At 39.7% G+C, this 72,089-nt stretch overlaps 1 protein-coding gene across 1 annotated transcript; it reads right to left on the reverse strand.

Annotated features, from left to right (window-relative positions):
* Nucleotides 1-18,669: 18,669 nt before the first annotated feature.
* On the reverse strand, nt 18,670-49,044 carry LOC131534778 (uncharacterized). Its single transcript, XM_058767813.1, has 8 exons — nt 48,879-49,044; nt 48,279-48,681; nt 45,246-45,329; nt 41,985-42,071; nt 34,811-34,981; nt 25,761-25,922; nt 19,579-19,625; nt 18,670-19,490 (listed from the first exon to the last, which is right to left on the reverse strand). Exons 1-8 carry the CDS (start codon nt 49,042-49,044, stop codon nt 18,952-18,954), a joined length of 1,659 nt encoding a protein of 552 aa, XP_058623796.1. The 3' UTR covers nt 18,670-18,951.
* Nucleotides 49,045-72,089: the final 23,045 nt, after the last annotated feature.

The following is a 72,089-nucleotide window of genomic DNA, read 5'->3' on the forward strand; positions in this document are numbered from 1 at the left end:
AGATTTTCTACACTTGAAACTTTCACTCTCATTCCCATCACTGAACAGTAAAAAACAAAACAGGACAATACTGAGTAAATAACTATTTGTGTGTGAATACAGTTTTAATACACGTTTACACTAAAATAACGAAGCCTATGTGTTGTTTGAAACTCATTATGGATTGTCTACACATACATACTCCTCTGAATTCTTGGGTTGATTTGATGGTTCTGTTGAAAAGCAAATAGACGACCAGCATTAGAAAAATAAAATAAAATGTTACTACATTTATAGATATTTTACATAATTTATACTTTTGAGTGCAACAGCTCATTGTTCTTTTATTTCCTTACAGAAGGTATATTAGCTCACCGCTGTAACAGAAGAATGGCAAAATGGCAAGGCATCGCTCATCTGTCCACTGGCCAAAATGCTGTAAAGACACAGCTGTGCAGGTTTGAACTCCTGTCTGTCCTGGAATATTTAAACCATTATCTGGTTGTGCTGCATCAGTTTGTGTTGAAGGCAGCCAGTATGTGAACGAAGAGCTGCCCTGATCTGACCACAGTCTGTTTCTGTGCAGACCAATCCATACTTCAGGGAAAAATGAAAGGCTCAGTATCTGTTGATACTCTGCTTCATTTTTTCACACTGGCCAGCAGGTCAGTGTACTTCTCTCTGCAGTAGCTCTGAGCTCCAGTCCAGGTCTTTATCTCATTTACCAAAACATGCTTCTGTGAGGCTGTTTCTAAGATAAATCATAATTTTAATCAGTCAGTCTGTTTTTCCTTTGTCTGACCACCCATATCTTAAGATGCATATTACTACAGTTCATTCATATTTATATAATTTCATAATTCCAGCGTGTTTATCTTGAAAGGATAGTTCAGCTAAAAATCATCATTTCTTAACCGTCGTGTCATTCCTTACCCATAAAACTTTGGTGAATCTTCAAAGCACAAATCAATGTTTTTAATGAAAACTGAATGGTTTCACTGAAAGTCCAGGTAACCAAAACTTCAAATTCAAAAATAAATGTGTCATTATATGAATCCATATGAATCTTATGAAGAGATATGATCCCTTTATATGATGAAAAGGTGTTATTTACAACAAAACATGAAGCTTGCGTTTGTGAAGTGCTCTATGCGTGTTTATATGTGAATAAAAACCTGAATTAAATCTGTTCCTTTTATAAAAAGCAATTGTATTCCTTTACAAGACTTGTATTGAATCACTCTATTCATATAGAGTAATTTTACAAACCCTTTATGACCTTTTTGAATCTTAAGTTTTGGTAATCTGGACTTTCAATAGAGGAACAGAGTCCTTTCAGGTTTTGTTAAAATATCCTCGTTTTTGGTTGTTATGGGTTGAAAATGACATGATGGTGAGTAAATGATGACTTTTTGGTTAACTATCCCTTTAGGAGTCTACACAACACATACTAAACTAATTTTGTTTTGGTTGTGGTATATTTAAGCCAAGACATACTCCAGAGATCCTACAATGACAACGACACTGACAGTCATGCTTGTTGCCCTGAAACTTATGAATTATATATGAGCGTTTGACTGAAAGGAAACTAAATACGTACATTTAAAAATGCATTTTTTTGGTGTTATGACTGTTGAATAAAGTAAACATGAAACAAAAAGTACTGGGGCAGTTGTGGCCTAATGCATAGAGTGTCAGACTTGTAACCTGAAGGTCGTGGGTTTGAGTCTCAGGTCCGGCAGGGATTGTAGGTGGGGGGAGTGAATAACTAGTACTCTTTCTTCCCTCACGACTGAGGTGAGACCCTTGATCAAGGCACTGAACCCCCATCTGCGCTGCAGCATCTTGGCTTACTTGTAGTTCCCAGATTTAAACTTTGATCGCACCTTCACTACTGCTGGTCCAAAAGTTTGGAATAGTCTTCCTCCCTTCATCAGGCATGCTCCATCTATTAGTACTTTTAAATCTTATCTTAAGACATATTTCTTCACCCTGCACTCTAAAAAATGCTGGGTTTGTCCATATTTCAACCAGAACTGGGTTGTATTTAACCCAGCATTTTTTAGAGTGTGGCTTACATACTCCTTAGTATGTTATCCTGAGCTTCCTGCTGTATTTTGTTTATCTTGTTTGTCTATTTACTTTTCTTTTGTCTTTTTATTTCATTCATTGTTTTTATTCTTTGTAAAGCACTTTGGTCAACCTTGGATGTGTTAAATGTGCTCTATGAATAAACGTTGTTGTTGTTGATGTTGTTTTTCATTTCACAGCACAGTGCTTCTTTGTTTTAAATTTGGTAGAGGCTACTTACTGTAGGTTTTTTTTTTTCTCATAGATGCTATAGACAGAAATATTAAATAAACTTGTTTATAGTGCAAATAATGATACTGTTTATACTATTGACACAAAGTGCAAATGCTGTTTGTAGGTAAAATATCACAGCATTGGTTGATGAAGCTGAAAGGGGAAATAGTGTTTGGTATTTGCACTCAGTGTAAATAGACGCTATACTTAAACTTAAAAAAAAAAAAATCTCTATTTCCAAGTTTACATTTAGTTTAGATTAGATTTTGAATCCAAGATTTTAAATATGGCTTCAGACTCAGGGATACATTGAGATTCATTAAACCAGGGATGGCCAACATTGGTCCTGGAGAGCCACGGTTCTGAAGTTTTGCTTCAACCTTGATAAAAACAAGTTTAAAAACGATAACTGTTTATCACAGTTTCCAGTTACCCTTAAGGTCATTGTACAAAGTCCGAAATATTCGTCCAAAATTTTTGCACGTTAAAAATAAATACGACCTCATGTTGTGTCAATCACGTTTACACACTGCCTCCGAAACTTTCGTCCGTCATAAAAAAATTCGGATCAGGTTCGATTGCGGATTCGCATCCGTCGCATGCATTTTGATAGGAAAGTTTGAGGAATACGAAAAAAACTGAAAAAACGGCTCTCCAGGACTAAAGATGGCCACACCTGCGTTAAACTGTATCTCTGTGCTCTCTTTCAGTCCATGTAACTTGATTCAGGCACTGTGATAATTATCATTAATTAATGTTCAAGCTAGTTGTTAAGATCCACTCACCTCTGTAGGAAACGAAAGGTAATGCAGCACATCTGTCCATTTCCCAGAGTTGCTAAATGAGACTGCAGTGCAGTATTTACTGTTTCCACCTTCAGTTGATGGACCTGTCATCCAGTTACTGAATGAAGTGTTGCTCTGATCAGACCAAGACTGGGTTCTGTACAGTCCAATCCAAACATCTTGATAATAATTTCTTAATAAATACAGAACCTTCTGGTTTTCAATCTCATTCCTGATACTGACAAGGTCTGTGTGATGCTCTCTGCAGTATTTCTGAGCATCAGTCCATATTTGATGCTTGGGAATGAGTAGCACTGGCGTTTTCTCTTTCTGCAGTGCATTAATATCATATTAATCTTAGAAAGAGGTTGTTTGTTTTCAGTTTTGTTCATTGTCATTTAAAAAAAAAAAAAAAGCTCACCATCATAGCAGACGCTATAATAATATGAACTACAAAGTGTTGTATACCATAACCCATTGTTCATAATTGCACACAGATATTTCCCACCATAATTGCCTGGTCCTGGGTTATTCCAGTTTCTGAACTCTTTCTCTTCCACCTCGAAGAAATCACTGTCCTCTAGAGTCCATCTTCAACTGTTCACATCATCAAAGAGTCCAAATCCAGGCCAAATCAATGGAATTGTCATTCAATTAACTCGAGTGTCTGTTGTTCATTTTCAATGGTGGCTAGATCAGTGTATTTGTGTCTACAGTATATCTGAGCATCTGTCCAAATCTTGGATTCATTCACAAAGACATACTGATGAGGGACACACAGTGTGAACGAGATGAAACCTGTTGAAAACACAAGAGCTGCACTCTCACAATCAATGTCTACTAACAACACTGTTTTCTAACAGATGTGAGCAGTTATGGAATGGTGCAAAAATAGTTTGCAGATCATTACTTCCTTCACTGAGTCAGTCTTCTTCTATAACTTTGTGCATGTAATATCTAGAACTGTTGAGTAAGACACTCCCACAATGTATGTTAATTTAACTTCTCACTCAAATCGATCTTAGGCTTGTACATGTACTGTGGATAAGAAAAGATAAAAATATTGGTAACACTTTATTTTAAGGTCTCTTAACTAGTTGCTAATTAGCATGCATATTAATAGAATATTAGCCATTTATTAGTAGTAATTAAGCACATATTAATGCCTTATTCTACATGACTTTATTCTACATCCCTCATCCTACCCAATACCTAAACTTAACAACTACCTTACTAATTATTAATAAGCAGCAAATTAGGAATTTATTGAGGGAAAAATCGTAGTTAATAGTTAATAAGTGTTCCCTATTCTAAAGTGTTTGTTACCACATGAACGAGGATACAATTTGCAAGTAAAACTGTTTATTGAAAGTAAAAATGGAGTGAGATAGATCCGGGTGATGCAGGCGGTGGCACAGGGACTTTGATGGTCAGACGTGGCGTGGTGGATGAAGTGCAGCGTGCTCTGATGACGGATGACGGGAACCAGACACATAGACGATCCAACACGACGTGAAACCGGAACACAGGAACTGAAGACGGGACACGAAGCACGGAAACAGGCTCAGACAACATAGACTTCATGAAAACGATCTGACAAAGGAGATGAGAAGGTGGTAAGTATTTATAGGAGGTGAGATGAGTGGCAGCTGGTGACGAAGAGTGATTGCAGCTGGATACTGATCAACGGTAACGATCCGGACACACCCACTCACATGTAAACAACAAAGCACGAGACTAGAGAGAGACATTGGATCTATGAACCGTGACAGTACCCCTCCCCCTAGGAACGCCTCATGGCGTTCCCAGGGCCCCTTACCTGTCGATTGTAATCATCGATAAGGGAGTGATCCAGAATGTCTCTAGCGGGTACCCAACTTCTCTCCTCTGGACCGTAACCTTCCCAGTCCACCAAGTACTGGAATCCGCGTCCCCTCCGCCTTGAGTCCAGCACACGATTGACCGAATAAGTGGGTTCTCCATCTACGAGTCGCGCGGGGAGGAACCGTGTAGGCGGATTAATACGAGAATGAAATACGGGTTTAATTTTGGATACATGAAAGACGGGGTGAATCCTCCTGTACACTGGAGGCAGGTTGAGGCGGACTGCCACCGGACTAATGATCTTGGTGACAGTAAATGGGCCAATGAATTTGGGAGCAAGTTTATTAGACACGGAGCGGAGAGGAATGTTCTTGGTAGAAAGCCACACTTTTTGACCAGCGACGTATACGGGAGGCCTAGACCGGTGGCGATCGGCTTTGGCCTTGGTGCGCAACCCCACCTGGAGTAGAGTCTCACGGGCTCTAGTCCACGTGCGATGACACCTCTGGACGAAGGCGTGAGCGGAGGGACCGCGACTCGGATTCCAGACTAGGAAAAATTGGTGGCTGGTACCCCACGCTACACTCAAACGGAGATAGGCCCGTAGATGACACTGGCAACGTGTTGTGGGCGTACTCCACCATAGAGAGTTGTTGACTCCATGAGGAAGGATTCTTGGAAACCAAACATCGTAACGTTCTTTCCAAATCCTGGTTGGCTCTCTCAGTTTGGCCATTGCTCTGGGGTGGAACCCTGAGGACAGACTGACAGTCGCCCCAGAAGCTTACAAAATTCTCGCCAAAATTTGGACACAAATTGGGGTCCTCTGTCAGAGACCACGTCCGTCGGGAGGCCATGTAACCGAAAGACATGGTCAACGACAATCATCGCTGTCTCCTTGGCTGAGGGTAATTTGGGCAAGGAATGAAATGAGCCGCCGAGAACCGGTCCACCACGGTCAAAACTACCGTGTGACCCTGAGAGGGGAGGCGGTAACAAAATCTAGCGATGTGGGACCAGGGTCTCGAAGGGACCGGCAGCGGTTGGAGTAACCCATCTGGGGTCGATTGGAAGTCTTACCAGTGGCACAAACTGAGCAAGCCAAAACAAAATTGTGAATGTCACGAGCCATGAGCGGCCACCAGAATCGTTGCTTGACTAAAAATCCAGTGCGAGTAACTCCTGGATGACAAGCCACATTGGAAGAATGCCCCCACTGAATGACGCTGGACCTCAGACCCTCAGGCACAAATAAACGATTCGGTGGGCAACCGACCGGAGGCGTTACCCCTTCTAAGGCCTTCTTGACCTTCGATTCGACCTCCCATACAAGTGTGGAGATGAATAGAGTCTCCGTAAAATGCACTCGGAGTAGACGGGCGTTCGAACGATCAAAATGCGCGATAAAGAATCGGGTTTGATGTTTTTGGAACCCGGGCGGTACGAGAGAGTAAAATCGAACGACCGAAAAAGTGCCCACCGAGCCTGCCTGGAGTTCAATCTTTTAGCCGTCCGAATGTATTCTAAGTTCTTGTGATCGGTCCAAACGATAAAAGGTACCCCGACCCTTCTAACCAGTGCCGCCACCTCCAATGCTAACTTGACTGCCAACAACTCTCTGTTCCCAATGTCATAATTATGCTCGGCAGGAGATAGACGATGAGACAAAAACGCCGCAAGGATGCATCTTGTCGCCTGAGAGAGCGCTGGGATAACACTGCTCCTACCCCCACCTCTGATGCATCGACCTCCACCACGAACTGACGTGATGAATCAGGGGTTATCAGGATGGGGGCTGAAACGAAGCAACCCTTCAGTTTGGCAAACGCAGCCTCGGCTGCGTCTGACCACCTGAACGTCGTTCTGGGGGAGGTCAAGGCGGTCAGAGGTGCGGCTAGTTGGCTGAAGTTGCGAATAAAACGCCGGTAGAAATTGGCGAACCCCAGAAATCTCAGTAGGGCCTTACGAGACTCTGGACTTGGCCACTCTACCACAGCCTTGATCTTCTCAGGATCCATGCGCATTCCCTCAACCGACACGATGTACCCTAGGAATGGAACAGACTGTGCATGAAAATCGCATTTCTCCGCCTTGACAAAAAGCCCATTCTCTAGCAACCTCTGAAGCACTCGTCGGACGTGCTGCACGTGTTCCTGGAGAGAAGAAGAAAAAATCAGTATATCGTCCAGGTAGACATAAATGAACTGATCTATCATATCTCGCAGCACATCATTGACGAGTGCCTGGAAGACCGCTGGACTATTGGAAAGCCCGAAAGGCATAACCAAGTATTCAAAATGTCCTCTGGGGGTGTTAAACGCGGTCTTCCACTCATCCCCCTCCCTGATGCGGACCAAATGATAAGCATTACGTAAGTCTAATTTTGTGAAGATGGATGCTCCTTGCAACCTCTCGAAGGCTGAAGACATCAACGGCAAAGGATAAGTATTCTTTACCGTGATGTTGTTCAACCCTCGGTAGTCAATACAAGGTCGCAGAGATCCGTCCTTCTTCCCCACAAAAAAAAACCCCGCCCCCGCTGGAGAAGAGGAAGGGCGAATGAACCCTGTTGCTAGAGAATCAGAAATATATTTCTCCATAGCCTCCCTCTCTGGTGTCGAGAGTGAATATAACTTGCCCTTGGGCGGAGCCGTACCTGGTAATAATTCTATGGCACAGTCATAGGGACGATGCGGAGGGAGAGAAGCAGCCCGAGACTTACTGAACACCTCCTTCAGGTCCAGGTACTCTGTGGGCACGTTAGACAGATCCACTGCCTCCTCCTGCAACACAGAGACAGAAACAGACGGACAGGCAGACAATAGACAAGACTTATGACACTGGTTACTCCACGAAGACACAGACTTGAGCTGCCAGTCCACTTTAGGGTTGTGACGGGTGAGCCAAGGGTGACCAAGGACAATGGGTGCAAGGAGTGTCCAGGATATAGAAAGAGATGATTTCAGTGTGGTTGCCTGATGTGATGAGGGTGATGTCTTCTGTGGCAAAAGTGATGGTGGGAAGTTCTTGTCCATTGAGTGCGTGTACAGCAATCTGATGTGTGAGGGGTTTGAGGGAATCTTGAATTGGCGTGCGAATGAGTGGTCCATGAAATTACCTTCTGCCCCGGAGTCCAAGAGTGCTTGACAGTCGTGAGTGAGTGTTGACCATCTCAGTCTTACCGGGAGAAGGGTAGATGTTGGTGAGGTCTTCTCAGCAGAGATCCCACCCGACAGTAGCCCCACACTTACTATCGGGCTTGGCCTTTACCGGACAGTTGTAAGCATAGTGTCCGGCCCCTCCACAGTATAAGCAAAGGCCCTGGGACCTCCGCCTCCCTCTCCTCCCGGAAAGCCGAGCTCGACCAACCTGCATGGGCTCGTGATCGCCGACGGGCTGACCGCGTCCCGCCTCAAATTGTGGACCTCGGCACCTGCCAGAGGGCGTCTCCTCGTAGCGTGACCTCCCACTCGGGCTAGTCGAGCATCAACTCTGAGGGCTAAGGCAATGAGTTCATTAAGAGATTGGGGCAGGTCCAAAGCATAGATCTCTCTCTGGACGCGTCAGCCAGCCCATGCAGGAACATGTCCCACTGCGCCTCCTCGTTCCATTTGCTCTCCGCTGCTAGGGTCCGGAACTCTATTGAAAAGTCTGACACTGACCTCTCTCCTTGCCGTAAATCAGCCAGCATTCTAGCAGCTTCTCTTCCGCCGCCCGGTCGAAAACTCTTTTCATCTCAGCGGAGAGCTCCTGGAACGAGACGCAGCACGGATCTTCATTCTCCCACACCGTTCCCCATAACGCCGCTTTCCCAGTCAGGAGGGTGAGTACAAAAGCGACTTTGGATCGCTCGGTCTGGAAAGTCTTGGGTTGGAGAGAAAAATGCATGGAACACCGGGTTAGAAAGGCTCTGCAAAATTTTGGATCACCTGAATAGGGCTCTGGGGTAGGTAGGCGTGGCTCCGACTGGGATGGGCTCTCCGATGGTGTAGGGGGAGCGGCCGGTGTTGGCGGCGCAGTGGGAACTCGTAGCTGTTGGATCTGCTGGGTGAGCTCGGACACCTGCGCCACTAACGCCTGAACAGCGACCAGTATCGTAAATTCTTTTCTTGAATGTCCAAACGAGCCATGCTGTTGCTCAAACAGTCCTCCATGGTAGGCGCTGATGTACTTGCTGTATCCATTCTTGGTCAGATCGTTCTGTTACCACATGAACGAGGATACAATTTGCAAGTAAAACTGTTTATTGAAAGTAAAAATGGAGTGAGATAGATCCGGGTGATGCAGGCGGTGGCACAGGGACTTTGATGGTCAGACGTGGCGTGGTGGATGAAGTGCAGCGTGCTCTGATGACGGATGACGGGAACCAGACACATAGACGATCCAACACGACGTGAAACCGGAACACAGGAACTGAAGACGGGACACGAAGCACGGAAACAGGCTCAGACAACATAGACTTCATGAAAACGATCTGACAAAGGAGATGAGAAGGTGGTAAGTATTTATAGGAGGTGAGATGAGTGGCAGCTGGTGACGAAGAGTGATTGCAGCTGGATACTGATCAACGGTAACGATCCGGACACACCCACTCACATGTAAACAACAAAGCACGAGACTAGAGAGAGACATTGGATCTATGAACCGTGACAGTGTTACCCAACTCTTCACTACCATCCACAGCACAGCCCTAAACAAGCCCTTCCTAACATCATCTTCAGCAAAGACAAAATAAATAGGAAATGATTGACATACTGTGAAGAGTCACACTCTTTATACTCTTCTATTCGTCTGGCATTTGCCAAACCCTCAGCCAGTGATAGTTGATTTATCAAAGGTGGAATGAGTGCATGGAAACATGTTCATCAAAGAATTGCTGAGCATGAAGGGAGTAAAATCCACAGAGAGAGTGCAGAGGCCTATTTTCTCAGGGCAAAAAAAGGAGATATCGTTAGTCTACTGACAGAAAAACAGATGTCAGCACATTGAGATCAAGTAAGGAAGAAGCGACAGGCCGTGGAACGTGTGATTAATGTCATCAAGGCCTTAGTTATCGTGGTGATAAACACGAGAGTGCTTATTCCTTAGAAGACTTGACTTTAGATCATGGACATTTTTTAGAATTAATACTGCTGCTCAGCAAGTATGATGCCTGTCCGCAAGCATACGTCCAGTGAATGCATTGAAAAGAGTAAAAAGATGCATGAAAGTGGACATAAAGGAAGAGGTTCCCTTTTGACTTTGCTGTTCAAGACAACAGTAAACAAAGTCATTAGTGTTATCAGTCTCTTAATCCAACAAAGAATTGCTGAAGAAGTTAAGGAAGCTGGAATTCATTCAGTACAAATGGATACAACACAAGATTTGACCGCTAAGAATCAACATGCCGTTATACTAAGATATGTGACCGATGTCATCAATGACACAGTGACTGACACATTGACTGTGAGTCTTCTTCTGGAGAAAAAAGGCAAAGAAAAAAGAAAGTCATGCCAGGTGAGATGACAGAAGATGAGCCACTTTCAGATTCTTTGAAAGACTCAAAGTCTCATGGACACTGTCCAATATTGTATCTACCACAGATACACAGCAAGTGCAGCTCTGTGTTCAGATATTGCCTGCATGAATCATAAAAAGTTTGCTGAAATACAAAAAAAAAGCACTCCGTTTTAATGATTGTGCCACAGTGGAGACATTGCAGGCAGAGCTGACAAACTTTGCAACACACTGGGAAAGGCTGAATATGTCAACTTTGGACAGCTTTTATAGTGTAAAGACAGTGAAGGAGCTCTCAGGAGAAGACACCAACCTTTCAGGTGCTGATGAGGGCTTGGAGTTGGTGAGCAGAGTTTGTTCAACTTGCAAAAACTGTGCAATATGTTGCCATATCCTGCTGTCTAAATACAACCTTCTCACCTATCATGTCATTGGACTGGCAACAAATTTTTGTTGGCATTGTCTGTGACACAAGTAGCCTGTGAAAGAAGCTTCTCCACATTGAAGCTTGTGAAGAACAGACTTAGGACCTCAATTAATCAGGAGCACCTTGAGGCTTTCAGGTTAATATCCACTGAGAGGGAGATACTTGTTGGACTTGACACTGAAAACAACAACATTGATAAAGTTGCTGAGAGCAGCGAAGTCTTGCGCAATCTGCTGACCTTCTAAGCTGAAAGTTTTGTTTAACCTCTCTTCTGCAGTTAGAGTACATTTATGAGTGAGAAGTAGAGAGGAAATAGCAGCAGCCTGACTCTCTCTGAGCAGCAGTGGATGGAGAGCGTCTCAGTGAGCTGTGAGGCCACACGCAGCGGCCAGCCTGCCGTCACTCGACAACTGACCAGAGATCAGTGCTCACAGTAGATCTGCTGCAGCCTTCTGCTCGTCTCACTTCTGATTCTCTGATTTAATTCATGCAAGATCATGCTATGATTTTTCTCTTTTATCTGAAATAAAAGCTTTTATCTTTGATTCTCTTCTTGGTCCTGCAGTGACAAATAAATGTTTAAAGTAGAAATATTCAATTAAATATTCTACTTATATCATGTGGCCTCTCAAACAACATGGGGTGGTTATGACATCTGAATGAACTATAATTCAATAGTTATAAAATAATTTGAAATGCTGACAGAATGTTTTAGAATGAGTTGAGAATGTCACATTGTAAGAAATGTCAACTTACTTAACTGAATTTTTGGTTGTTTCATTGTAAATGTATTAATTAAAAATATTATTTATGCTAAATCTGGCATATTTTTGTTCTCTATAGCCATGTCGCGGCTGGTTCTATCTCAGGTATTGATATTTTAATATAATATTTTGGTAACACTTTACAATAAGGTTGTATTAGTTAACGTTAGTTAATGCATTAGTTAACATAAACTAACAGTGAACAACACATCTGTTCAGCATTACTTAATCTTTGCTCATGTTAACTTATTCATATACTAATGTGTTTGTTAATGCAGTAGTTAACATGAACTAACAATGAACAACTCAAAAGTTCAGGATTACTTAATGTTTTGCTAATGTTTACTTACACATTTACTAATGCATCTCTTTGCATTAACAGATTAACTAGTTAACTTTGTGGTTAATGCATTAGATAAAATGAACTAAAAATGAACAACACATCTGTTCAGCATTACTTAATCTTTGCTCGTGTTGACTTATTCATATGCTAATGATTCTCTTCACATTAACAACTTAATTAGTTAACGCTGATTAATATATTAGTTAACATGAACTAAAAATGAACATTGCATCTGTTCAGCATTACTTAATCTTTGCTCATGTTAACTTATTTATATACTAATGCATTAGTTCATGCATTAGTTAACATGAACTAACAATGAACTATGCCTGTAAATAGCTTTATTTAATTATACTACATACAGTATACACATAAGTTTATTTAGCAGCTATTTAACACACATAATGGATAAACAATACCAACTTCCCATTTGGGCACTGATGGGCTATTGGTAAGCTTGGAAACCATCTAAACATCAACTGATAATGTTTCTCATGTTTGTAGGCTGTTTATTAACATGACTTACCACTAACAACACATTTATTAAGGGAATTTGAACGTTAACTAGTTAATCTGTTAATGTAAAGAGATGCATTAGTAAATGTGTAAGAAGGGCCGGATTTACCTCTTATTGTGACATAAGCAAAACACATTTTTGGGCCCCCCTTCCCTATTAATATATATTACCACACCAGCGCCATCACAATAAGCACTTATGTTCAGTCAATAAAGATCAAAAGTACTTCTTTCTTTGAGAATGAAGAACCATTCTATTAATAGGCTTCGGTGTCGTGGCCACATTACCACTTCTGGAGTGCATTGTTTCTCTAATAGGCCTAATTTTAACGGCCTGGAGTCACAACCACCTCAAGATGTTGTTCAGATTATTTATTTCTGTCATGTTTCTGTCCTGAAATCTCGTGTGTGTTGAAGTAATTTCTTACGTTCCTCATCCTAAACCTTCCGTTGCAAATTCCAGAACGTCATTTTAGAGCTAATAACAGAGACTTGGCTATTGATATGCAGGCTAATGCAGTTATTTGAGAGAGAGAGAGAGAGAGAGAGAGAGAGAGAGAGAGAGAGTAAATGCGTGTAAATACCTGCATCATTTTTTTATTTTTAAACAATTTAATGTAGTAGAATTAAGTAAATTACTATTTAGAGATTTTATAAATAAAATGAACTAAATATTACCGAAAGAAAAGTACGATAAAATATTTTGATCACACAATGATTCATGATGGAAAAAATACACTGACTAATTCGGACAACAAGAAAGCATGATTTTCAGCTATTTAAGACACTTTTTACATAAATTATTATATTTTTATGGACTGTAACATCTTGTAATTCATAACAATGAGTAACAAATTATTAAAATAATTAAAAATGTAACCATTTGAAAAAAAGCTGAAAAAAATAATGACTTTGGACAATTGTACCTTCAATTATAGAATCACTGGTGTGTGGTGCTGTTCTGAAATGAGGCAAAAGTTATTATTATTATTTATTTTTTTAAATCAAATGTCAATTCATGTCCCAGTCACATTTTCTTGGTTAAATAAACATTACTTACACTTTCAGAAAAAAAAAAAAAAAATCTATTTTATATTTGTACATTAACGATGTAATTGACTATTATTTATCAAAGCCATGTGAATCTCATCAAGTTAGTGTTTTTAAGCATTTTACATTTATTCCAAAATAATAACTCAAGGCATTAACAATTTAAATATATTTTATTTGTGAACTTATGTTCAGCTATTCTTTTTAATAGTTAACTTTTAACTGTTTTTGAATTTTTCAGATCACAGTCATCAAAGCTCAGTAAATATTGGTCACAGACATGGAGTGAATTTCTTCAAGCTAATTATTCACTAAAAACTCCCACAGATCATGTTTTCATGCCATTTTAAGTCTTATTTTCACGTGTGTGAGTTCTTTACTTACTTTTTTTAATTAGTCTTCCTATTAACACCATTATATTGTTCATTCAGACTGATTCACAAATGAATTAACGAATTCATTTACATTTACATTTACATTTAGTCATTTTGCAGACGCTTTTATCCAAAGCGACTTTCAATTGGGGAATACATAAAGCGATTCATCTTGAAGAGGCAATCAGACAGACAAAGTGCTTGCAACACCAAGTCTCAGGCATTGTTCAAATAAGTACAAACTACCAAAGGAAGGAATAAGTAAAGAGAAAGTATTTTTTTTTTTAAGTTTAGGATGAAGTCAAGTGCTGTCGAAAGAGATGAGTTTTCAGTTGTTGCTTGAAGATTGACAGGGATCCAGCATTCCGTATAGGGGTGGGAAGATCATTCCACCAGCTAGCAATGGTGAACGAGAATGTTCTGGAGAGTGATTTTGAGCCTCTCTGTGATGGTGTCACGAGGCATCGCTCACTAGCAGATCTCAGATTTCTGGAGGGTATATCATCAAAGATTACACCAAGATTTCTGACCGAAGTTGATGGGGTTATTGTTGATGAACCTAACTGGATCGTGAAGTCATGCTGTAGAGTCGGAGTGGCAGGGAGGACAAGAAGCTCAGTCTTTGCCAGGTTGAGCTGCAGGTGATGTTCTTTCATCCATGTCGAGATGTCCGCCAGGCAGCCTGAGATCCGTGCAGCTACCGTTGGATCATCTGGTTGAAAAGAGAGATAGAGCTGTTTGTCATCAGCGTAGCAATGGTATGAGAATCCATGTGCCTGTATGATGGGACCCAGTGATGTAGTGTATGTGGAGAAGAGGAGGGGTCCAAGAACTGATCCCTGAGGAACACCAGTGACCAGTCGATGTGCTTTGGATACCTCCCCTCCCCAGGCCACCCTGAAAGACCTACCAGTGAGATAGGATTCAAACCAGCGAAGTGGAATGCCAGTGATGCCCAGTGATGAGAGGGTGGACAGGAGTATCTGATGATTGACAGTGTCAAAAGCGGCAGATAGATTCAGCAGAATGAGGACTGATGATTTGGAATGGGCTTCTGCAATTCGCAGGGCTTCAGTGACCGAGAGAAGCGCAGTCTCAGTTGAATGGCCCCTCCTGAAACCTGACTGTTTAGCGTCCAGTTTGTCGTTCTGTGAAAGAAAGTGAGACTTGGTTGAAGACAACTCGTTCAAGTGTTTTCGCTATGAACGGAAGGAGAGAGACAGGTCTGTAGTTTTCTATAAGAGAAGTGTTTAATGTAGGTTTTTTTGAGCAGTGGGGTTACCCGAGCCTGCTTGAATGCAGTGGGGAAGATGCCTGTGAGGAGGGATGTGTTGATGATGTGTGTGAGTGCAGGTAAGAGTGTGGGTGAGATTGCTTGGAGAAGGTGTGAGGGGATTGGGTCAAGAGGACATGTTGTAGGATGGTTGGAGAGGAGAAGCTTGGATACTTCAGCTTCAGTGAGGGGACAGAAAGAGAAGATGGGAGTTTTAGCAGTGGATGTGGTAGGTTGAGGGTCCTGTGTGCGTGGAGGTGAAAACTGACCACTGATCGATCTAGTTTTGTCTGTAAAAAAAGTGGCAAAGTCATCAGCTGTAATAGAGGTGGTGGGAGGAGGTGGAGGGGGACAGAGGAGGGAATTAAATGTTCTGAAGAGATTACGCATGTCTGGAGCGCTGTCGATCTTGTTGCGGAAATGTGAGGATTTGGCAGTGTGGACTTTAGCAGAGAAGGATGTGAGCAAAGACTGGTACCTACTGAGGTCCGACAGATCGTTTGATTTGCGCCATTTTCTCTCTGCCGCTCTGAGTGTAGACCGATGTTCACGAAGAACATCAGATAACCAGGGGTTGGAAGGAGCAGCCCGTGCTGGCCTAGAGGAGAGAGGACAAATGTCGTCTAGACAAGAGCTTAAGGTAGAGCATAAAGTCTCAGTAGCTGCATTCACATCCAGAGATGAGAAATGGGTGGGTGATGGAAGAGAGGAGGATACTACAGAGGAGAGATGGGAGGGAGAAAGGGAGCACAGGTTTCGTCTAAAAGTAACTGGTAGGGGGGTTGGTGGCACAGGAGAAGCAAAGTGTAATGTAAATGTAATGAAGAAATGGTCCGAAGTATGTAGCGGTTGTACCAGAATGTTATCTGCTGTACAATTGCGTGTGTAAATTAAATCAAGTTGGTTGCCTGATTTGTGCGTGCTAGTGGTGGTAAGGCGTTTGAGATCAAATGAAGCTAGGAGTGAATGAAAGTCTGTAGCATAAGGCTTGTCTAGGTGAATGTTGAAATCACCAAAGACTAAGAGCGCAGTGCCATCCTCCACGAAAGAGGACAGCAGCCCGTCCAGCTCCTCTAGGAAGGTGGCTAGAATTTGGCTAGGGGGACGGTAAATGACCACAATCTGGAGTTTTATGGGAGCTGATACAGTAATGACATGAGATTCAAATGAGTTGTAGTTGCATAGGGGATAGCGGGTTGAGTATTTCCAATTGTTAGAAATGAGCAGACCAGTGCCTCCACCCCGGCCAACTTGACGCGGGGTATGAGAGAAAGAGAAATTATTAGAGAGAGCAGCTGGGGTTGCTGAGTCTTCTGGACGAATCCAGGTCTCAGTCAAGCCCAAGATGCTGAGCGTGGATTTTAAAGAAAAAGCAGAAATGAAGTCAGCTTTGTTGACGGCTGACTGACAATTCCAAAGACCCACAGAGAAGGAAAGAGAAGGAAGTGGAGGAGGTAGAGATAAGGCGCAGGTTAGCAGGGTTACGTTGCCGTCTGCGTGTGATGTTAGAGCGTGGTTGAGAGAGATCCAGAATGGTTTGGAAACACATGATAGAGGTGGAAGGAAAGAGGATAGAAAAGGAGAGTGTGTAAGGGAAGGGGGGAAAAAGATACTTGTGTGTGGCTCTGTGTCGTTGCTCGGTTAAAGTCACGCAGGAAAAGTCGTTGGTCTTTACCCTCGTCGGTCATCACAAGAGGAGGCTGAACGCTTCAGCGCTCAGACCTCTGATAAATACAGCCTAACACACTACAGTGAAAACAGCTGTGGCCGGCTTCTGATTGGCCCAGCCAATAGCCAAGTGCAAATAGCTCAAGACGAAACTAACACTTCGCTTGCAAGGAGCAATGAAAATGATCCAGGTTCCTTCTTAGCCGAGGTGCAAATTATTATAATTAACAGTAAGTGCAATCAAACATAAAAACCTCAACGAAAATGCAGAATAGAAATAGATGGGAAACGAAGTATTCCTTCCTAACAGCAAGTAAATAATTTAAACAACAGATCTATGACCAAGTATTGCGACACTTACGCGCTGCTGTCCGTCTCTTCTGGTGAATATTCGGCTTCTCGAATTCACACACACACACACACACACTGTCTCTCTCAACCACCATTCATATCTGCTTATTGCAGTTGTTTTTTGTTTTGTTTTGTTTTTGGTATTGGTTTTATTTGCATTTAAGTAAAATAAAATTGTTTATATTTTACTTTTTAGATTGAAATAAATATGTGCCTGCAATCAAGTTTTAGTCACAACTTGTGTGGCATTTCTGCAAATTTATGTGGCATTATTGCAAAAGTGGGCAGTTCGAAGTACCTCAAACAGCAAAAACAAATTCTAACCTTTGAGAAAAACACTGTTTTTAATTTATTTTATAATGTTTCAATATATATTTCCAAAATATATATCAGAAAAGTTGTGGGAGGAGCAGTTGACCGCTTCCAGAAAAATGAATGGCTCTCTATGGGCCTCTGCTGGATATATATGGTCACTATGGTCACTCTTTCAAAAACCGAGATTTCTCTAACCAGCAGATGGCAGAATTCTGCACCTAGATCAATATCCAGAAGCAACTTAAATCAAATTTAGATCATCATTTAAGTGATTTTTTTCATAAAAATATAATATTTCACATGCAAGCTAATGGTGTAGTTGGGGAATTTTGTGGTAAACAGGTACAAAAGTACCAAAATCTCCCAAAACAGCATTGATGTATAGATGAGGGAAAACAATTATATAATAGTTGCATGATTAAAAATGTATATATTTTTTACAGTTTCATATTGACCCCAACGTCCCAAAATGTAAACAAGAAATGCAGATCTTATGAGGGTTAAGTCACTTGTCACCAACTGCAGGCGTTACGATGATTTTTTTAAACAGTGCTTATTCAAGTTAAATACTGTAAATAAGCCAGATTTAGCCCCATTGGCTATTTTTCATCTGTTGTCCCTTGCCAGATATATATAAAAAAATAAGAGATTCAGACTTTAAAAAATGTATCATATTGATTTTCCTGAAAAAAAAACAACAACACATATTTTAAGTCGCTAGTGTGACCCAAAAATGAAGGGGCTAAGAGTTGAGTTAATTTTAATGGAAAAATAGTTCATAAATTTATAAATGTTGCATAGTACCATCAAATCTCCTCAAAATTCTAAATAATAATCAAAAAATATTATTATATTGATTTTCCTGGAGAAAAACAAAAAACAAAAATAACACTTACATTTCAAGTAGCAAGTGTGACCCAAAAATGAAAACTCTCAGAGTTGAATTAATTTTAAATGGGAAGAAATTGCTCATTAAAATTTTAGAAATATTGCATGGTACCATAAAATCTCCTCAAAATTCTAAATAATGAACAGAAATATCATTGAATAAAAATATAGTATATTGATTTTTCCGGAAAAAAAACTTTTCACTTTTGATTGCAACGGTAAGTGTGACCTGAAAAATGAAGAGGCTCGAAGGGTTAAAAATGTTTGCGCTTCAGGAGTCAAAAGAAATTCAAATACAGTCTAAAGTTTGATTATATAAACACTCTTTTAATATTATGTACAGTGCAAATGTGACATATTTCACACAAACAACAGTATTTGTCTGTTAGTGTGTGATTATTGTGTGACTGACAGAAGCACAAAAAGTGTCTCTGAAACATCTTCATCCAAATGATCTGAAACAGCAAACTGATGATATTCAACTTCCTGAAGATTCCTGAGATTCAGATTAAAACTCACAAGAACAGCAACACTTTCACATGATTACAGACTCTCTCTGTGTGTGTGTAAGTGTGTGTGTGTGTGAGAGAGAGATTAATGTTTAATGTGACACAGAGACACTGAAGAGTTGTAATTAAGGTAAAATCCAGCGTGTAGAGGTTGAGTGAATGTGTGTGTGAATGTATGTAAGTGTGTGAGTGTATGTGTGTCAGAGACGCTGTAGAAGGACAGAGAGCCGCTCGACTCGTCCAGAAACACTGCTACTCTCTTACAGGAGTCTGAAGCAGCTGGTATCTCAGTGGACTTATTATTGTGACGAGCAGTGAATCTGTGACCAGAGCAGATCAGACTCCAGGAGTTCACATTATATCCAAACCTACTGTGATAACTCCCTCCTTTCCTCTTGATTTCTTTACAAGACACTGATATTTCAGCTTCATCTCCGCTCCACTCAGTCTCCCAGTAACAGCGTCCAGTCAGACTCTCTGAACACAGAACCTGATACCAATCAAATCTGTCTGGATGATCAGGATATGACTGTCGCTCTTTCACTCGCGTCACCTTCCTGTTCTCCTCGGACAGAACGAGTCGAGTGTGTGCTGTGTTTGGATCCAGTGTGAGATCACAGGTGTCTGAACACAACACACACATTACAACACACATTACAACTAAGCTACAAACAACAAAACTGTGTATGTGTGTTTGTGTTTGTGGACTTACATTTGTGGAGTCCTGATGTGATCCTGAACTTTCCTCCATGATCCACACTAGAAAACACACACATGTTTGTTTTTGTGAAAAGTGGGGACATTCCATTGGCGTAATGGTTTTTATACTGTACAAACTGTATGTGCTATTGCCCTACACCAACCCTACACCTAAACCTACCCCTTACAGGAACAGACACTTGACTATTCATTTAATTTTCACTTTATTAGCGACACACGCTGCGCAAATTTTTAGTTAAGTCATAAGTTTACATACAACTTGCAGAATCTGCAAGATATTATTAATAGCTGGAAAAAAGAAAATAGAAAAAGATATTTTAAATTGCATGTTGCATTACTGGTCTGAATAAGCTTTTTCCCATAATAGGCTTTTACACACAAATTAAGCAGTTTGAAAGTTTACATACGCTTGATTTTCATTACCTGATGATCAACGACTGTATTTATGATTTGTTTTTTATGATAAGTCCCATGTTTGTCCTGTGCAGTCCTGCTCTGCCCACTAGAAAAACATGTTACCTTGAGCATCAGTAAATGTTTTCAGCTTTTGATCATCCAGGTGATAACACACAGTATTAAGAATCAGTTTTATGAATTAAGAATCAAGCATTTTTTTATCTAAATTTTTTGAGTAAATTCAATTATTATTTAGTCATCTGTAGGCTATGTAAAAATCTATTATGTAAAAATGGCTGTACTAAATGAAAAACAAAATGCTTTTAAATAATCCCTACTTTTTAAGATTTCTCCCTGTTCCTTAGCAAAAGTAATATATGGATGCACCATTCATGCCACTTTATTGCTTGCAACTTCATAAAACAAGCTCAGATTGTGGAATTACACACCATTATTTAGAGCAGATTCTTCTGATTAAAAAGAGCCCAAACTGTCTCCAAACTAATCTGTCATTTATATCTGAAGATGTTCCTCTTGAATTTATAACACACATAAAACTGACTAGGCGACATGTAGTTTAGCAAAAAACTTGAATTTCATGTGGTGTTTTCACTCGTAACTTCATGAAACATGCATATATCATGAAAAATGATTGACAACATCTGATTGACAAATAAACCATGTTCTATCTGTTATAGTTAACCCTCTAAGCGCCAAAGTCGCAAAATTGCGACAACGTCATACTTCATTAAATAGACTGTAATTCCTAATATGGTGTAATATCTCATTTGTATTCCCTATCACTAGATGGCAGACATGTAGTACTTCGATTCTAGACCAAAATTGTTAGAGGAAATAGCAGAGCAAGTGAGCTATCGTGTCATTGATGCGGAAGCAGTTCAGTTCATAGCGTCTGAGTAAATTGTGAGATTTATGAGAGAAAATCGCCAAATGGCTATAAAAATTTGTACCGTGAGGATGTGTTGCAAATGTTATTCGCCGATTCTGACTCTGAAGGGGAATATTTGCCTTTTGGAAATGACTATCAGCCGTCTAATGATCGAGCATCTCCCAGTACATCTTTGCATGCGTAATGGTGCCGCCGTAAAAGGCGAGAGTGTTCACGAAGCACCATCAAGTGATCATTTCGAGCCTTTGCCCAACGGGGATAGGGGTGGCAGGGGTGGACGTGGTCGTAGTGTCCATAGGAGAGACATCGCGTTGCTGATGATCGGCCAGATTGCGTCTTTTTCTGATCGTGCGCGCTCAAAGGGCGCTGGCAGACAGTACAGGTGCAGTCAGTGTGGGGTAGGTCTGTGCGCTGTGCCATGCAATGAGAGGTACCATACTCTCAAGAACTATAAACTGTCACCTAGATACCTGATTGGGCAGATAGCTGGTCAACTGACCAAAATGTTCACATGTGTTTTACTACTATATAGTATAGTAATATAATCATAATTTAGTACTTTCTCCTGTTTTATTGTTGGTTTCCTCTTTTCTGATCATTTGGAATGAGGATAAAAAGACAAAAAAACAAACAAACAAACAAACAACAAAAAAAAAAACATGCAAATAAGTTCTACAATTTCCTGAATATTATGAAATTCAAGAGGGATTTGATGACATCCTGATGACATCATAATATGCAAATTAGATGAGTATATTTACGCCCCACATAAACTTTAGGTCATGCCCAACATGTTTCTCATTTACAGTAGATATCTATCTTTAAGCAGTGATGGGAATAACGGCGTTACTAACGGCGTTATTTTTTTGTGTAACGAGTAATCAAACGAATTACTGTTTCCTCCGTTACAACGCCGTTACCGTTACTGACAATAAAATGTGGCGTTACTATATTATATTATTAGAATTTATTTTTTCAGTTCATCTGAATGGATGGCAGTGTAGCTGTATTTGACGTACCATAAACAGTGTGAAGGCGCACGACTCGCCGTCGCTTTCTCTCACATACACGCACGCAAAGAAAGATACAGAGCAAGAGAGTCTTTCATAACATGCAGAAGTGACGCGCTACATGTAAACGATATTCTTTGTTGTATTTTCCTGTCAAAATAACAGAGTTCCTTTGGAATTCTTCAGATTTTAAGAACTGCCGGGTTCTCTGGTAGTGGGCGGAACTAATGCGCAAACTACAAATCTCATTGGCTTGCGCTCACCTATTATCGTCACTGTTTTGATTTCAGCAAATCAACTCGACCGAACGGAGACAACGTGATTAATATTCATGAACCCAGCAGCTCATTAATCCTTAGTGCGTTTTATATTTATGACAAATATGCATTCATACTTGGCTATTCTAATTGCTAAAGTTCAGATCATCATATAATATTATATTATAATGCTTCACTGACTGATGCTAAGTGTCAGTAGATAAATAGTGTAGATTAATGTACAATGTTTTATAATAATAATTTATTCTTATTTAATTTAACATATTTAACATATTTAATATTGGGGGCATCTAAAGTTATTTGACATTTGAACATTTAAAAAAAAAAAAGCGCAATAGTTACTTTCCCTGGTAATTAGTTACTTTTATAATGATGTAACTCAATTACTAACTCAGTTACTATTTGTGAGAAGTAACTAGTAACTATAACTAATTACTTTTTTAAAGTAACGTGCCCAACACTGTCTTTAAGCACTTTCAAGCCACAAGCTTTCGAAATCTTGATGTCAAAATCCAACATTTTTCAAAAAAAAAAAAAACCTGGCGCCTAAAGGGTTAATGTTCTGGTTATTTTGTTTCAATGTACAGTTTGTTAATTTTGTGCAAAGCATATATTTCTTGGAATCGAATCCCATCAATTCCAGAACCAGGAATTGGAATCGGACTCGATTCCATAAATTTTGGAATCTTACAACCCTACATGATCTCTTAATGGTAACTTGCCGGTAATTTACCAGTAAAAACTTATGTGTGAAATGGGGCTAAACTCTTCCTCTGCATATGCTGTGAATTTGAGTTAACGTTCATCTGGGAAAACAGTGTGCATTTTCTCACTAGATTTGTAACATAAATAATTTTTATTCCATGGTCTGTCGGAATACTGGATTCTGATTGGCTGGCAGGTATGCATTAAAACCGTTTAATGTACAGGTAGTTCCAAGTCAGTTTAATCACCGTTCCATATTAATGCGCTGCTTTAATTGATGCACACTATCACTCGCACACACACACACAGAGAGAGAGAGAGAGAGAGAGAGAGAGAGAAAGAGAGAGGTCGGAGATAGCTGATTGCGCTGCACACACTCAAACTTGTTGTCAACGCTTCTCCGTGATTCTTATTAATAAAATAGCCTAGATACTAGATCGCTACATTATATTCCCCAGCAATGAGGTGGTAAAATCGCTGTTTTTGAAGTAATTGTTTGTAGAGAGACGTGCAGACGCAGCAAGCAGGTATACACACAACTGTCATCTCTCTCTCTCTCTCTCTCTCTCAAACGATCGATCGATAATTAATTGAAATATATGCTGTAATTCATTCAAATAAATGTGGCCTTTCTGTCATTTTTACCCATTCGGTCAAATATTGCGCTGCAAAGAGCAATATTAGTTTTAACTTGTCTATAAATCGGCAAATAACCATGGAATATGCGAGATGATCAATGGCTAGCCACCCTCCACTTCATGCATTTAAAATCTTTTAATGTACGGCTGGCCGTTGATTATCCCTTACATAAACAAAATATTAATGACCTCTTATATGTCAAAAGATCAAGGGAATTTCAGTCTATCAGTTCATGACCATTTTAAATGTTCCAAGAGTAAAACTGCCTTCTTTTTCTGCTCCCTCATTATGGAACAAGCTGCAGAGTATTGTAAAGAAACACTTCCCTCTTTAAAAAAATTCTTATGGTCTAATCTAAAGGAAACATGTACTTGTTTTAATTTTGATCTGGATAAATAAATAAAAATAAAATAAAAATAATAAATATTTAACACTGATGATTTTGATAACTTTTCAACTAGCAACTGTGCTACTAGTCCATTTCAAGTAGTATGTAAACACATTGACCACTGACATCAGATAATTGTTTGTTTATTTTGTTTGCATCATATCTGTTTAGTACAAACATATGTAAAATTCATCTACTCTTATTAAAGACCTACAAATGTGAACAAATGTATAGACAAATATGTTTAAATGACATTCACTCAAGTGATGAAGACTCCAGTCAAATCAGTTGCCTAATAAATGATTGTCATTTTTCATGGAGCAAGTGGAATTAAATAATTCTCTAAGACTGAAGCATATAATTTTATTATTATTATTATTATTATTGTTCATCGTGATAAATCATGATAAACAACTAGGGATGGGCGATATCTTATCGTTTGCGATATACCGTTGAAAATTCTCCTCACGATAAAAATGTGTCTCCTCGCGATAATAACGATAAGTCTAGTTGATGACGTAGTTTTGCGCGCGACCGATTAACTGTTCACGTGCGGAGTGAAAACAAGCATGGCGGAAGGCGGACGTGAGGCTGAGGAGGAGCTTGTTGTTAAGCAAGGAGCTACCTCCACAATTTGGAACTGGTTTAGAAAATCAGATGCGGAGTAGAGGCTGACATTTTTTCGGGAATCCCGCGGGATGGGAAACAAAATCGCTACGAATCACGTGATTGGGACGGGACAGGAAAAAATGTCATCAGGAGTGGGCGGGACCGGGAATAGTAATGATACCCAACTTTATACACAAATATACCTTTTATATAAATAAACTATAAACTGTATATTTTAATTCGGAACTAGTTGCCCTGTCTCGCTCTCCTCCTGTTTGCTTTGGTGTGGCTGGTTAAGTGAATGACTCAGTCCGTGACGGACAGATCGTTAACGGCTGGTCTGTGTGGTAATACACACTATCATTCATCGACCTCAAATATGGCTTTTCATCTGAAAGATGTATGTAGTAGCAACTTTACATGGCCGCTCAATATGATGTTAATCTAGAGAAATGTGCGCTACTGAAGGGTTTGTGTGGAGAGTGGAAGCTGAATAGCGCGCTCGCTGCAGGACAGGCGCCGGTGCGCTCACTTGCTCTTAAAATATCCGTATTTTTTGGTCATACAGATAAAAGTAGCCTAATACATCTTTCGAATCTGTAAAGACTCTACGTTTATTTGTGTACACTCAGAATAACAACGAAACGTTGCGCTTTAAAGCAAACAGGGTGCGTTAGGTCTCTGAGCGAGAAACTTCCGTCTTTGAAAAATATATCTATAGAGAGTGAAATGTCTACTTTCAAATGAAAAAACAAAATTCAAATAGAAAACGTGTGTGTTAGCATGGATGATTTACATAAAATTTAATGTGTGCAACGTAGCCTACACTTTGCATAAACTGGCTTTCAGTTCAATATAATAACAAAAAACTACATTTTGGGTTTTTATTCAACTACGGTGGGCACGCTGTGACTGTAACTGACAGATTTCGGCCAAAAATAAATAAATTAAAAAAAATAAATAAATAATAAAAAAAAAAAACGGGAGTGGGAGGGAATGGGAGTAATTCTTCCGGGAGTGGAACGGGACTGAATTTTCCCCCAGTTAGTGTGTATATATATATATATATATATATATATATTATCGTCATTGGTATCGTTATCGCAATAAATACCTGAAATTATCGTGATAAATTTTTTAGGCCATATCGCCCATCCCTATAAACAACATGATAAGACTGAAACTAAAAATCTTTGTCACATACAGTGCTGACAGAATGATTGTTTCTGCTTAACTTACTTGAGTTTGTCCAGATGGTTGAGTGTTTCAGAGAGCAGCTTCACTCCTGAAACTCCTGGGTGATTGTAGCTCAGATTCAGCTCTCTCAGGTGTGAGGGGTTTGAACTCAGAGCTGATGCCAGAGCAGCACAACCTTCTTCTGTCACCATACACTGAGATAATCTACAACAACAGTAGGTTCATGTTAGTATGCTCCATTTTTAGAAACGTACTGTATAAATATAGCTGTGGGTTATTGTGACGTGATTGTGAATATGATTACAGAATTACATTTTCCCCCTTTGCATCAAAGGTTACTGCTTACAATGTGCTTTGAAGTGTTGAGCATTATAGCCAATCACAGACATGACTGTTGAACGCAACGGCCAATCAGAGGCTTTTAAACGGATCACTTTGCCAAAGATGTGTTTAGCGTGATATGCCCTTGTAATATTTCATTAAAACATTAATTCCTTCCCCACTGCAATGACATCTCTTCTCTGATGACATGTGCTCCAGCAGGAGGGCAGAACAAGAAAATCAAGTCCCGCCCAACATTTATAAAAACATAAATGTCCCTATTTGTGGACCACAAAACCAGTCATAAGGGTCAATTTTTTTTAAACTGATATTTATACTAATCAAAAATTAAGTTTTGATATATTTATGGTAGGAAATTTACAAAATATCTTCATGGAACATGATCTTTACTTAATATCCTAATAAACTGTTTTGCATAAAATATTTTTTTTTTTCAATTTTGACCCATACAATGTATTTTTGGCTTTTGCTACAAATATACTCATGCTACTTACGACTGGTTTTGTGGTCCAGGGTCACATTTTTGACAGAATGTGTGTATATATGTAAAAAAAAAGAAAATACAAATGTTGTTTTTCCTGGATAAGAGAGAATATGGTCGTGCTGCAGATCAGGGGCAGACTTAACATTTAAGAGAGGTAAGCAGCCGCTTAGGGCCCCAGGGAATCAGGGGGCCCCATCTGATACTGGCAAAACATATTTGTAGCGTTGAGCAATGTAGCAGACATATCTGTTGATTTCTTGAACGCACTAACCAGAAGTGTTTAAGTTAGAATCCACTGGCCACTCAAAATGCAGAGTTTTTGTCAAGTTCTGAGTTCTACAAGCTTGGGAATCCTCTCATTATAACAAAGTGTAGATACGATGTAATTAAGAGATCCATTGTGCCGTGTAGAGAACTTATTAACAGAACGTCATGACATCGCAATGAACTGAAGTGAGTGACAGCTTTTAGTGATTATATGAGGGAGTGCTCTTTACGCGCATTCTAGGCTGTATAATACTCTGACTGTCTCAGAACAGAGATATTCACCTCAGTTAAGAAAGTATTGTGTTTTTGCAAGTCAGTGAATGAGTGAGCAGGATGATTTTCACATCATTTTGAAGTAAATGTTCAAGCTTACAAGACTGATTACTCAAAAGTCTTATTCAGAACTATTCAGTATGGGTTTTATGGCCTGATTTCAGCTACATTTATTTCCCAAAACTTACTAACCACACATAATCTTCGTTTTTTTTTCTAAAAAATGCAAACATCTTGCTCACATATTATTGTAGCACAGTTACTGCTGTTTTTTACAGTGTAAACAGAATCTATGGTTATTTACATTTAGAGTAAATAGCATCTGTCGCCAAGAAAATATGTTATTTTCACTTTCGCAGCATCTATTGCTATTTACACTAAATGCAAATAACTACTGCCTTTGAAATGAATCCACATCAGAAGAGTTACGTGTCTGTGAGCAACCGATTACTGTTTGGGTTCTGATTGAATCGGCTGAGAAAATGATTTGAAAATATTCATAAAAACCACTTGCTTCATTCCTTAATGAATAAGTCCTTTTGAATGAATCAAATCGAATTTGAATGATTCCAAGACTCATTCATTAAGACCTACTGGTGGTTTTAGTTTCATATTTAAAGCAATTTATTTTCCCACCAACATTTCATATTTCAATGTTTAAAATGGTATATTTAAAACACTAATCTCAATATTATCTCAGCATTATTAATGCATTTATAATTGCTATCTCACTATCTCAACAAATTAGAATATGGTGACATGCCAATCAGCTAATCGACTCAAAATACCTTCAAATGTTTCCTGAGCCTTCAAAATGGTCTCTCAGTTTGGTTCACTAGGCTACACAATCATGGGGAAGACTGCTGATCTGACATTTGTCCAGAAGACAATCATTGACACCCTTCACAAGGAGGGTAAGTCACGAACATTCATTGCCAAAGAAGCTGGCTGTTCACAGAGTGCTGTATCCAAGCATGTTAACAGAAAGTTGAGTGGAAGAAAAAAGTGTTGAAGAAAAAGATGCACAACCAACCGAGAGAACCGCAGCCTTATGAGGATTTTCAAGCAAAATCGATTCAAGAATTTGGGTGAACTTCACAAGGAATGGACTGAGGCTGGGGTCAAGGCATCAAGAGCCACCACACACAGACGTGTCAAGGAATTTGGCTACAGTTGTCGTATTCCTCTTATTAAGCCACTCTTGAACCACAGACAACGTCAGAGGCGTCTTACCTGGGCTAAGGAGAAGAAGAACTGGACTGTTGCCCAGTGGTCCAAAGTCCTCTTTTCAGATGAGAGCAAGTTTTGTATTTCATTTGGAAACCAAGGTCCTAGAGTCTGGAGAAAGGGTGGAGAAGCTCATAGCCCATGTTGCTTGAAGTCCAGTGTTAAGTTTCCACAGTCTGTGATGATTTGGGGTGCAATGTCATCTGCTGGTGTTGGTCCATTGTGTTTTTTTGAAAACCAAAGTCACTGCACCCGTTTACCAAGAAATTTTGGAGCACTTCATGCGTCCTTCTGCTGACCAGTTTTTTGAAGATGCTGATTTCATTTTCCAGCAGGATTTGGCACCTGCCCACACTGCCAAAAGCACCAAAAGTTGGTTAAATGACAATGGTGTTGGTGTGCTTGACTGGCCAGCAAACTCACCAGACCTGAACCCCATAGAGAATCTATGGGGTATTATCAAGAGGAAAATGAGAATCAAGAGACCAAAAAATGCAGATGAGTTGAAGGCCACTGTCAAAGAAACCAGGGCTTCCATACCACCTCAGCAGTGCCACAAACTGATCATCTCCATGCCACGCCGAATTGAGGCAGTAATTAAAGCAAAAGGAGCCCCTACCAAGTATTGAGTACATATACAATAAATGAACATACTTTACAGAAGGCCAACAATTCACTAAAAATTATTATTATTTTTATTTTTTTGTCTTATGACCAATAAAAAAGTGGACACTTTTTTCCGCTTCCGGCTTTGCTACTGTTTGGACGCTCCTGCTTATTGCTCTGCGCTTCGCTCCCTATTTATGTACTTTTCTCAGATTTCTCTAAGTTTTTAATTTCAGCATATCAGCACAGTGCTCAAACAACACAGTTTTTAGAAAAAGAAGACTCTTTGCTTCCCACTGCCAGCAGTTTACATTCCGGAGATGGGACAACACAGCTGTCTACATTCAAACAGACGGGAAAGAAAATGCCCCTTGTGGAATCTACTTGCTGCATGAACTGCCACAGACTTCTACAAACGATTGCGGTTCTTGAAACAAAGTTACTTGCTGGACCTCCAAAACAGGTGGAACACACAGCAGATCATCATCACGGACCCCCTCAGCATACAGCCGGTGAGTCCTGTGAATCTAGTGAATCTCAACAGTTTATACAAAGTGTAGAGGAACAAGCTGATCGACAGACTAATCGATGGCACAGACAGGGAGCAAGACCCAAAGGCACTCGAGACAGCAGATTGTCACGAGTATCTCGTACTGCTGCAGTAGCATCCTCTACCCCAGATACGGCTATGACAAGACTTGTAAACACTGGCATTCTACAACCCCATATACATCTTGAGAACAGATTTGAGGCATTAATGAATGTGGGTGAGGAATCCCCAAATGTGACAAAACATGGATCGAATCAGCCAGCAGCTAACATCGCTACTAACAGGCGCTCAAGGTCGAGCAGACAGCGGCATTCAGCTCAGAGCGCTGCCGAGCCCAGGACTCTATTATCAGAAACATCAGTAGCAGGACTACAACTAAATGCTCCGACAGTAAATGCAATGAGTTTGCTTCCTTCTTTTCTGAGAAGATCAATAATATCAGAAAGGAGATTGGCATATCTAGTTTTGCAGAGGTCACACAGATTCGAACGCAGTTTCAAAAAGCACAAGACTGCAAATCGAATCATCATCCATGTGGGGAAGAACGATATTCGGAAAGAGCAGTCAGAACTCCTTAAGAAGGATTTCAGTGAACTCTTTGAAACACTTCAAAGACTTGAAATTCAGTCGTTCATCAGTGGACCACTCCCAGCAAGAGGAACTAACATGTTTTCACGGCTGCTTGGGCTGAATACATGGCTACAAAGAACCTGCAGTACAAAAGGAGTCAACTTCATCGACAACTTCAATATTTTCTGGGGCCATAGACAACTGTTTAAACTGGATGGCTTCCACCCAAACAAACTTGGTGCAAAAGTCCTAAAGGACAATATCTATTTCTCCCTCCGTCATCCTTCAGTGGTGTGTACCAATCCACTCGGCCTCAATGGCACACACACACCTGGACAGAGTATGAGTGACAACAGGACTTCATGTCAGCCTCAGAGTCATCTTGTGGTTGACACATCCCACAAGGACACTGATAACACCACGCAGCCAAAACAAACTTTCCTCATGGAAACTATCCTGGCTGAGCCCTGCCCACAGAGCTCATCACAAACAGACTGTGACGTATTACAACAGCTCTAAGACTCAGCACCCAAGGACAATTTCTGGAAAACAGCCAGGGAAGCCAGGACAACATTTCACAGCCACCGGAAACACCAGAGCCAGAGCCCTGCTCACCAGACACACTATCCCTCTCTCCAGAATCTCCACTTCTAAGCTTCTCAGAGAAAATGGAGGAACTGGTGTATGCTGGGACCAAACTCTCCCACTCTTTTGCTGCAAGCCCCCAGATATCAACTAAAAAACGGCAGGCCCCACAACCACCAAAGACCGCAGGCCCAGCTCTCCCTCCTCCTCCTGTGAGAGTCCTCCGACCGCTGCCACAACGCCAGGGCCCAAACCCTCCTCCATCGGCTGTAGGTGAACCAAAAACAACTGATAACAGCTCTCAGTGATATGTGTTGGGTCTCCGCTATATTAGCAGCAACATTCACAAATGCTCACAGAACAAGCGAGAACCCAGTGTGCCTGTAGCCTTCTATATTTCTGTTTTATCACGTGATAGAAAGTCTAAGGCCTTCTCAAGCCGTACGGCTGACCCATCTAATCTGCGGCCTTTAATGCGTCAATCTAAGATTGCTGTAGAGACAAAATGTAATTCCATCAAGTTAGCATTTTTAAACATTCGCTCACTAAAAAATAAGTAATTTCTGATCAATGATTTAATAACCACAAACAACCTGGATTTTATGTTTCTAAATGTTTCTAAAAACCAAGTCAAAAATCTTGGGGTGATTCTGGAGACAGACCTTAGTTTTAGTAGTCATGTCAAAGCAGTAACTAAATCAGCATACTATCATCTCAAAAACAGTGCAAGAATTAGATGTTTTGTTTCCAGTCAACACTTGGAGAAACTTGTTCATGCCTTTATCACCAGCAGGGTGGATTATTGTAATGGTCTCCTCACCGGCCTTCCGAAGAAGACCATTAGACAGCTGCAGCTCATCCAGTACGCTGCTGCCAGGATTCTGACTAGAACCAGAGAATTTTAGCATATCACACCAGTCCTCAGGTCCTTACACTGGCTTCCAGTTACATTTAGGATTGATTTTAAAGTACTTTTACTCGTTTATAAATCTCTAAATGGCCTAGGACCTAAATATATTGGAGATATGCTCACTGAATATAAACCTAACAGACCACTCAGATCATTAGGATCGAGTCAGTTAGAAATACCAAGGGTTTACACAAAACAAGGGGAGTCTGCTTTTAGCTATTATGCCGCCCGCAGTTGGAACCAGCTTCCAGAAGAGATCAGATGTGCAAACACATTAGCCACATTTAAATCCAGACTCAAAACTCATCTGTTTAGCTGTGCATTTGAATGAGCACTGTGCTACATCCGAACTAATTGCACTATGTATACTCATTTTCTATTCTTAAATGTTTTAAATTCTTTTTAAATCAATTTTTAAATCACTTTGTTTTTATTGTTGTGATTATTATTATTTTTAATGACTATTTCACTTCCGTTTATGTAAAGCACTTAGAATTACCACTGTGTATGAAATGTGCTATATAAATAAACTTGCCTCGCCTTGCCTTGCCTTATGAAGTATTCTAATTTGTTGAGATTTTTGTTTTTGTTAAATGTGAGCCAAAATCATCACAATTAAAAGAACCAAAGACTTAAACTACTTCAGTCTGTGTGCATTGAATTTATTTAATACACGAGTTTCAAAATTTGAGTTGAATTACTGAAATAAATCAACTTTTCCACAACATTCTAATCTATTGAGATGCACCTGTATGTCTTGTGTGATCTGCAAGAACCTCGCTATGTATCGTCTGATCTGCCAGAGTTCAGTCAAGTCTCAGCTGATCTTCATGAATCCAGTCAAGTCACAGTTGATCTTCGTGAGTCCAACCAAGTCACAGTTGATCATCACGTGTCAAGTCACAGCTAATCTTCATGAGTTAAGTCCAGTCACAGTTAGTCGTCCAGAGTCACGTCACGTCTCAGCTGATCTTCCAGAGTCACGTCACATCACCGCTGATCTTCCAGAGTCATGTCATGTCACCGCTGATCAGCCAGAGTGTTGTCACTTTCTGTCTGCCACACCCAGATATTCAAGGTCAGTCCCTAGGCATCCTACTCTGGTATCCAGTGTGAGGGATGCACCGCTGGTGTCTGCACGCGCAGCTGGTATCCCCAAATCCACTCATTCTAACTCACCTGTTCCTAAACTAACTCCCTTGGCTGAAGCACTTCCCTTGATGGGGATTGTTTTATGTTGCATTTGGACTGTGTACACCACCACAGAACTGCCTGAGTTGGCAGCGTCCAGTGTGTTGTATCCAGAGGTGGTGGCGCCCAGCAACGATTTCTCTCTGTTACCCTATGAGACTGCTTTAGAACCTCCAGAGGTGGCGGCATCTGCTGCAGAACCTCCAGAGGTGTCAGTGGTACTCAATTATGAACTCCCAGTGTGTCCTGTCACAGTCAATGAGACTGTCGCCTGTCCTGTCACAGCCAAAGAGGTTGTCTTTGAATTAGCAGCCTTGTCTGTCATTGCCAAAGAGGCCATTAGAGGCCTAATGAACTGTCTGTATGTACAGTCACAACCAACCAGACTGAGAATGAGCAGTCTGCCAACCCTGTCAGGGTGGTAAAGGAAGAGGAATCAGTTGCAAGGATAACAGAGATTTATTGAGTTTCAAACACAAAACAGGAACTCAGGAACTAGTCACAGTCTGAGAGGGTAACCAGGAGAGATTCCAGCCAGGTCCGTGGAAGAGAATGTCAGCTCAGCAGGAGGCATCTAGGAAAGGGGTTTCTGAGTGATTGGCAGAGAGCAACAGTCCAAGAGCTACGAGACAGATAAGCTCTCCAATGAACAACAGGGCACAGGGAATGGCGAGGGTGGGAGAGTGGTTCCAGGAGGAAGAAGGCAGAAGCCTAGCTGACTTAACTGGGATCTCCTGAGGCTGGTGGACGAGACTGATATTAGCTGAGCAGCCGGATGGATAGAGCTAGAAAGGCAGGGAAGCAGGTAGAGCTGGGCCGCAAGGGATGGGAGGGAGGCAGGCAGTAGGGAGTTTTTATTCAGCCATTATCAGCCTTTATACTGGCAATAAAACCTTTACCAAGCCACATCGCTTCAATCCCAGTATACATTTACCCAACTATTATCAAAAGTATTTCTAAATAAATACAACAAAACATTTTCTTGCGACCTTACGTGAAGTATTATGACAAAATGCATTATGAAGAAGATTTGGACCTGTTCTGCAGGTGCATTAAAGCTAACATTAGCATCATGCTACATAAGACAATTTATGATATTAATAGTACACTTTTACTCAGAACTCACTTCAAACCACCATCGAGTGTTTGTAATAACTTCCTTTTACAATCACATGTGGAATTTGGTCATTTACTGTTGTTAAAATATGCTATTTATAGCCTTTTATATCGCTGCACAAATTAGCATTTCAGATGTACACATTCAACAAAAAAAAAAATCACATACATATCTATTGTAATCGTGTGTTTATTATCTTATATAATCTATAGTGGCTGTTGTCATGTTTATTTCTGCTGCTCTGGCTGAAACTCACGTTGTTTGTGATGTTACCGCCTCTCCGTTCTTAAGTTGTCAGGGATACATTCCAAGTATAATACACATTAGTAAAAGGATCTATTTTAATTTTTATTTGTCAATATACACTTTGGGCGGCTGCAGTACATTATAAAAGTAGCCCAAAAAACCGCAACCCACGGCTCTGTAATTTTTCCCACGACTGTATTTTCAAAATAGCCCACTTGTGCCGCTGCACTGGCAACACTGGTTCGCTGTACCCTTATCACACAATGATAGATAACCTTCCGAGCTGCGATGACGGGAAGAAGTTGGGGTCAAACTTTATCAAACAGTTAATTTGTGTTAAAAAAACATTAACGTGTTAAAATTTTTAGATTAATCGCATGCATTAACGCGTTAATGTTGACACCCCTAGTTTTAACACAATGCTAACATGTTTCTAACAACTGCTAGCATGTTGCTAGATAGCCAACAGGCTTAGAGAACAGTCATTTTGTTATAAAAAAAATAAAATAATTAATACTACATATATATTATTAAAATTGTGCAAAATATAAACAATTTCACTTTTTGCCAAAAACTTTTCTATCCAACTGTAGAGAGCATGTTGATTTGTAGTAGGCCAATGAAATGAAAAACAACAGTTTCCCAAATGTTTTGCTCTTAAACTTGCTTGTCAGGACGTCTGTAATTATTAACATCACAAAATTAATCCGTGTGAAACACAAACCTCAGTATGTTGAGTTGATTTGGCCTCTTCAGTCTAGCAGCGAGCAGTTTCCCTCCTGAATCCTGCAGATGATTGTTACTCAGATCCAGCTCTCTCAGGTGTGAAAGGTTTGAACTCAGAGCTGATGTCAGAGCAGCACAACCTTTCTCTTTCACAAAACAGCCAGATAATCTACGACAACAGTAATAATGTTAGTGTGCTGAATTTTAGAGATGCTTTAGATTTATTTCTGGCATTTGGGAACAGCAGCATGAATGTGGGGTGTGCGATTATTGTAATATAAAAGCAGATATAAAACTAATTAAATAAATCACGATTAATTTCAGAATTTATCTATTTTTTTAATCCATTGACAACATATATATATATATATATATATATATATATATATATTAGGGATGGCACAGTACACAGATGTCACGGTTCGATACGTACCTCGGTTCGGGGGTCACGGTTCAATACGATTTCAGTACAACAGGAAAAAAAAAAAGAAATCTGCTATGCTCAGTTTCTTTTCATTTATTTTTAACAGATAGTAGTGCAAATTACAATTTGTTCCATCTAGATGTGAAAATACTAAATATTATTACATGTTATATATATAAAATCTGTTTTGTTTTCATTGTGAGTGTACACAAATAAAAACAGACCTTTATACAGTGATTATTAATAAGACAATAAGCGTTTAAAGTTGATTATGCTGGTATAAGGAAACAGTTGAAGTGATTGCGCACATACACACACACACACACACACACACACACACACACACACATCAGTTCCAGCATTGCTAACTTGACGGCGCAGGTGGTACTTTATAAAAATAAAATACAGTGAGCCAAACATCAGCGCACCCGCCTCTGTGTCACCGTTGGAATGCGACTGAAGTACAAAGCCTATAATTTACATAATAAATAATAGTTTAGCATTCAGATACGTTACGTCGCAAATATGGAAATATTATGGAATATTTGGATTTGTGCCGAATGAGAGAGGTAGGATACACGAGCACACAGCCCTATTTCGGAAACAGTTGAGTGTGCAAGCCTTTAAAGTATACTCCATGTGAGAGATGCGTTCAGAATCAGCACATGGTCACTGTGTAGGGGGCTTTGTTTTCAAGCGCGCATCTCACGGCATTTGCTGTTCTTCTGCTGGCAGTTATCAAACAGCGTTGCATTGCTGCGGGCGCCCCCTTCTGGATTGGGGGTGAATTGCCTGTATTCATCGTAAGGCCTCATGCACCGAACCGAGATGTCCGTACCGTGACACCCCTAATATATATATACACTGAACAAAGTTATAAACGCAACACTTTTGTTTTTGCTCCCATTTTTCATGAGCTGAACTCAAAGATCTAAGACTTTTTCTATGTACACAAAAGGCCTATTTCTCTCAAATATTGTTCACAAATCTGTCTAAATCTGTGTTAGTGAGCACTTCTCCTTTGCCAAGATACTCCATCCACCTCACAGGTGTGGCATATCAAGATGCTGATTAGACAGCATGATTATTGCAAAAGTGTGCCTTAGGCTGGCCACAATAAAAGGCCACTCTAAAATGTGCAGTTTTATCACACAGCACACTGCCACAGATGTCGCAAGTTTTGAGGGAGCGTGCAATTGGCATGATGACTATAGGAATGTCCACCAGAGCTGTTGCCCGTGAATTGAATGTTCATTTCTCTACCATAAGCCGTCTCCAAAGGCTTTTCAGAGAATTTGGCAATACATCCAACGCAGACCACATGTAACCGGGCCCATCTGAAGTTTGCTAGAGAGCATTTGGATGATCCAGAAGAGGATTGGGAGAATGTCATATGGTCAGATCAAACCAAAATAGAACTTTTTGGTAAAAACTCAACTTGTCGTTTTTGGAGGAGAAAGAATGCTGAGTTGCATCCAAAGAACACCATACCTACTGTGAAGCATGGGGGTGGAAACATCATGCTTTGGGGCTGTTTTTCTGCAAAGGGACCAGGACGACTGATCCGTGTAAATGAAAGAATGAATGGGGCCATGTATCGTGAGATTTTGAGTGAAAACCTCCTTCCATCAGCAAGGGCATTGAAGATGAAACGTGGCTGGGTCTTTCAGCATGACAATGATCCCAAACACACCGCCCGGGCAACGAAGGAGTGGCTTCGTAAGAAGCATTTCAAGGTCCTGGAGTGGCCTAGCCAGTCTCCAGATCTCAACCCCATCGAAAATCTTTAGAGGGAGTTGAAAGTCTGTGTTGCCCAGCGACAGCCCCAAAACATTACTGCTCTACAGGAGATCTGCATGGAGGAATGGGCCAAAATGCCAGCAACAGTGTGTGAAAACCTTGTGAAGACTTACAGAAAACGTTTGACCTCTGTCATTGCCAACAAAGGGTATATAACAAAGTACCGAGATTAAATTGTGTTATTGACCAAATACTTATTTTCCACCATAATTTGCAAATAAATTCTTTAAAAAATCCTACAATGTGATTTTCTTGATTTTTTCCCCTCATTTTGTCTCTCATAGTTGAGGTATACCTATGATGAAAATTACAGGCCTCTCTCATCTTTTTAAGCCGACTCCTCATTCAGAGCCTTTTTCAGTTCAACAAAGCTTATCTATGGGTGCCTCTCAAACGGAAGGCTGCATTCTACGAAGGCTGCACACATTTAAATTCATGAAAATAAAGAAAACGAGTCGGTACTGAGATCATCAGAATTTGAGGATGCAGCCTTCCGTTTGAGAAGCAACATTCGCTTCCCTCATGCTTGATAAAAGCCGTCATTATGAGAGGTGTGAGATAAAAGATCATTCTTTTTTATATTTAAAAGATCTATTTCATTTTTATATTTTTATTACCCTTCGCCTCATGCTCGCTAAAAGTGATTAGAAGTCTGATTCGTTTCCACGAAAAGGTTCTTTCGGATAGATAGTTTTAATGAACCAGTTCAAAAAAAAAAAAATGATTCAGGGGTTATTTTACGGTGGAACTGGCTTATGTTGTCCACAATGTTGAGCGCTGCACGACAGAATAGATCACGACGTGATCGAGGGTCTTGATCTTATTTCCATCTAAAATACTATTTTTTTTATATCTATCAGCCAATGATAATTGTGCAAAAGGCGATAGAGAGAGTGTCAGAGCGCTGTCGTGCTAGCCAGCATGGGGACTTTTATTATGAAATGCGCTTATCGCGGATAGCTGGAAGAGACGCTGTTCATTACTTGGAGATCGGCAGACTGCCTCCACCACTGTACGCAATCGGGTTTTCTGCCTAAACTAGTGTTGGAGACGTGCATCGTCATTAATATCAGCCACAGTTGAATGTATTTTGTGTTGTGTGCGTCCTATAAGAGTGAGTGCATATAAACCGGCAACGTTAACTGATGGATGCTTGGCTTTATTAGTGATGACGCAGTTATTAGCAGTTCAATGCTGTGTGATAATTCTATTATCTACATGCTATTCTTGTAACACATCTGTTGATTTACACTGTTCGGAGTTAGAATGTTTATAATGCTATAAGTCATTTGAATAGTTAATAATAGCGGAAGCACTGGTATACTAAGTGTTTATACATTATTATGTTACTGTAAGAGGGGAGCAGCCTATAGTTGTGTATGCATAATAATACTTGTAATGGTGGTTTTATTAGAATATTGCTCTTTGTTTCTGGCAGGAGAAACCACACCTTCCACCACAATCATACATCTCATGCTTCTACTGATATGTACCCAGCCCTCTCAAGAAGACAAGATCGGTGAAAGACAGTACTTAAGTTCTCCCTCTAACTGGCTCACACCTCCCATCATTCTCAGCGACCCGTGTATGCTTATTAGCAGCGGTCCCAGAGCCCATACTGAAAAGAGAGTATTCATTCCTCTGGATGTTTCCAAGGAGGCCTCCTTGTCTCTATAACATACACCACTCTGGGCCCACTGCAGTCTTCAAGTCTAGCTGTCCACATCCTGTTAGTAGAAACTGACTGATGTGCATGTAAAGGCTGACTCCCCTCTCTGATTTGATTATAGCGCATCTGTGAAAATAAACCAGTTCAAACTGCTACTTCCCTCTGTGGTGTTCTGACCGACACACCTGGTTCACTGCGATTCGAGCTAGCCCTAACAGTATAAGGTAGCCTTCGCTACAATAATTCTAAAAGAAAAAGTCACGAGCATAGATCAGTGGCCGAGCATCTGATTGACAGATAAACCATGTTCTATCTGTTATTGTTAATGTTCTGGTTATTTTGTTTCAATGTACAGTTTGTTAATTTTGTGCAAAGCATACATTTCTTGGAATCAAATCCCATCGATTCCAGAACTTATGTGTGAAATGCGGCTGAACTCTTCCTCTGTTTATGCTGTGAATTTGAGTTAACGTTCATCTGGGAAAACAGTGTGCGAAACAGTTCCAAGTTAGTTTAATCACCGTTCCATATTAATGCGCTGCTTTAATTGATGCACACTATCACTTGCACACACAGACACACACAAAGAGAGAGAGAGAGAGAGAGAGAAAGAGAGAGGTAATTGTTTGTAGAGAGAGACGTGCAGACGCAGCAAGCAGGAATACACACTACTGTCATCTCTCTCTCTCTCTCTCTCTCAAATGATCGATCGATAATTAATTGAAATACATGCTATAATTCATTCAAATAAATGTGGTCTTTCTGTCATTTTTACCCATTCGTAGACGCACACAGAAATCATCTGTCCAATGGATGGGTGAGACGTCACGAGTGGGTGACGTAATCTACCAGGAAGCTTAAAAGCACGTGTGGTGGAACCGGCGTCAGCTTTTTGTCATTCAGCAGCCGCTACTCTGGGTGTGTGTGTCTGTTGATTTGTGTTGTGAGTCTTATTTAGTGTTGTTTGTCCCTACACAATCACTTGAAATAAGCTCCACAATGTCTAAAGTGCTACAAAACTAAGCACTTGAAGGGCGAGAGCAGATTGCATTACAGGCTGTGTGTTCTTCACTGCTGGGGATACACGCAGTCTGCTTGAGAGCAGAGCACGCAGAGTCAGCTCTCGAGGGAGCTGGCTGTCCGCTTTGTGAGCGTTTGTCACTGCGTATGCTTGCTCTTGGAGGGATCTCTTTGAGAAGGGAGCTTTCACCAGCGTTCCTCGCAGTGCCGGCCCCGCTTTCGCCGAGGCGGAGCAGCGGCTGCGTTCGTGGGAATCGCAGATGGATCAGGTGGAGGGTATGAAGACGGGCGAGCCCCTATATTCTTCCTTTCCCATCAGATCCAGTGCCCGCTCTCTGGGATTGGAAGCCCGCCCCGTGGGTTCTTCCCCCCCAGAGAGAGGGCTCAACGCTCCGCCTGTCTCCTTCCGAGGAGGTGGACGTGAAGGACGTCGATGAGCTTGTAAAGTTGCAGTGTTTGCACAAGCATTGTTTGCACAAGCATATTATGAACGAGGATATCATTATAGCAGCGTTCCTGCATAGTAACGGAGTTCGTGCTGTCAGCTCTTAAAAACAGCTTCTTGCTTCTCCCCGCCGTATGATCTCGCTGTTCAAAAGGTCCCGCTGCTGCTGAGGCACGGCGGTGAGTGAGATTGCGGGGATCGCACATAGATCTGCCGGACGGGTTGGAGATGGGTTCGCTCCATCTCCACCTGCATTCCCAAGATCTAGCACTCTCGCTCGAGGCTGGAAGCCCGCAGTGCGGTTCTTCCCCCATTGAGTGAGAGCTCACTGTTGCAGCGTGCGTTCCCACGTGCGTTCCCGCGTGCATTATGTCATTCTCGTTCATATATGTGTGTGTATAGGAGCCTCTTGGGATTTTCTCGAGTGAGAGCATGATGTTTTACCTCTCTTCCTCTAACGTAGTGTCTGTCCTCAGTGCCCTCAGGAGATCGGTCTGCTAACCCTGCCACGTACGTTGTTCCAGGGTGCAGCAGTCTGCAGCGAGCGCTTCTCTCAGTCTCTTCTGCCCGGAAACGTAGCGGAGCTAGGAGGCTCGCCACCCCTTCGGGGGGCTCTTGAGCTACTAGTTCGGCGTTCTCCTGCCAGTGGGCCGTTCCAGGATACCGAACTAGCTGCTCTGATTACACCAGAGGCCAGTCTCCAGAGACTGGTTCCCTTAGTAGGCACCTGGTGGTGTGGGAGCCCCTGCCAAGTGTGTCTCATTGGGTCCTGCCTTGCAGGCTCTGGCTCTACCAGTCTAGTCTTCCTAGAAGATGATGCGGGTCTGAGGACAGTCGCTTCAATAGGAGACTTCGGCTGAGGCAGTTCTGGTGCCCATGGACCAGGACGTATGAGGGCAGGCCCCTCTGGGGAAGAGCGGCGTACACCGCAGTACATGGTGCCCGTCTCTCCTGAGTGCCCTCAGGAGATCGGTCTGCCAACCTTGCCACGTATGGTGTTCCAGGGCGCAGCAATCTCCAACGAGCACACATCTCAGTTTCTTTGAGAGTTGGCAGACCCTCATCTGTGTTCGCGCCCCTTGTAGAAAGGCAAGCTGGCGCACCAGATCGTTGTGTGGTTCCAGGACAAACTCCTCTCGCTGAGAGCAGTTCACTTTCCTGGGCATCTCTATATGGGAGCTGACATCCTGTCAAGACAGGGGCCGAGGTGGTGAAGCAGATATGGAGAGTTTTTGGCCAGGCACAGGTGGACCTCTGTGCGACTCAGGAGACATCACAATGTCCCCTCTGGTTCTCTCCGACTCCTCCAGCTCTTTTGGGACTGGATGCCATGGTGCAGAATTGGCCGAGGCTTCGTCTGTATGCTTTGTACACCTGTTTTTTCTGACCCTGCTGACCCAATGAGCATTTCGCTGCCCAATGATCATGCCTTAACTTTGCTAATTCTATTATTGAATTAGTATTGCATCCTTCTCATGGGCATTTAATTATTATTATTTTTTTTTTTTACTTTCACTCTGAGTTCAATCTCTTTTTTTGGCTCATTTTATCTGTAAAAGAAAACCTGCCTAATAATTCAGCACACCTGAAATAAGGAGTTTTTGACTTTGAGCCTCCATGGACAATTATATATAACTTAGAAATGATTACATACAAAATCAATAGTAGTTATTAAGATTGACTGTGGTTTGGAATTGGTCAAATTTTCTTGGCAAAAAAAAATGACCATAATATCAACTTGCCTAATAATTCTGCACACAGTGTACATTATTTGTTCTTGTGTTTAATGTCTCAATCTACATGAATATACTCACACAGGATCAAAGGTCACTGCTCCAAAACTGAGATCTGGGGGCTGCAGTGGAGAAGAAGCTGCTTTCTTTCTCTTCCTGCTGGTGGTACTGAGAAAAACATAATAGAAAAAAATAGGAATCAATTTAACGACTCCTAACTTTTTGCTCAATGAGTATTTTTCAAAGTGCTAAAAATCACAATGTTGACCCGCCATCTCCACAGTACAGTGACACGCCTTTAGAGAGAAATGCACCTTTAACCCTCTGGGGTCGACAAACGCATATATGCGTTTTGTGGCATAATCTCCTGATAACGCCGAAAAGAACTTAAATTACACTTTGAGTTTTGATTGTACAGATAAGAGCAATACATCAATCGAATCTTTAAAGGGTCTAATTTTATGTGTATACACTCATAATAACAACTAAACTTTGTGCTTTAGAAGAATAAAGAAAACAAACAGGGTGCGCTCTCTGTCTTCTCTGTCTCCGCGAACTGCTTTTAGAAATGCGTCACTAAAATGAACTGTAACTCAGCAAATACTCAGCACACAGACATGGGAGTTATATCTACAGAAAGCTTGAAGTGTCGAATATCGAAAACAAACATTATGTGGTGAAGTAATCTGTATGAAACCAACACAATGTTCAGTCTGTCCCGTCTAACTCATTATCTCTAATGCGATCCTGCCCCCTCGCGGCTCGCGCTGTTCATATGTAAATAACCACGTGGGACACATGCGCGTGTAAACGCCCAACACAAACAAAGAGTAAGGAGATCCTCATCGCGGCTACTGTTCGTTTCGGGAAGAAGACGCGCTGTGTAAAGGCAGGATTTCCCTCGAAAGAAGAACAAGATTCTTTGATTCATTTTTTGCATTAGTTAACGTGTTATTGTGACATAAACTTGAACACATTTTACTAGTTCGGTTTTTACCAAACGACAACATGATGAATGCTACGCATCTAAGAATGTTTAGACCATGTTTATTATTAATACTTTTTTAATAGCGTGCTAAACAATAATAATTAGTTTCTCAGATATAAAATATCATTTTTATAGTAGGAGTACATCCTTTTATAGTACAAAGCATGCGTGAGTTTATGGCTACAGAATCATATCATAAGCTACTATAAAATCATACATACTAGGCTATATGACTACAAAATCATAGTTGGGTTTTTCCCAAACTATAATTCCTGACTACAATATTTGAAATTGAGTAAAACATGTTGAATATGATAGGCAATTCATTGTATTTAAATTTCTTACGGCACGATGATGTTTTCATGCTTTATATAAAACAATAAAAGTAATATGAGTGTACACTGTAACATGATGAATGCTACGAGTCTAAGTATGTTTGGAACATATTTATTATTAATAGCCTACTCTGTTCAGAAATAGATTTTAATAACATGCTAAACAATATTAATTCGTTTCTCAGATATAAAATTTCTTTCTTTTTTTAAGATAGTACAAAGCATGTGTGAGTCTATGGCTACAAAACCTATACATACAGGTGCATCTCAATAAATTAGAATGTCGTGGAAAAGTTAATTTATTTCAGTAATTCAACTCAAATTGTGAAACTCGTGTATTAAATAAATTCAATGCACACAGACTGAAGTAGTTTAATTACTCAAAGTCTGTTCACATCTCTGTGGTTAGATCAGTGTGCACAATAATGTGTCTTTGACCTTTATTATGCATGTTTTGATTATACGGTGTTGTAAATAAAATACAAATAATTTAAAAAAAAACTTTTTTTTCAATCTCCTCACATTCTCTCTTACCTGCCTCAGAGTCAGAGTCACAGTCACACTGATGGGCCATTAGAGGCCATTAGGGGAGGGCCCTTTGTCTCTTTGGTGAGAAGCACTTAATATTCAAGGCTATTGCCACTTCCTCGCATATAGTCTTTCTATCACAAAACATGTCTTGAAAAATTTAAATCAATGTATTGTTTTCTGTGAATGAGTATGCAGAATGATTCTCACATAATTTTGAAGTAAATATTCTAGCCTACAAGACTGATTACTCAAAAGTCTTAATCAAAACTATTTAGTGTGGGTTTTATGGCCTTATTTCAGCTACATTTGTTTTTTCCAAAACTTACTAACCACGCATAATATTTTTTTTCTAAAAGATGCAAACATGTACAGCCATCTTGGTCACATATTATTGTAGCACAATTTGTGCTGAATACAAAAACATTACATGTTGGTCAATAGTATGTTTTAAGTAGCTGAAATAAGCACAAATATCAGGGCATGTCAAAACATCTCAAGGGCCCCAAAATGACCTCAGACCCCAGAGGGCAATTTCCTACATTATATTCCCCAGCAACGAGGTGGTAAAATCGCTGTTTTTGAAGTAATTGTTTGTAGAGAGACGTGCAGACGCAGCAAGCAGGTATACGCACAACTGTCATCTCTCTCTCTCTCTCCCAAACGATCGATCGATAATTAATTGAAATATATGCTGTAATTCATTCAAATAAATATGGCCTTTCTGTCATTTTTACCCATTCTGTCAAATATTGCGCTGCAAAGAGCAATACTAGTTTTAACTTGTCTATAAATTGGCAAATAACCATGGAATATGCGGGATGATCAATGGCTAGCCACCCTCCACGTCATGCATTTAAAATCCTTTAATGCACGGCTGGCCGTTGATTACCCCTTACATAAACCTTTGTCAACACAAGAGGATACATCAACTTATTTCTAAATATACGTCACCAGGCCGTTGGCGCCCTCTGCAGGTATTTGTTATAATACTTAATGTACCTAAGTTGGTTATGTTCATATTATGTATGGGCATATTACATTATGTATTTTAACAGTGTCACTCAATAAAACCATGTAATTTTGGTTTTGATATTTTATTTGAGCCAATTATTATTGCGTCATCATTAGTTTATATATAAATAGTCATACTAAAGCCTGGTTTTTACTTAGGTCCATTTGTGTTACTAAAAAAATATCAGATTACTCAATTGTCAAAATAATCAGTAGATTACTTTATTACCAAAATAATCATTAGTTACAGCCCTAGATTAATTAAAATATTTCAAAATACAACTGCATTGTTTTACATTTTGTAATTAAAAGACAATTTTTTTTTTCATTTTAGTGTTATATTTGCTAAAAAAGAGAACACAATTTCTGTTAGTTTTTTTTTATTGCAAAAATAAAAAAGTATATTTCTCTTTTGTTATTTCTGTGTACATTATTTGTTCTTGTGTTTAATGTCTCAGTCTACATGAATATACTCACACAGGATCAAAGGTCATTGCTCCATCACTGAGATCAGGGGGCTGTTGTGGAGAAGCTGCTTTCTTTCTCTTCCTGCTGATGGTACTGAGAAAAACATAATAGAACAAGTATTTTTCAAAGTGTTTTTATACTAAAATCACAATGTTGACCCGCCATCTCCACAGTACAGTGACACGCCTTTAGAGAGAAATGCACCTTTAATAAAGATTACATAATCATTGAGTTTTTGTTTAAAAGTATACATTTCAGGCTTTCTGTAGATATATTTCTCATGTCTGTAAGGCAAGTAGGCTATACACTGAGTAAAATTTTTGTGCCATGCTCCAGTTCACGGAGACCGAGACAACAGAAAGTGCATCCAGAAAGCAATTGTTTTCTTTATTTTACAAAAAAACTCAACCTTTTGTTAATATTGTGAGTGTACACAAATAAAAGTAGACCCTTTACAGTTTCAAATGATTACTCTTATCTGTATGAGCAAACATGAGGGAAGATTTTGGTTTGTTTCCACAGTTATCAGGAAAAAATTCCTGGTGTCTCTGTGCGCTAATTTTTTTGTAATGCTCCACAAAAAACAAACAAACAAAAAAAAAACTTGGATATGTATCTAATAGCACACACTCATCTAAGTTAATGTTAGAGTGAGCATCCGTTTAAAGCTACTACAATTATTATTTGAGGTTGATGAATGATCGTTCTAAATTATTTCTATGATTAAATGACTGACAGAGACCAATCCCCTCTCAGCCAATCACTGTGGGCATAGTTAGTAAGCTTGATGACATCCATAGCAACAAGGTCAATGCCATCCTTTTTCTTAGCTTAAGATTTCTCCCTGTTCCTTAGCAAAAGTAATATATGGATGCACCATTCATGTCACTTTATTGCTTGCAACTTCATAAAACAAGCTCAGATCGTGGAATTACACACCATTATTTAGAGCAGATTCTTCTGATTAAAAAGAGCCCAAACTGTCTCCAAACTAATCCGTCATTTATATCTAAAGATATTCGTCTTGAATTTATAACACACATAAAACTGACCAGGCGACATGTAGTTTAGCAAAAAACTCGAAGTTAGCTTTCATGAAGTGTTTTCACTCGTAACTTCATGAAATATGCATATATCATGAAAAATGGCATGTCATTATTTGCAAAAAATTCTCCTGATTAAAAAAAAAAACTCTTTATAATCCATCGAGTTGGTTACTTATTGATGATGATTCAATCATCATGTAGTGGCCTGATTCACTGATCTCACCTGGAGTCTAATCTCTGAGTATATTAGCTGCCAGTTTTACATAATCTACAGCAGTCTTGTGATGTTATAGCAGTCGGAAATTTTTTAATTTTTTATTCAAGTGTTTTGAGTTGTCTTTTTGCCTCACACAAACATCAAGAATCAGTGCATGAATCTTAACAATGGTGACAATCAACAAAAAGCTTTTTGTAACTTTAGTAGCTTGTTTTGTGATGTTCAGAGTTTATCTGTTTATCTGAATAATCTGTTTGTCGTTTGTCATCATTGTTGAGGTTCATACGCAGATTCTTGATGTCTGCGAGTCTACATGATTCTGTCCAAATAACTTCCGCATAATGACTTGGAAACCTTTCAAAATATAAAAGCAGGCAGTAGTATTCTAATATAATAATGCAAAAATAATATATTCGGGTGACCATACGTCCTCTTTTCACCGGACATGTCCTCTTTTTAGACCTAAAAAAAAATGCGTCCGGCTGGGATTTCTAAATTACACAACATGTCCGGGACTTGGCTTTTGCTTTCTATAGTCACCATTAATTGTGTGTGTTTGTGTATTAAAGCCTTGCTGTAATATTCAATATAATTTTCGTGCATCAGGGAGTCGCTATCAATATGTGGAGTATTTAAATCGCTTTGGATGCAGATCGTGTTGGATGTAGGGTTGCCAAATCCATAGGGTTACCATTTTTTTCCACGGAATCAGGCTGATTTTAAACTGTTGCGGCAGGTTGATTTTCTCCCGTGGGCTAAAGGTTTGAAAAATTGCATAAATTACATTTGACTGAAATGCTTGTATTGAAACAATTTGCATTCTACCTATGATAAAACGGTGGTAGATATATGGTCACCTTAAATAAATCTAACTAGCATACACACAGATTAGACTCTGGATATGATTGGTAAATCAGGCCACTACACGATGATTGAATCATCATCAATAAGTAAGCAACTTCATTTGATAAGATTTTCTCTAGCAATTTTTTATATAATAAATGCACTTTATAAACACAGTTAAAGTAGCCAGAGAAAATATAATTTTAAAAAGTCAAGGGTCAAGAGCCCAACTATCGTAAACACTTATCTCCACAACAGTGACTTCATGCATATTGCAATTTTTTACATCTATTTTTTTTTAAAGTGTAGATATCATGATATATTATCAGACTATAATCGCAAAGTCAAAATTTCACATTATGACATCCATAAACAAGCTCTGAAACATAGTTGTCCCTCCCTGCACTGTATTTTGTGTATAGACCCCAATTTTACAATATTTTACACAGTAGGGTTTGATCTATATTATCAGCTCTGCCGGCCTAGAGAAGCAACATGTGTAACAATAGGATGGGAAAGTTGTAACAAATGGGAAAATCCAGACATACAGAAGTGCAGATTTGGAACCTAGCTGGAACCCATGATAATCAATGGAGATACGCTGTGAAGGTTGTCTATGTTTGGCTACCTTTCAAGTCAATCTTTGCCTGAAACCAATCAGGATCATGAATCCTGAAGTAGTGATATAAATTGGTGATTGATGCTGTATGTGATGTGTGAGCAAAGTGGCCTATAAACTCCTTGCTGAGTGTTGAAACTGACTTCTGCTATTAAAACTGCAAAGAACATTTTCTTCTGCGATTCTGCAGTTCCCCTGTGTTTTCTGACAAAATAAAGGCTATATGGTTTAACATTTGAAGGCAAAGAAATGTACAGCCATAAATATTACTATTGTATTTTGTAACTAAAAAATGCATCCAACTTCATGATACTCACACAGGGTCAAAGGTCACAGCAGATCCATTACTGAGATTAGGGGGCAGATGCATGGAGTTGTTACTCTTCATAGACACAAAGTTGAATCCTGCAGATGCTGCTCTTTGAGCGTCAAAATCACTGAGATAAGGTGGCTGATGCATAGAGTTGATACTCTTCATAGACACACAGCTGAATCCTGGAAATGCTGCTCTCTGAGCGTCAAAATCATTGAGATAAGGGGGCTGACGCATAGAGTTGTTACTCTTCATAGACCCACAGCTGAATCCTGGAGATGCTGCTCTCTGAGCGTCAAAATCACTGAGATAAAGGGGCTGATGCATAGAGTTGATACTCTTCATAGACACACAGCTGAATCCTGGAGATGCTGCTCTCTGAGCGTCAAAATCACTGAGATAAGGGGCTGACGACAGAGTTGATACTCTTCATAGACACACAGCTGAATACTGGAGATGCTGCTCTCTGAGCGTCAAAATCACTGAGATAAGGGGCACAGGCATAGAGTTGATACTCTTCATAGACACACAGCTGAATCCTGGAGATGCTGCTCTCTGAGCATCAAAATCACTGAGATAAGGGGCTGATGCATAGAGTTGATACTCTTCATAGACACACAGCTGAATCCTGGAGATGCTGCTCTCTGAGTCAAAATCACTGAGATAAGGGGCTGAAGCATAGAGTTGATACTCTTCATAGACACACAGCTGAATCCTGGAGATGCTGCTCTCTGAGCGTCAAAATCACTGAGATAAGGGGGCTGAGGCATAGAGTTGTTACTCTTCATAGACCCACAGCTGAATCCTGGAGATGCTGCTCCTGAGCGTCAAAATCACTGAGATAAGGGGCTGATGCATAGAGTTGATGCTCTTCATAGACACACAGCTGAATCCTGGATATGCTGCTCTCTGAGCGTCAAAATCACTGAGATAAGGGGGCTGACGCATAGAGTTGATACTCTTCATAGACCCACAGCTGAATCCTGGAGATGCTGCTCTCTGAGCGTCAAAATCACTGAGATAAGGGGGCTGATTCATGGAGTTGATACTATTCATAGACACACAGCTGAATCCTGGAGATGCTGCTCTCTGAGCATCAAAATCACTGAGATAAGGGGGCTGACGCATAGAGTTGTTACTATTCATAGACACACAACTGAATCCTGGATATGCTGCTCTCTGAGTGTCAACAGGAGCCTCCTCCACTCTCTCCTCATACACACTCATTTTATAAGCAGGTTTCTCCTCTCTCTCGATCCTCATGCACACTCACTTTACAGGCTGTTCTGCTTCTCTTTTTTTCCTAGATGAGAGACTTGATTTCAGGCCTGTACGTGGAAACAGAGAAAATACACTGAATTTTTCAGTACAAGCTGGTCCCCCGAAGTGAGGAGGCACAGTGGCTAAAGTGCCGGGACGCCCTGTAGTCATGGTTTACAGTAATTTTAGAGCAGTTAAGGGCTATTGTTATGCACAAAGCACAAAAAACAGATGCAGTAACACAGTGTTGGTACAGTAATATCGGGATAATGCTACTAATGATCTAACAGAATTATTGAGAGCGGAAATCCTCATCACATCATTTCTTTAAAAATCTAATAAGAAATAACAGTCAGTTTTATAATACTTGCTTTTCTGAAATGAGACATCCTTGTTGATATTTGAGATCAACAGATATGCACAGTCTTTGAAATGAGACACATAGTGGGATATGCAGTATCAGCATTTTCAGGACAGCTGCAGCATCAGGGCAAAAGTAAGGGAAGAGACAGGCCATGTACACATCATAGAGTTTCAGGAGTAACAACCACATTTAAATACGAGAGTGAATCCTCTATATGATCAATTTGTGTGTACGGAACAGAATTCACTCTCAAAATTGTGATGATTGACATATTATAAGCATAGCAACGTTCTGGCTTCTCACACTTTTGGTATGAGCTCAAAGGAGATACCAAAGATGATCATAACCCATGTCCATCACACATGCATTGATATCTAATTTTTTTCTTCTTCTTACTAACATCCTAAAATATAAAAAAAAAAAAAAAAAACGGCAACAGTAAAAGCAACTAGCTAAGTTATGGAAGAAAAATAATGCCGTATGTCTTTGAAACAAAAAAGCATGTTGAATAGCACTAACTGGAAAAATAAAGCATTGCATTAACAGTGCTTGCATTTTTAAGTCCTGAAATTTAACATAGTTGTTTATTTAAGCTGTGAATATTTCACCTCAAAATATTTCACACACATTTTCATAATTAAAAATTCAATAATTCATATTCACCTTCCAGAATTCACTTCCAAAATACAATGTATAATATTCAACAGGCAAATTTCGGTCCATTTTATTTCACTTTCCAAATTCTCTTCCACAAATTCAGTGGTTAAAATGAGGCAGAAAATTCAGCATTGCATATCTGGAAACTGCAGGAATAGCAGTAGAGCATCGATGTATGATCTCCATCTGCTGTCAGTCGCTCACCAGCAGGTGGCGCAAGCGGCTGACCAAGTCATTCATTCACAAAAATTGATCTGCAGAAATGGAGCAAGCGCTAAGTAGATGTTTTGATTATCCGGGCCAGTATAAACATGTGGAAACGCTGATTGTGTGTATGTTTAATTCAACATCTTCGCTGCTTCCCGTAGCCTACATGCAAGCAGCTTTCTCTACCATAAAGGAGATTATAATGCTCTTTTACCCAACTCTGAAGTACAGAACTAACATTACCACTGAGGAAGACATATATTGCTTTCGGTTGTTTAGTTTTTGTAACTTTGTATCATGGCTTGTGTGACGCTGTGCTGTAATACTGGGGTTCCCCTCATAAGTCACACTCCAGGATTCCCCAATGACGCGTAACGAGCCTCAGTGAACTAATACAGTGATATAAGACCTCAGATCTCAAAATACACTTTATTGATTATGCGAACTATATGGACAGTTAAGCAGATGTAGGATATGAACGAACGCGCAAGGTTTCACGCTGTTTCCCTCAGAAATCGGTTAAAGAAAACACATTATGCGGCTCAGTAGTGCAACAAAATAACAGCTATTAGACTTGTTTGAGATGCACCTCACCTGAAATGTAGGTGGCTGCAGTGAGGGGAGGAGTGAAATAAACACAGTCAAGACAGACAGTTCTGCCTTCTCGAAGTGGAACAGATACCAACGAGATCAAAGGCGGATATCGCGTTATTCTGACTCATGTGCTGTGCAGCTAATAAATGTGATATAATTTCAGTTCTGTTGCTTTTATATAAATATAAATATGATGAACAAGACACCCAAAGTGCTTGCTATTTAATACGAAAGGCATATTTATCATCCATTTCTACTTTAATATAAACATGTATTTTAGATTTTTACATGTATCAGATTACTGATGATGCAAACAGATGAGGATATGAACGCAAGTTAAGGAACGCACACGTTAAACATCTCCCATAAAGAAAACACTTAACGCGGTTTGTTGCCTCAGTGATAATAAATGATTTAATTAAGCATCTAATTAATAAAATATATTACTGTATATTATGAACATTTAAGAAGGTGAGCCCAGAATATGTTAAGTTTCACCAAACCATTTTTTCTCCCATAGAAAACCAGGCGCTATAGTTTTAGGTTTGATATTCGCCTTGGCTGCTTTAGGGACCGTCTGCAAATTTACCTCACAATACAAAACAAAGTAATAATTTATTAAATTATTTAAATGTAATTATTAAATTCCAATAATTTATTCAAATTAATGTTTACAGTAAATTAATAATTTACTCAAACTGACTAAATATATATTGCCAATAACTCGCCTTAATTTCCCTAAGTATGTACACTACACAAATATTTTTTAAGAAAAAGAAATTACAGTAATTCACCAAAATGTTACTAGTGACCAGACTGACTTACTACAGTTGAAATTTTGCCAACATCTTCCTCACTGTACATACATTATATAATTATTCTTAAGAAATTACTGTAATTCACAAAGTTTTTTTTTTTAGTTTTTTTTTTAATAAATGAAGACAAAAACGTTCATTTTCTGGTTGTCATACACTCATTAAGTTACAATTTTCATATGCTCAAGCAGAACTTTAATGTTATCTTGTGCTTTAGCAAGGTATCTCTGGCTAACTCTGTATAAACTAGCTAACGTAAACCCTCCTTCGAGTTACCCACCGTATTTATTTTAAAATTTTTTATAAATTCCTCCATTAGTTAATTTCCATTTGGTGGCCTTTTGTGTCCAAAATTGTGCAAAAACATCGTGGGACATGGTTTTCACACTGTAGCTGTCATTGTAAGAAGTGAGCAACTCAGTTTGTTTGTCTGAGGGAGCAACAGCAAATTTGGCAACAGTAACTAAGGGGGGCGGGGCTTACCGATAGGTCAATTGTAAATTGTACATAGAGTAAGGGAGATACTGGAAAAAATTCACAACTTACTACAACCTGTGGAACATGAAAAACCATTTTGGTGAATTACTGTAATTTCTTTTAAAAATATATTTGTGTACTGTACATACCGTAAGGGAGATATTGGCAAAATCTAACCTGTAGTAAGTCAGTTTTGTATCTAACGTACTACAACTGCTGGAACATGAAAAAAACCCTTTCCAGGGATCTTTTATTAGTAAATAATTGTGTACTGTACATATAAGGGAGGTATTGTCAAAATCTCATCTGTAGTAAATTTCTATGTGCAATACAAGCTTTACAATTTGACAGTGTGTTATTTTAAATGTTAAAAGTAATTTTAATTTAAATACATTGGACGGTTTAACCCAGTCGGTGGAATTGTCAGACGGCCCCTTGGCTGCGATAGCACGTCAATGCTTTCTCCGGTTTACATTTGCAGCAACAATACACCTAGGCGGTTTTGAACTCATTTTTTATGTCAATATAAAGTGGTTGCTTAGTATTAAAACTAATCGTGGTATTGATATCTTTGTAGGACTGTCGACTCTATAGATCAGTGGTAAGGGAAAGCAATGGAAATTCAGTGTGTTGCGTTCTTCTGACCTCATTTGCATGCCTGTATATAGTTTGCATGATCTTCAATAAAGTGTATTCTGAGATCTGAGGTCTTATATCACTGTATTAGTTCACTGAGGTGCATTACGCGTCATTGGAGAATCCTGGAGTATGACGAATGAGGGGAACCCCAGTATTACAGCACAGCATCACATAAGCCATGACACAAAGTTAAAGAATGTAAACAACCGAAAACAATATATGTCTTCCTCAGATGTAATGTTAGTTCTGTGCTTCAGCATTGGGTAAAAGAGCATTATAATCTCCTTTGTGGTAGAGAAAGCTGCTTACATGTAGGCTACGGGAAACAGCGAAGATGTTGAATTAAACATATACACAATCAGCCTTTCCACATGTTTATGCTGGCCCCAATAATCAAAACTTCTACTTAGTGCTTGCTCCATTTCTGCAAATCAGTTTTTGTAAATGAATGACTTAATCAACATATGGCCACCTGCTGGTGAGCGGCTGACAGCAGCTGGAGATCATGCATCTGTGCTCTACTGCTATTCCTGCAGTTCCCGGATGTGCAACACTGAATTTTCTGCCGAATTTTAACCACTGAATTTGTGGCAGCGAATTTGGAAAGTGAAATAAAATGACCGAAACTTGCCTGTCGAATATTATACATCGTATTTTTAAACAGATTGAATATTTTGGAAGTGAATTCTGGAAGGTGAATATGAATTATTGAATTTTAATTATGAAAATGTGTGCGAAATATTTTGAATTGAAATATTCACAGCATAAATAAACAGCTATGTTAAATTTCAGGACCTAAAAATGCAAGCCCTGGAAATACAAGGCATTAAAATGCAAGCACTGTTAATTTCAATGCATCTTTTTTTTTCGATTTGAGAAATTCAGCATGCTTTATGTTTCAAAAACTATTGTCATTATTCTGCTTCCATAAGAGTGCGCCATCAGCGCAGCTGATGAGTTCTGCGTTCTAATACACACAATAGGCTGAAGCTTGCCGCAAAGCCCCAGCAAAAGTAATTACCTTGAATGTGTCCGGGGAAATAGTTAGGAGATATTTGAATTATGTACTAATAAACTAGTGTTTTCTGTGTCAGTGTAGCAAAGTTGATGATCCTGACTCACCGTCTCCTCATTAGATGCTCCTTTAGAGAGAAGTGCATCTTCAGGGATTATAGCCTAATGAAAGAGTTTTTGTTATCGATTTGATTTATTTCGTTAAGTAGTAATTTAAAGCTTTCTATAGATATATTTATCATGTCTGTGAGGCATGTATTCGCTGACTTTCGGTTCATTTTTGTGAAGAGCTCCTGTTCAAGACTAGACGGCAGAAAGCGCATCATTGTTTTCTTAAAAGCACAACATTTTGTTGATATTGTGAGTGCACACAAATAAAAGTAGACCCTTTACAGTTCCGAATGATATTACTCTTCCATTATGAGCAAAAATTATGGCGTAGTTTAAGGTGTTTCCACTAAAAAAAAAATGCAATTGATTGTGCTGGTGCCTCCATGTCCTGCGCTTTAGCTTCGACTCTCTGCACAAACAATTGGATACAGCGCACATTTATCTAGGTTTAATGTTTAAACATTGTTATATGCTTGAACTGTTTTAGTATATCTATAGATTTTATTTTAGGCAAGTCGTGATGATTTGAGAAGGCTAAATTGATCAAACATAGGCTATGATCAGCCTGCTATTTTACATCAAGATGTAGGCTATGCAGTCCGTGCCTCCGCTAATAAACTAATAAATGTTCTACGTTTTAATTAGGCTATGTTCAGTCTTTACTGATAATTTTTTCAGTAATTTGTAAGTTATTTATTATTTTATATTAGGCATATAACATGGTGTATTTTTATTCGTTTTGTTAATAAAAGTTATATGTACGTTGTATTTTGTTGATGAATTCAATTTAATTCAAGCAAATGCCGAATTGCCGCTAATTTAAAAGTGAAAGTAAAATGCGCACGGTGCTTTTACAAACTATTTAAGCAAAGGAAAGTAAGGGAAAGAGTGAAAATTCAAGCGACCTAAAAACAAACAACTGCTTGATGCCGAATTGCCGCAAATTTGAAAGTGAAAATAAAATGTGCATGGAGCTTTTACAAGCTATTTAAAACCGGAGGAAAGCAAGGAAAAGAGGGAAAACTCAAAGGACCCCCCACCACGGTGATACCAGCATTACCGGTGTTGTCACACGTCGATTAACCGGTGGGAGAATTTCCTCACTGTCACAACCTAGTTTGTAGTTGTGGTGGGCCTATTTAGGAGAAATTCCAGGGCCGTTTTTTAATCCCAGTCCGTCCCTGGTTACAGTCATGTTTTCTGTCAGATTCTGGGCGCTCAAAATCTCCATGCTCCACTCATATATTTTCCATTAAAGTACATTATGGACGCCTCTTGGTCATTTTTAAGTGAACTTTTCGCGGCTGGTTTGCGAGTTAACCCTGGACGCCCTACGCTTCTCGTTCGCCTTTATAGTTTGCCTTCAACATAGACACAGCCCTGAGAGAGAAGCTCTTTAGAGAGAAGCGAACAACGCTCGAGTTCGACATAACATCTGTTTAGACGCAAAAGGTCCTCACAGTAACAGATATTATAGCTTTGAAACGTTTTAACAAACTTACCGTGACATGTGAAGTCAGATTTCATCCTCCGCAATGGCGTCTCTTATACGATCACTTTCTGTTTCACTTTAAGGACTTCCGCTAAAAACGTGATGAAGTTGTGTCACTTGCTATTTGCTATAGACCCTTTTCCTGTTAGTAGACATTGGGGCTGTTTATGCGTTCTTCAGTGATCTTGCGTCCTTGTGTTCTAGTTCTACGTCATCATCAATCGTCGAAGTTCAGTTCCAATTCTTTTTATTTTTTATTTTTAATTCAGTTTCATTACACAATAGCACATAGGGCAATGTTGTACATCTTAAAAGCATTCAAAACAGAACAACAACAACATAACAAAATGAATACAAACATATAAATTAAACAGTAAAATAAAAAAGAGGATAAAAATAATAATAAAATAAAATAAAACAAAAAAAAGTTATACATTAGGGCAGTTACATAAATTTGAAAAACTTTAGAATTTGTATTGTTTTATAAGCTTCTTATTTGGTGATCTCATATTAGAAAGGGTTTCAAAGTATATTTTAAGATCAGTGTTACAAAATGTAATATATATGATGGTTTCTTTTGAATTACTTTTGACTTATGAATATAAAACATTGCTAAGATAATTAACAGATTGATAATGTAAATTTGTTTATCAGAAAAAGATGAGTTTTCAAAAAATGCAAAATATCATGAGGTTCTAAATTAAGGGGTTTGTTTACTTTTTTTGTTATGTCTACTTTAAAGTCAACCCAAAATGAAATAGAAAAAGGGCAAAAGAAAAATAAATGTTCAATATCTTCAACATATATTTTTACAAAACGTACATTTATCACACACACTATGAATTTATCTACTAACAGTTGCATTTACAGGATAACATCTGTGAATAATTTTGTAAAGTACTTCTTTTACTTTATTAGAAATTACATATTTATATGGTAACATCCAAATGCTGTGCCAAGATATACAATGAGGTTTAAGCCATTTTGATTTACATGGAGGTTTGGATCCAACATTAAAGGAGTTTCTTATAAAACTGTTATTAAAACGTTTATCAAAAAAAGAAAGACAATTTACAAAAAGTTGGGGATTTTGTAGGTTTATATCATTGATATTTACATCAGAGAATTTGGTTAAAATTATTATACCACTGGGAATAGCCTTAATTACTTTGTTAAATTATTTTTCGCTTACAAAAAAAGCCATATTTTGTAATAAAATTCAGGTAAGTGTATAATTGCCCATTCTTGTCAATAAGCTGGTTTACGATTAATATGTTATGCTGAACCCAATTCTCCATATACAATGACTTGTTATTATGAGTGATATTACCATCGTTCCATATAAAACACCTGCTAGGGGAAAAAATGTGTTTGTACAAAAGTGACCAGCTTGTTTGTGATAATTGGCCAAAGCAACAGGAAGTTTGCAGTTCAGGAATACATTGAGTTAGTGAGACAGATCTGCGATTTTTGGTAATTAGTAAACTATAAAAGTAATTTATTTACATTGTTTATATAAATAATATATAAATGTATGCTTGCATACACATGTAGTTGTATCACTGTTGTTTTTAAAAGATAAAATCCGCTAATATTTGAGGAATAATGTGGTCAGCTATCCTTACCTGCCATGTTAACATATTTTAGGCTGACGTTACCATGGTAAAAGTCCATGTTTGCTATATAAACGACATCGTGGTCTTTTACCAAGGTAACTTCAGCCTCTCTGTATAAATATAATTGTGTGTGTGTGTTCTAACAACTTGTATGTTAGTCAAGTGCAATCACATCTTAATGTTCATTGCCATTTTACTAATCTCATGGTAAATGTTTAAGTTTGTTTTCTTTGAAAATTCATTCCAAATAAGTGAAGATATTTTAAGATTAAGTGGGAATTAATCTCGTTTAATGTTTTTGATTCTTGTGCACCCCTCAATTATTAATATATAAAATATATATATTTGTAGTATATTCAAATTTAAAATAACTGAACACATTTTTACACATTTAATCATATAATTTATGTATGTTGACTTTTGTTATGCACTTATTTACATACTATAAAGCATGTTGTCCTTGAACAGTCTCCGCTATAGTTTGCTGTGCTGCATGGGAGTGCTCCAGTCACTCACAGAAAATGAGTGTGAATGTATGGTTTCCCTACTGACATGGAGAGGAGAAAAAATGATGCATCAAGTTTTGTTCAATTCACATTTATTTGTATTGAACTTTTTCCTTATACACATTGTTTCAAAGCAGCTTTACAAAAAATGAATGTTTCTACATTACAAATAAATAAGAGTTCTGTTAACAGGTGTAACTGTGTCAAAGTAATGTTCATATGGCAGAAATGTTCTAAAATTAGGCTATACAAATCATGCAGTTAAGTAATGTCATGTATTCAGAAACAATGAACAAATAAAAGCAATGGTTACATGATTTGATCATGTTGATTACAATGCAAGGAAAATTTAGCATTGTATGTTTATTCAGAGTCAGCTTCATCTGAAGTCCTCTCAAGGGCTGGCGTCATCTGAAGACTTCATAAGAGGCTGGATATAGTCAGCAGGAGCAATCTATAGATTACACATGTGCTGATATCTTTTCCAGTCAGATCAACTAACGAACCTTTAACATCCATGTAATCATTTCCTTCCACGAAAGGTTCTTTATTATAGTGGAAAAACCTTTTTTATTTATTTATTTTTAATTTTGTTTTAAATGTCCTTAACACTAGGAAAAACATGGTTTTATAAAGATCTTTTCACTGAAAGTTTCTTTGGGAAACCAAAAATGGATCTTCCATGGCATTGCAGTAAAAGTACCCTTTTGAAACCTTTATTTTTAATTTTTACGTGAGCAAAGTTAAAAAAGTGTTCATATTGACTGTTGAGTTACTTACTGGTGTAATCAGCTCCACAATCTGAGACTCTGACAGATTTTCTACACTTGAAACTTTCACTCTCATTCCCATCACTGAACAGTTAAAAACAAACAGGACAATACTGAGTAAATAACTATTTGTGTGTGAAATTAATATACGTTTGCACTAAAATAATGAAGCCTATGTGTTGTTTGAAACTCATTTTGGATTGTCTACACATACAGTACATACCATACTCTGAATTCTTGGGTTGATTTGATGGTTCTGTTGAAAAGCAAATAGACGACCAGCATTAGAAAAAATAAAATAAAATGTTACTACATTTACAGATATTTTACATAATTTATACTTTTGAGTGTAACAGCTCATTGTTCTTTTATTTCCTTACAGAAGGTATATTAGCTCACCGCTGTAACAGAAGAATGGCAAAATGGCAAGGCATCGCTCATCTGTCCACTGGCCAAAATGCTGTAAAGACACAGCTGTGCAGGTTTGAACTCCTGTCTGTCCTGGAATATTTAAACCATTATCTGGTTGTGCTGCATCAGTTTGTGTTGAAGGCAGCCAGTATGTGAACGAAGAGCTGCCCTGATCTGACCACAGTCTGTTTCTGTGCAGACCAATCCATACTTCAGGGAAAAATGAAAGGCTCAGTATCTGTTGATACTCTGCTTCATTTTTTCACACTGGCCAGCAGGTCAGTGTACTTCTCTCTGCAGTAGCTCTGAGCTCCAGTCCAGGTCTTTATCTCATTTACCAAAACATGCTTCTGTGAGGCTGTTTCTAAGATAAATCATAATTTTAATCAGTCAGTCTGTTTTTCCTTTGTCTGACCACCCATATCTTAAAATGCATATTACCACTGTTCATTCATATTCATATAATTTCATAAATCCATAATTCCAGCGTGTTTATCTTGAAAGGATAGTTCAGCTAAAAATCATCATTTCTTAACCGTCGTGTCATTCCTTAACCATAAAACTTTGGTTAATCTTCAAAGCACAAATCAATGTTTTTAATGAAACTGAATGGTATTCATATAGAGTAATTTTACAAACCCTTTATGACCTTTTTGAATCTTAAATTTTGGTAATCTGGACTTTCAATAGAGGAATAGAGTCCTTTCAGGTTTTGTTAAAATATCCTCGTTTTTGTTTATTATGGGTTGAAAATGACATGATGGTGAGTAAATGATGACTTTTTGGTTAACTATCCCTTTAGGAGTCTACACAATACATACTAAACTAATTCTGTTTTGGTTTTGGTATATTTAAGCCAAGACATACTCCAGAGATCCTACAACGACACTGAACAGTCATGCTTGTTGCCCTGAAACTTATGAATTATATATGAGCGTTTGACTGAAAGGAAACTAAATACGTACGTTTAAAAATTTAAAAATGCATTTTTTTTTTTTTCAATTGGAATGTCTCACCATCATAGCAAACAAATGTATTTAAACTATCACATGAGTAATCCATCCAGTTTCCAATAAAATTCATGTAAACACACAGTTCACTCGCCCCTTTATTGTTTGGTTCATGATCCCAGTTTCTGAAATCTCTCTCTCTTTCCTGATAGAAATCATCATCTTCCAGTGACCATCTCCAGGTGTTTGGATCATCATACAGTCCAATCCAGGCTAAGCCGCTGTCACTCCTATTAACTGTGTTAATCAGACTATTAATTTCCTACATGTTATCAATGGTTGCCAGATCTGTGTAATTCTGTCTGCAGTATCTCTAAACTTCAGTCCAGGTCTTAGAAGCAGAGACAAAGTGATACTGGCGAGATGATGCTAATGCTGTCGATGTGGGAAGCAAATTATTTGTTATATAAATCTTTTATCACAGATTTTTGGAAGCATATTTTTAAAAATAGTATTTATTACAAAATGTATTATTACTTAGTACAGAAATCGAAAAACACAATGCAGTTATAATTAATTAATATAATATATAATTAATATAAATAATTATAATCAAGTACTTTACATGTGTTCAGTTGCTGCCTAACATGTTCATTGTATCTACTTCACTGAATACATGATGTTAACTAACCACACAATATGTATAGCTGTTACTGTCATATAGACATTACATTAACACACTTATCTTTGGCTGATAACATAATTGTCATGAATCTGCTTAATGGACTTCCATGTGCTAGCCACCAGAGATCGCTATACTATTACATTAAGTTTCACACAGTCTGTTACATATCACCCTGGACTGCATTTCCCATCATCCATTGCACCAAGTACACACAGCTGTCTCAATCACTTGCTCACCTGAAAGCTATTACACCCACTATATCAGTGGTTCCCAACCTTCTTTTCATTTTTTTTTGTCTCTTAGAAATACACATTTGACATTGAGTTGACAGTAGTAGTTTGAGTTAGGATGCAGATGTAAATTTATGTTAATTATCAAAATCAGTAACATCTGTAAAAAATTGCAACAACCTCCTTTTTTATATGGTGAAATTTTATTTTTCTGACTGTTTGAGTTTGATTAAAATTAACCATTGTTCTTCCATACATTTACGTCATGATAACCAGAGTTAAAACCACACATATAGCACCTCAATACTGTGGTAAAAATCCAACTATATGGTTTCTAGGTATTTATATTTATATGTAAAACAGTAGTCTAAATACATTTATTATAAATGCACAAACGCTAGCCTATAGCTTAATCACAAATAGTGTAATTACATTCCATTACTCCTTTAATACATTTAATACATGTCTACATTCATATAATACATTTTACATAAATACCACACATTTCTGCCACAATACCATGGTGCAGTTAATGCTACTACAGTAAATCCCTGGTAAACGATGGCGATTTGTAGATTGAAAAGCCTTCTGACTGTATTGTTGCACACAGTGTTTTTCTGCAGTTTGTCAGCACTGTTTTATCTGGATTTAGTTTATATCAGTTGACTGATATCGATTGATACTAGTTTATACCAGTCATTTGTGTTCTTTGCTGAACTCAAGCGCTTCTCACTGGATTTCACAGCGCTGTTTAGTGGTTGTGTGATTGGCGAGTAAACAAATCTGCTCTAGTCAGCTCGCCCTGCGCTGCGCCACTGTTTGAACCGAGCGTATATGGTCCGTGTGGCACGGTTCAAATGAGTAGCGCGGTTTCGTTTTCCCACACAAACATTACATTGAATGTTTATCGAACTTGTTTTATCGAGGAAAATTATATCACTATAATTGTAGTTATCGTTTTATCGCCCAGCCCAACCTCAAAGTATTTCTGCTCCTGCGCCCCCGCTGTGAACTCTGGCGCCCCCCAGATTGGGAACCACTGCACTATATAAAACACACTCAGTTCCTGCTCAAGTCGCTGAGTATTGTTCTGCATATATCACTCACCTAGTGATAGCTGCTTTACGGAGCCTAGTTTCTTGTTATAGTTCAGTCTAGTCATTTCGCCTTTTCTTGTTTCCTGATTCCTGCCTGTGTATCTTGGATTTACTCTTGTCTTGCCGCTCGGACTCTGTTTGTACCTCATCTGGGCTATAGCTCATGTTTCTGGATTACCCCTGTTGTCAAGCCCTCTAGATTTTGTACGCCGATCGATGATCTACGCCAGCCTTAGGAATACTCTTTGTCTTGCCTCATACATATCTGTTTGCTGATGCTCGGCCCTGCCTGTTTATGACCATGTCTGTGAATAAAGCTTTGCGTATGGATCCGCACGTCTCACGTCTCGTTCACACTCTTACAATAATTCCTAACTGTAACATTGACTCAAGTATTTTCTGGAAAGTTGCTTTGAAACATTATGCATTATGAAATGCTCTATATACAAAAGAACCTGAACTGAACTGAATTGAACAAGTGATACAATTCTTTCCTCTAATAATGCACCCAGTTCATTTTGGGTCTGAAAGATCTACTCACCTCAGTAGCAAAAGAAAGGTAATGTGGTACTGCACTTTTTATCTGTCCATTTCCCAGAGTCGCTAAATGAGAATGCAGTGCAGTATTCACTGTTTCCAGCATTATCTGGCTGTCCTGTCTTCCAATTACTGAACGAAGAGTTGCTTTGATCGGACCAAGGTCTCGTTCTGTACAGTCCAATCCAAAGAGTGTAAAAATATGTAAATAATGATCGAAGCCTGTAGTTTTCAGTCTCGTTTCTGATACTGACGAGGTCTGTGTGATGCTCTCTGCAGTAACTCTGAGCCTCAGTCCAGGTTTTTATTTGGTCACCCAACACATAACTTGTACTGTCATTCACTTTTCCTGTGGGGAACAAGGTAAATGTGTGATATATCTTGATTTTATAAAAATGCTGTTGCATTGACATGATTGAAAGCCAACAGCGGTTCTCACCATCATAGCAAACAAAATAATGTTTACTGGAGCAAACACCTTCTCTCCATAATCCCTCCAAATATGACATATAAACACATAGACTCTGTCCACCTGAGTTCATTGGTTGCTGGACATACCAGCTTTTAAATCCTCCCTGTAACGCTGTATTACCCAGAGACCATCTCCAGCTGTTCAGATCATCATAGGGACCAATCCAAGCTGATCCATAATAAGTTGCACGTACTGTTTTAATGAGTCTGTTAATTTCCTCCATGTTATCAATGGTTGCCAGATCAATGTAATTTTCTCTGCAGTATCTCTGAGCTTCAGACCAGGTCTTAAACTCAGCCACAAAGTGATACTGGCGGACACATGAAGATTGTGTGCAGGTTCCTGTGAGTAACAAATGTTAAGCAAAGACAGGGCAGAGACAGGGCAGACAGCCTCCCTAGTAAGAGGGGCTGAGAAGGGTACCCCCGTCTTGGGAGCAACGTGAGCGGGCACCGCCGTCTTGAGAGGATCGTGAGCAGGCACCGCCGCATCGGGAGCTTTGTGTGCGGGAACCGCCGCCTCGAGAGGATCGTGAGCGGGCACCGCCACCTCAGGAGCTTTGTGAGCGGGCACCGCCGCCTCGAGAGGATCGTGAGCGGGCACCGCCACCTCGGAGGAACTGTGAGTGGGCACAGCCGCCTCGAGAGGTTCGTGAGCGGGCACCGCCGCCTGGAGAGGTTCGTGAGCGGGAACCGCCGCCTCGGGAGCTTTGTGAGCGGGCACCGGCGCCTCGGAGGAACTGTGAGTGGGCACCGCCGCCTCGAGAGGTTCGTGAGCGGGCACCGCCGCCTCGGAGGAACTGTGAGTGGGCACCGCCGCCTCGGAGGAACTGTGAGTGGGCGGGCACCGCCGCCTCGGAAAAGCCTGAGATGAGCCCCGCCCCATCGGAGGAAAACTCAGCGGACACCGCCGCTTCGGGAGCTTTGTGAGTGGGAACCGCCGCTGAGCTTTGTGAGCGGGCACCGCCGCCTCGAGAGGATCGTGAGCGGGCACCGCCACCTCGGAGGAACTGTGAGTGGGCACAGCCGCCTCAAGAGGTTCGTGAGCGGGCACCGCCGCCTGGAGAGGTTCGTGAGCGGGAACCGCCGCCTCGGGAGCTTTGTGAGCGGGCACCGGCGCCTCGGAGGAACTGTGAGTGGGCACCGCCGCCTCGAGAGGTTCGTGGCGGGCACCGCCGCCTCGAGAGGATCGTGAGCGGGCACCGCGCCTCGGAGGAACTGTGAGTGGGCGGGCACCGCCGCCTCGGAAAAGCCTGAGATGAGCCCCGCCCCATCGGAGGAAAACTCAGCGGACACCGCCGCTTCGGGAGCTTTGTGAGTGGGAACCGCCGCTTCGGGAGCTTTGTGAGCGGGAACCGCTGCTTCGGGAGCTTTGTGAGTGTGAACTGCCGCTTCGGGAGCTTTGTGAGCGGGCGCTGCCGCCTCGGGAAGGCCTGAGACGAGCCACGCCCCCTCGGAGGACAACTCAGCGGACACCGCCGCTTCGGGAGCCTTGTGAGTGGGGGGAGCTTTGTGAGTGGGAACTGCCGCTTCGGGAGCTTTGTGAGCAGGCGCAGGTACCGCCCTTCGCACCGATGTCAGCGGAGGGTCTTCCACATTGCGCCTCAGCCAGGGATACCCCGGGAATGAGCATGAGGTTCTGGGAATGGCTGACCAGATCCTTGGATCCTCTGGGACCGCCGGCCTCGCAGAAAGACAGGCCAATACCTCCATTTCGAGCTCCAGCTCCTTATGGGCAATCACATGGTCCACCAAGTCCCAGAAGTACCACGTTCTCAGATCGCCCAGTCCATCCCAGTTAACGGGCTTATCCAAGCCGGCCAAGTAGTGATAGTTAAGACTGGCCTCTGTGAGCCCTAGCCCTTGGACTGTGTCGTAAAGGCCCTCTGCGTAGATGCCCAATGGGCGGCCGTGCTGTTGGCCATGACGCAGCCTCCAGGCTAGGGTCTGCTTGGAATGGTCGAGGTGTTGTTCCATGTCAGAATAAAAAAAGCCCATCCTGCTGAGTCTTCTCTTGGTTGGTACGTTCTGTTACGGTACGAATGGGAGGCGAAGACTCAAATGCAAAAGATTTACTTTATTCTTATAATAACAGAAAATAAACAAATGAAACCACCCCAAAGGGGAAAACCAAAATCTCAATAAACATACACAGGGAAAATCCAGGGAGCGAGCAGGCAGGGTTCCAGGCAGACATCAGGGAAATATAGTGAGACTTACCAACCCCGGACAGCAAACACAGGGAGCTTAAATGGGGAAAAGGCAATCAGGTAAATGAGGAAGCAGCCGGGCAGCCGGGCAGAATGGTGAGTGAGAGGAGAACATGTGGTCTGTGACAATGGGGAATAGCTGAGGGTGCAATAATGAGTGACCGGTGAATGCAATCTGGAGAATTGAGTCCGGGAGGATGGGAGATGGCGACCTCCTGTGGTGAGAGGGAGAACCGCAGGACCTGGACTCATGACAAAGTGCAAATGCTGTTTGTAGGTAAAATATCACAGCATTGGTTGATGAAGCTGAAAGTGAAAATAGTGTTTGGTATTTGCACTCAGTGTAAATAGATGCCTAAACTTAAAAATAAATAAATAAATCTCTATTTACAAGTTTACATTTAGTTTAGATTAGATTTTGAATCCAAGATTTTAAATATGGCTTCAGACTCAGGTATACATTGAGATTCATTAAACCAGGGATGGCCAACATTGGTCCTGGAGAGCCACGGTTCTGAAGTTTTGCTTCACCTTGATAAAAACTCACCTGCCTGTAGTTTCCAGTTACCCTTATGGTCATTGTACACTGAGTCCGAAATTTTCGTCCAAAACTTTCGTCAGTCATAAAAATATTCGGATCAGGTTCGATTTTTTGCGTTTTCACATCCGTCGCATGCATTTTGATTGGAAAGGATGAGGAAAACGAAAAATAAAATGGAAAAACGCACACGAAAATTTCTGACTCAGTGTGCAATGACCTTTCGACTTAGTTCACACTGCAGGTCTTAATGCTCAAAATGGATTTTTTGCTGAAATCCGATTTTTTTTGCGCTGTTGTTCACATTGTCATTTAAATGCGACTGCCATCAGTTTCATGTGTGAACTGTATACGGCCCTGAAGTGACCCGCACACGCAGAAGACGACGTGACGTCAGACGCAGGGCACTGTGTTTGCGGAAATAAAAATGGATGCTGCTCGTGTTAGCGTGTATTAAGCAATTTTTAAGTTAATGTGCAATCGGAGCCTAAATAACGAAGTGATAAGAAGAATAATATTAAGAAGAAGGAGAGCACGATTTCCTCCAGCGCAGAATTGTGACGTCTGTCGCATTTCAATGACATAAAAATTGCATGAAATGCGACATGGCCGTTCAGACTGAAGTCGCGTTGCAAAACATTGGATATGAATCCGATTTAGGACCACATATGAAAGTGTCCTGGGCCTGATTTGAAAAAAAAAAATCGGATTTGTGCTGTTCAGACTGTCATAAGAAAATTAGATATGGGTCACATTTGGTAAAAAAGTCGGATTTGGGCCATTTTAGCCTGCAGTGTGAACTAAGCCTTAGACTTTGATTAGCTGGTTCAGGGATGTTTTATTCGGGTTTGAGCTAAACTCTGCAGGCCTGTGGCTCTCCAGGACTGAAGATGGCCACACCTGCGTTAAACTGTATCTCTGTGCTCTCTTTCAGTCCATGTAACTAGATTCAGGCACTGTGATAATTATCATTAATTAACGTTCAAGCTAGTTGTTAAGATCCACTCACCTCTGTAGCAAACGAAAGGTAATGCAGCACATCTGTCCATTTCCCAGAGTCGCTAAATGAGACTGCAGTGCAGTGTTTACTGTTTCCACCTTCAGTTGATGGACCTGTCATCCAGTTACTGAATGAAGTGTTGCTCTGATCAGACCAAGACTGGGTTCTGTACAGTCCAATCCAAACATCTTGATAATAATTTCTTAATAAATACAGAACCTTCTGGTTTTCAATCTCATTCCTGATACTGACAAGGTCTGTGTGATGCTCTCTGTAGTATTTCTGAGCATCAGTCCATATTTGATGCTTGGGAATGACAATATAAGTAGCACTGGCGTTTTCTCTTCCTGCAGTGAATTAATATCATATTAATCTTAGAAAGAGGTTGTTTGTTTTCAATTTTGTTCATTGTTATTTAAAAAAAAAAAAAAAAAAAAGCTCACCATCATAGCAGACACTATAATAATATGAACTACAAGGTGTTGTATACCATAACCCATTGTTCATAATTGCACACAGATATTTCTCACTATAATTGCCTGGTCCTGGGTTATTCCAGTTTCTGAACTCTTTCTCTCCCACCTTGAAGAAATCACTGTCCTCTAGAGTCCATCTCTAACTGTTCACATCATCAAAGAGTCCAATCCAGGCCAAATCGATGGAATTGTCATTCACTGTGTCAATTAACTCGAGTGTCTGTTGTAGAGGTCTGCATTCCCGCGGCTCTCCCGCGGGAACCACAGGACCCGACCGGATTTCTTGCGACGTGGGAATAAATTTCCAAATAAACCTCGGTAGCGGTCGGTAACTCCGGTATAATATGAACGGGAGCGGGCGGTCTAAAAATATCCCCTTCCCGACTCATTTCAGAACAGCATCTCTGCCTTTACTCACTGACAACTCTCAGGACTGTTATGCACACGCTGCACGCATGGACCAGCTTTCTGCATCATGCATTTTATTTGCAAGGTCTGTGCACGCAGCATTTGCATAACGCTCCTCGGAGCGGGCTGTACCGAATAAGGATGGCAGAGCAAAGTGTGGATGCGCTGTCCTTAAAGGATGTTCAACATGGACTGGAAAATGGTCAGTTTACTGTTAAGAAACCCATGTCAGGCAAGTCTGATGTATGGGAGTCTTTTTCGTGTGTCATAGACGCAGATGAAAAAAAATTACCCTTTGCGCGATGTGATAAATGCCTAAAAGTTTTACCGTTCAGCAGTCACAAGACTGGAACCTCGGGTTTAAGGCGGCACTCATGCCTCATCACAAAGGGGCAAACCAAACTGACATTTACTAAGGCTAGGCCGGTGCCAGAGCAGTTTAAAAAAGAGACCACAGAAAAATGTGTTGAATTTGTTTGCCAAGACATTCGACCATATGATACTGTCTCCGGAAAAGGCGGCACACACAGCTGGCCCAACATTTGGTCGACACAGCAGCAAAAATAGGAAAATTCGATGTCAGTGAGATACTACCACATCCAACAACGGTGTCAAGAAATGTTGAAATGAGGTCTCAGAGTCTGCGTAGAAATGTTGTGGACGAAATCACTGCAACAATATCGAAGTTCGGATGCGCAGTTACAGCAGACGTATGGACAGAAACATATCGTAAAACGTCCTTTTTGTCGGCAACCATCCATTATGTTAATAAGCAATCTGAGCTATATTCAAGAGTGCTTTTTGCTGCACCTTTTGACCCAAATACCTCAAAGACGGGTGAAAACATTCGAAGGCACCTGCTGCAGAATCTCAGAGTGTTTGGCATTGATGCGACAGAAATGGGCAGAAAGATAGTTTTTGTCACAGATCGTGGAGCCAACATGATCAGTGCCTTACGAGGATACACGAGGCTAAACTGCACAGCGCACATACTAAACGTGACTCTGTCCAGTGTGTTTGGTCCTGCCATAATGGAAATGTCTCCAGAGATCGCTGGGCTTCTAACTTAAAAAGTTGGTCACATATTTCAAACACTCAGGACAGCAGGGCAAGCTAAAAAAGTCACTGAAACAATCCGTAGAGACACGGTGGAACTCTAACTTTGACATGCTGAATTCTGTTTTGGAACAGTACGAAGACATCGCATCTGTGCTGACTGAGAGCAATAATTATGACAAGATCGGACACATCAGCGGCAGCACGCTTAAGTTACTAGTATCATTCCTAAAACCCTTCAAAGAGGCAACTGACGACTTGGAAACCGACAACACAGCTCCAAGTGCCTCACTGGTTCTTCCGTGGTCTGTGCGCTTAATTGAGCACTGTACATCAGCCACAAAAGACCCTCTTCTCTCTGAAATCGCAACCGTCTGTGTGACACGGCTGAAAGAATTACTGTCAACAGACAGCACTTCGCCACATTCGGTTCACATGCTTTATAAAATAGCAACCTTTCTGACACCGAGTCTGCGAGGTTTGAAAATGTTGGATGAAAGAGGGCGACAGGAGGTGATACAGGGAGTCAAGGAGATGATCGAAGATTTAAAGTTTGATACACATGCTGAGGATGTTGAGCCAACACCTGCCAAAAGGCCTACTGTTCTCCGTAAATTTTCAGATTGGGAGGATGATGTGGAATCATGTGGATCAAATTCACTAGATGTTCAGATTCAGGAGTACAGGACCATGAAACTTGAACTATCAAGTCAACAAAGCGTTTTGCAATGGTGGAATTCACATCGTTCCGAGTTCCCTGCACTGAGCAACCTTGCAAGATATATCCTCTGCATCCCAGCCACGAGTGCACCTTCCGAGAGAGCATTCAGCCTTTGTGGTCGGATTCTGGAGGAGAGACGTTCGGTACTGAAACCATCGTCAGTCAGTGACATTCTTTTCCTGCATGGGTATTTAAAATAATTTGGAAAAGGGTGATTTTGCAAGTAAGTAAACGGTTTTCGTTAATTTCATTAATGTCATTCAATTTATTATTAGATATTATTGATGTATTTATAGGCCTATATTTTCTTTTGTAGGAGAGACGTTGAAATCGAAGTCGGGACATTTTTTGTTTAATTGTTAGATAAAAAAGTTATTTAATTTCGCAATGGCTACAAGCCAACATTTTTGTTATTTTGCTTATAATTTTAAATGAATGTCTTTTTTTTCTCTATCTCTCTCAGCAACACTTTTCCTACTGTGTTTACAGAAAAATGTTACATTTGTATTTTGAATAAAACTGTGTTTACAGAAAAATGTTACATTTGTATTTTGAATAAAACTGTGTTTACAGAAAAATGTTACATTTGTATTTTGAATAAAAATAACAAATAGACTACAATTTTTGTACCTACATTTTTTTCCTGCAACATATTTTCCTATTGTGTTGACAGCTAAATGTTAAAAGCATCTTGACAATACGAATACAAATAAATACAAATTTTGTAAAACCTACAATTTTATTTGTTATCTCTCTCTCTCTTTCAGTAGTGGGCATTTAAATGTGAGATTCTAGAAACGAGATTTAAATTTAGCGGGAACGGTCGGGTCGGGAAGAAAATTATTCTAAGCGGACAGCGGGTGAACAAAGAGTGAAAATATAGCGGGATCGGGTGGATGCGGAATAAAACCTGGCGGGAGCGGGACTGAAAAAACAGTCCCGCGCAGACCTCTAGTCTGTTGTTCATTTTCAATGGTGGCTAGATCAGTGTATTTGTCTCTACAGTATCTCTGAGCATCTGTCCAAATCTTGGATTCATTCACAAAGATATACTGATGAGGGACACACAGTGTGAACGAGATGAAACCTGTTGAAAACACAAGAGCTGCACTCGCACAATCAATGTCCACTAACAACACTGTTTTCTAACAGATGTGAGCAGTTATGGAATGGTGCGAAAATAGTTTGCAGATCATTACTTCCTTCACTGAATCTTCTTCTATAACTTTGTGCATGTAATATCTAAGACTGTTGAGTAAGACACTCCCAAATGTATGTTAATTTAACTTCTCACTCAAATTGATCTTAGGCTCGTACATGTACTGTAGATAAGAAAAGATAAAACATATTAATTATATTAAAATATCAATACCCGAGAACAGAACCAGCTGCAACATGGCTATAGAGAACAAAAATGATTTAGCATAAATAATATTTTTAATTAATAAATTTGAAACAATCAAAAATTTTGTTAATACCTGCAGGATGTCACGTCCTCTCCTCTTCTCTCCAGTTTAGTTGTTTCTTGTTTTTTTTTTTTTTTTTTATACCTACAGCACCTGCAAATGTGGGTGTTCATTTATTTAGTATAGCAACAAGAAACTGGTTGGGGTTTATTTAGCAGAAATTTCCAAACTATTTCTGTGGAAGCAACATACCATCAACAAACCTTTTAGACTACATGGCTCCCTTATAAATAGTCTCTATTGTGGGTGCTGATGGCATTGTCGTTAGTAAGGCGACATGTAGCGCAATTGTGCCTCTGGTAACCTGATCTAATGCCCCTCTCTGCCCTATAGTTTCCTGTCACTTTCCACCACTGTCCTATCAAAATTAAAGGCATAAAATCCCAAAATATAACTTTAAAATAAATAATACATACATACAAATTTTTAAATATTTGTAATTTCATTAATGTCATTCAATTTATTATTAGATATTATTGATGTATTTATAGGCCTATATTTTCTTTTGTAGGAGAGACGTTGAAATCGAAGTCGGGACATTTTTTGTTTAATTGTTAGATAAAAAAGTTATTTAATTTCGCAATGGCTACAAGCCAACATTTTTGTTATTTTGCTTATAATTTTAAATGAATGTCTTTTTTTTCTCTATCTCTCTCAGCAACACTTTTCCTACTGTGTTTACAGAAAAATGTTACATTTGTATTTTGAATAAAACTGTGTTTACAGAAAAATGTTACATTTGTATTTTGAATAAAACTGTGTTTACAGAAATGTGTTACATTTGTATTTTGAATAAAAATAACAAATAGACTACAATTTTTGTACCTACATTTTTTTTTCCTGCAACATATTTTCCTATTGTGTTGACAGCTAAATGTTAAAAGCATCTTGACAATACGAATACAAATAAATACAAATTTTGTAAAAACCTACAATTTTATTTGTTATCTCTCTCTCTCTTTCAGTAGTGGGCATTTAAATGTGAGATTCTAGAAACGAGATTTAAATTTAGCGGGAACGGTCGGGTCGGGAAGAAA

Source organism: Onychostoma macrolepis, chromosome 03 (genome assembly GCF_012432095.1).
Source record: "Onychostoma macrolepis isolate SWU-2019 chromosome 03, ASM1243209v1, whole genome shotgun sequence".
Lineage (NCBI taxonomy): Eukaryota > Metazoa > Chordata > Actinopteri > Cypriniformes > Cyprinidae > Onychostoma > Onychostoma macrolepis.

What these genes read in the sequence shown, in the direction of transcription:
- LOC131534778 (XM_058767813.1), bottom strand. Translation starts at nt 49,044, where the DNA reads ATGCCTCAGCCCCCTTATCTCAGTGATTTTGACGCTCAGAGAGCAGCA. An exon ending in CAGCTGTGTGTCTATGAAGA is followed by an intron (nt 48,682 to 48,878) that starts GTATCAACTCTA and finishes CTCTGTCGTCAG; the next exon opens with CCCCTTATCTCAGTGATTTT. An exon ending in GCTGTGACCTTTGACCCTGT is followed by an intron (nt 45,330 to 48,278) that starts GTGAGTATCATG and finishes TGTTTTTCTCAG; the next exon opens with TACCATCAGCAGGAAGAGAA.